This window comes from Bos indicus, chromosome 2 (genome assembly GCF_029378745.1).
Source record: "Bos indicus isolate NIAB-ARS_2022 breed Sahiwal x Tharparkar chromosome 2, NIAB-ARS_B.indTharparkar_mat_pri_1.0, whole genome shotgun sequence".
Lineage (NCBI taxonomy): Eukaryota > Metazoa > Chordata > Mammalia > Artiodactyla > Bovidae > Bos > Bos indicus.
In genome coordinates this window covers 15,501,602-15,554,665 of record NC_091761.1, presented here as the reverse complement: position 1 = coordinate 15,554,665, position 53,064 = coordinate 15,501,602, and the positions used below count along the sequence as shown (strand labels likewise).

General features: G+C 37.9%; 2 long non-coding RNA genes across 2 annotated transcripts; one reads left to right on the top strand and one right to left on the bottom strand.

Annotated features, from left to right (window-relative positions):
• Positions 1–12,484: 12,484 nt before the first annotated feature.
• On the bottom strand, positions 12,485–35,701 carry LOC139186947 (uncharacterized). Its single transcript, XR_011570636.1, has 4 exons — positions 35,582–35,701; positions 35,099–35,170; positions 26,949–27,000; positions 12,485–24,194 (listed from the first exon to the last, which is right to left on the bottom strand). It is a non-coding gene; the product is annotated as an uncharacterized lncRNA (long non-coding RNA).
• On the top strand, positions 35,671–47,678 carry LOC139186949 (uncharacterized). The gene is made up of 2 exons (XR_011570637.1): positions 35,671–39,935; positions 44,834–47,678. It is a non-coding gene; the product is annotated as an uncharacterized lncRNA (long non-coding RNA).
• The last annotated feature ends 5,386 nt before the right edge of the window (positions 47,679–53,064 follow it).

Genomic DNA, 53,064 nt, shown 5'->3' with positions numbered 1-53,064 from the left:
AAAACAACAACAACAACAAAAAACAAGAATAAGTGCTTTTCAAAAGAGTTTGGTGATGGCAGTGGCCCAAGAATGATAGGAAACGCTACCTTGCAAGGTTTCTTATTTGGAGTGTGGAAGGGCCACACAGCCCTGGTTCATGTGGGATCATAGATGATGTGAGTGAAAAGAGACAGAGCCAGGGTCCCAAGAGCCCCATCTGAAAAGGAATCAGGCTATGTTGTCTAGACAAGAGGAAATGTTTTCTTTTCGAGGGAAAATTATTAGAATTTTAGAAGCCAAATGATCGCTAGAAAATATAAGTGAAGTTTTACTGATTCCTTGTTTTTTTAGAAGACTTTCTTTTTGTCTCATTCTAAAAGTCTGTATTTAAGCCCAAAATGGAAAGTAAAGCTGAATTAGATTAGTGATTTCAAAAAGATATAGTCCTGTTGTGCGCAGCAGACATCCTCTTTTTTTTTTTTTTTTTTAATTTCCCCTTAGGAGTTTTAAAGCTTGGGTGAAATCAACATCATGATTAAGACTTTTCTTAGCCTCCTTTCGGCAAATACAGAGTACATGGCTGTTTTAAATGGCCTTTTAACAATCAATTAAAAATACTCTAAGTTTCAATGTTTGAAATAGTTTTATTCCTATATTGTAAGTATTAGAGTAGTAAGTGCTCCTTCAACCTTCTTTTTCATGAAGAGGCAACATAAACGAGAGAGATTTTGAGGTCTTCCTTCTTCAGGGGTTCATCTCCCATTGACCTTCAGGCTTTTTGTGCATTTTCCAGACTGTTTCTACTCCCCCATCTTCCGCTCTCATGGAATGTAAGCTTTACCAATTAAGACATATCAATTAAGAAATGAAACCAGAGGCTTTGAGACTAGACTGGACAGTGGCAATGAGAACAAATTTCTTTTAACTTTGATTGTTGTATGTTCTGTACATTTTTATTGATGTAAAATATTTTCTTATATTTGAGAGTCAGCACTTGGGCATATTTTCAAAACTTTCAAAACAGAATATTATAACCTGTGTTCATAGGTATTGGGCCTTTTAGCAATGTATCTTGTCTAATAACTTTGTATTATATATTTGTGCCAATTTGACGTCTGTAGTTCTGACAGTGGCAGTTATTATCCCAGAGGACATTGGACCTGAGATCACACCTGAATTCCATTTTTTTTCTCAGATGACTTATGTTTTCCAATGTAAAACTATCTTCATTTTCACTGCTGGATCTAATATCCAGACTTCTCTTTGGGTTCAACAGACATGATAAGCCAACAGGGATATTTTGCATTTGTGTAAATTTTACATATATTTATTTTATTCTCTTAATACCTATTCAGGTTATGGTTAGCTTTTATAGATAGCAAACTTAAAAGGCTGACAAACAGCTGTATAGACTCCAGAGTCTGGTTGCTACATTAAATTCCTCAACCACTGCTAACTGGTTATATGATCTTGGGCAGATTACTTACTAGCCATTTGCCTTAGTTTCCTTGTCTGTAAAACAATGATTTCTACCACACTGAGTTGTTAAATGGGATTATTTACGAAGTGTTTAGTAGAACAGTGCATGTCGCACAGGAAGTAGTATTTATGTTTTTGTTAATTCGAAAATATACACGCACTCCAATGTTCATATCTAGAAAAGCACTAAAACCATTAATGGAGACATCTGCTCCTCATAAGTCACAGCAACTGTTTTGTGACCTTCTTGTCACCGCTAGTCACAAGACGGTTGCTGCTGGGCAGGAGGAGCAGACGTCTCCGTTAATGATTTCAGTGCTTTCCTAGATAGAAGATGCAAGAAATTGGGCTAATTTCTTCTGAAAATATCTAACTGAAGGTTAGATATTCTGCCAGGTTTCCTCAGAGCACAGAGTACCTCATTCCTGGTCTCTGCCCTGAACTCCTTTTAGGGTGTGTTGAAGGTCAGCGACTGCAGCGACTAGTAATCTGCTCCTTGTAGAGGCAGATGGTGAGGGACACGTTCTAGTCAGCACTGTGTGCGTGTCAGTCACTCAGTCGTGTGCGACTCTTTGCGACTCCACGGACTGTAACCTGCCAGGCTTCTCTGTCCATGGAATTCTCCAGGCAAGAATACTGGAGCAGATTGCAGTTCCCAATCCAGGGATCAAACCCTGGTCTCCTGCTTCACAGGCAGATTCTTTACTGTTTGAGCTACAGGGAAGTCCTTTCTAGTTGACACTAGTTTATTACTATCTTAAAGATGAACATCAGTGGTGTAACTTAGGAAGGATGTTAAAAATCATCCTAGTACAATAGGAAACTGGACTAATACATAAACCATTTTGGACAGTTTTAAATTAATTCAAACATTATTTTTCTAAGAGGAGAAAAATGTTTAAACCTTGAGGTTGGGAAAAAGAAATCTTTGAGTAATTTTTGTTTTAACTTTAGGTTTCCTTTGAGTAATTTCCCCATCAACCTATTTAAAAAACCAAACTTTCCTTTTCTCAAAAAATGTTATGTATTATAAACAGGAGAAGTAAGGGAGTAATAGACTAATACAGCGTAAGAATTTTGAGTTTCTAACATATGAGCAATAATCACCAAACAGCATCAGATTACAAAGGTTTGTAATTGTCTTCTTTCCCTATAAACACTGTGCTTTGATGATCACTTGTTTAGGACAGAAGTCTTTGGAATATGTGAACTGGCAGAGTCTAGAGTACATAAATAAGGACATGCAAATATCCTTGTTGAAGAAAATCAACAGTGCATCATGAACAACCGTTTACTTCCTGTTATTTTAACTTAACTCTTCTGAAAAAAAGACTTTGGGGTGGAGATGTTTTCAGTGTCTTTTTCAACATTAATGTAGACTTCTTGAATAATCGAAACATTCTGAAAGCCTGTACTCAGAATCCTGTGGGAAGTCTGATTATCTCAGACACTTACTTTCAGTATTAACATGCAACAGTCAGTTGCCTTCTGGTAGAAGTTAGTATAGATAATTAGACATCAGCTCAATAACTCTTGACAAGACAGGTTTCCACAGAGAGGATCCCCCCAGTACCTTAGGGTTTCGCTTAATTGTAAAGTCTAACATCTTTACCCTTTTTAAGATCTTGAAACCTAAAACAATTAAGTAATGTACTTCAATCTTATTAAGAGAGAAAATAATAGAGAAAACGAGTAGTGGAAAAAGTATTAACTAACTACAATGGCCTTTTATACCAGACACCAAGAGTCACCCTGGAGAATCTTCATAATAATTGAAACAAAACCTTTGCAGACTCTTCCCTGTGTTATAAATGTGTCTGCCAAGCAAAATGCTCAGAAACTTATTAGTGGACAGCTATTTAAGATAATGTTCTTTATAAGTGTCATTGAATTGCTGGCTCCATACTTGCTGTCTCTAAGATTTATAATTTTCTGTTCTCATCTTTAAACTAGATAAATATAAATCACTTCTAGTAAAGTGTCATCAAAGAGTAATAAACAAAATGACTTTCTTTTAACTGTATTTATGTACTGCTGTATCTGCAAGGAAATTGCGAGAAAAATAGGTTTAAAAATAATTTCATGTGGCGAGCTCACAAAATGTTTTCAATGGATCACAAAAGTAAAAAAAAAAAATAAGAAAAACAGATGTGTTACTGGGAACATAATGAGAGATATATAAGTGTTTTTTACATGTGAAAGTAAACATCTTTAAAATAAGTATTTAAAAATTCTTAACTAAAATCTTATGTGTATTAAAACATCTAATATTTTGTCTCATGTTTCTTATATGCAAATTTAATAGATGTTTTACTATATCACCTCTTAATCCCATTTTTCCTCTCTCTCTTTGCACACACACACACACACACACACACAAACACCCCTGCCCCTACTTCTTTACCAAATGCACTGTTGGAATATTTTGATGGGCATTAAGAGATTGGGGTCCATATAAGACTTCAGACGATAACAGCTATCAGCACAAAGATTTTATTTAGAAAACTTAAGAATTTCTAAGAAATGAAAAAAATAGTGGAGTATACAGACTAATTTTCCATGATTATAGAACACATGGATACAGTTCATATACACTTGCAGTTCAGTTCAATCGCTCAGTCGTGTCCCGCTCTTTGGGACCCCATGGACTGCAGAACTCCAGGCTCCCATTCCATCACCAACTCCCGGAGCTTGCTCAAACTAATGTCCATCAAGTCGGTGATGCCATCCAACCATCTCATCCTCTGTCATCCCCTTCTCCTCCTGCCTTCAATCTTTCCCAGCATCAGGGTCTTTTCCAGTGAGTCAGTTCTTTGTATCAGGTGGCCAAAATATATACACTCTATTCCTCATAAACTGTGATTTGATTAAGAATTTCTTCAGTGACGGCTTCCCTGGTGGCTCAGCTGGTAAAGAATCTGCCTGCAATGCAGGAGACCTGGGTTCGATCCTTGGGGGAAGACACCCTAGAGAAGGGATCGGCTATCCATTCCAGTATTCTGGCCTGGAAAATTCCATGGAATATTCCATGGGATCACAAAGAGTTGGACACAACTGAGAGACTCTCACTTCTTCAGTGAATAATTTGATTTAGGAATGAAGAGAAATTTGCTTTTGTGACAGTAATGCATATTCTTCCATCAGTGGCATCTACCAGAATAAAGCCTTCCCAAATCCTCTGGGTTCCCTAACCACTAAAACGTTCCTCAATTACCTCTTGTGTTTAGTCCAAAGAGGTTTATACTCAAAGTGTAGCACTTAAATTGGCTTCCTCTAGAACAGTGAGGAGTGAGGAGTCACAGATACTAGGAACTGAGTTTCTCTAGCTTCTGCAGAATGCTTTATCCTCTGGTTGCCAATTATACCTCAATTTACTTTTGTTTACTTTCAACTAGACAGGATGTTGATGAGATTCATGTAGAATGAGCCCTGGCTCTGGGCCAAATGGGAAGTTCATGCCCTTTTGTAGCTTTTACTTTCTAGCGCCTTTCCCCACAACTTTTATATACTGCTCAGTAACCAATGGCCTCAAGTTCATACTTGTTTTTCTTTGTTTATCTAAAAACCACTCCTGAAGTAATTTTGTTAAAAATTGGAACTGATTAAAAAAGAGTATTGCAATATAATTATGCTAAGGTTTATTCAGACTTGCTTATTGATGGATATGGCTTCTAAGCCATTAAGAATTCCATATTTTCTTTTTAAAAAAATGTATTTATGTGACTGCACCAGGTCTTAGCTGTGGCATGCAGGATGTCCAGTTGCAGTATGTGAACTCTTAGTTGCAACAAGTGGGATCTAGTTCCCTGACCAGGAATCAAACCTGGGCCCCCTGCACTGGGAGAGCTGAGTCTCAGCCACTGCACCACTAAGGAAATACCAAGAATCACATATCTTCTTGATTTGAGTCTTTCAGTTCCAGTGTGAATAAGCCAAGAAACTAAAGTAGGCAAGTGTGTTTGACTCCAAGAGGGAGAAAAATGAAGATGCAAATAGTTTAGGAGGCAGAAGGGGAAGACATTATGGGGATAGAATTGTCCAAGAGGAGGGAAGAGAAAGAAAAGAGGAAAAAGACGGAAGCACACAAATTTAAAATTTAAACTGAGAATGAGAAACTCAGAAACTGAAAAGGATAAGTCAGCAAAGTGAGAGAATGTAGGACCTCAGAAGGGGAAAAGGAAATTGTGGGAAGAATGGGGCCATCTGTAATGTCAAATGTCACGGTGACATCTCAAGTAACAGGAGACAGCCGGGTGCTCAGGGATGCTGGCGGCCATGATTTCGTGGTGGACTTTGGGAGAGCAGTTTGAGAAGACTGACTGGCTGAGAAGGGCGGGAAGGGGAGCCAGTGAGCATTAACACTAATGGGAATATTTGGTAATGGGAAATAGAGTGAATAGTCTGAGCTGGAGGGAAGATTGAGACAAGAAATGTGTTTGATTTTTTGGTTTTTGAAACTAAACCTCCATTTCTGATATAAATATGAGAATCTGAAAAGCTCCTGTAGTACTTAGAAGGTTTCAGTGCTAGAGCTTTAATATAACAAAATAGAAATAAACTGACAAACTTAATTTAGCCACTTGAACTAATTTACACTAAGCATAAACAAAATTTATTTTTCTTAAACTCTAATTAGCTTTATTTAGGACACAGTGACGTATCTCATAAATATCAATTAAAATGACAATGTTCACATTTACATTTCTGTGAATACTTTATATTCTGCATGCTATTGATGACCCATGCCAAATATAATGTTGTTAGTTGAACATTAAATGAGTAACAATGCATTGTATCTTCAGAATATGCTAGCATACTTCATAGAAATAAAAGAAATATTTTCACTATGATAGTTTGGAATGAAACCTTAAAAATAATATTAAGGAAAAAATAAAAGACAATTTCTATCAATTAAGATCAATAATGATTGTGTTGGTGGACCACTGAATAGGAAAAAGGATAAAAAGACACAATAAGTTTTGTTACAGGCTATCTTAAATGGGTCTGCATTCCTACTGATTCAACCTATAGTGAATCAGATAATGATCAGCTGCTTTAAACTTGATGTTAAAGTGCTTGATGTGCTTTAAACTTAAACAATTTAAGAAAACCGAGCAATGTGTCAAGATCCTCTTCATCCTAAACTTCTAAATTCTGATGTTTCTTAAGGCAGCATCCAAGGTCCCCTGCTCTTTTCTGACTAATCTTTCCCTAGGTGACTTCATTCACTTCCAGGGTCTGAAGTACCATGTTCATTCTGATGACTTCCAAACTTCTCTCTCTAGCAAACATGACTTCTCTCAATTCATGTATCTACTTTCTCCCTTTTCCATTCTCCTGCTTTTTCTAACAGCTTGGAGGAATAATTTGACATACAGTAAACTGCGTATATTTAAAATGAAGTCCGTGGTGAGTTTTGATATACGTATTTGCCCACGAAATGATCACCACAAATAAAATCGTGAACATGGTGACATTCCCAAAGTTTCCTCCTGCCTTTTCTAATTCCTGCCATTTCCCTCCCCCACCTCTTTAGTCCCCAGTAAACTACAAATCTGCTTTCTATCACTGGGCATTGGTTTACAAGTTCTAGAATTTTATATAAATGGGATGACCTAATATAGTGTATGAGGAATCTTCCTATATTATTTAAAGGGTTTCAAGGCTTTAGCTTTAAGCTGATAAACTACAAACAAACAAGGTTAATTTAAACAGCCATTTGCAATAATTTTTTTCATCTTTTTTGGAGGGAGGGGGGATCTGGCCTTTTTTCACTCATCCTAATTATTCTGTGGTTCATCCGTGTTGTTGAATTTATCAATAGTTCATTCCTGTGTCTTGCTGAATAGTGGTATATCATTGTAATGGCATTCCATTGTATGAATATATAACAATTCATTTATCCATTCACTTACTGACGGGCATTTGAGTTCTTTCCAATTGTTGCCTGTGACAAATAAGGCTGCTATGAACATTTGCATAAGCCTTTGCATGGACGTATGTTTTAATTTATCATTTTTCCGGTAGTCATGTATGGATGTGAGAGTTGGACTGTGAAGAAAGCTGAGCGCTGAAGAATTGATGCTTTTGAACTGTGGTGTTGGAGAAGACTCTTGAGAGTCCCTTGGACTGCAAGGAGATCCAACCAGTCCATTCTAAAGGAGATCAGTCCTGGGTATTCTTTGGAAGGAATAATGATAAAGCTGAAACTCCAGTACTTTGGCCACCTCATGCGAAGAGTTGACTCATTGGAAAAGTCTCTGATGCTGGGAGGGATTGGGGCAGGAGGAAAAGGGGATGACAGAGGATGAGATGGCTGGATGGCATCACTGACTCAATGGATGTGGGTTTGAGTGAACTCCGGGAGCTGGTGATGGACAAGGAGGCCTGGCGTGCTGCAATTCATGGGGTTGTAAGGAGTTGGACATGACTGAGCGACTGAACTGAACTAAACTGAACAGAAATACCTAGGAATGGAATGGCTGGATCATAGTCTTATGTTGAAATTTCCAGGAAGCTGCCAAACTGTTTTCTAATGTGGTTGTACTATTGTTATTCCCACTACCCATGTATGAGAGTTCTAGTTATTTCTCATCCTTGATAACACTTGGTGTGGTCAGTAGTTTTTTAATTTTAATAGGTATGTATTATTTTCTCACATATTTTCTTTTAGAAGTTTTATAATTCTATGTTCTACTTAGGTGATGGATTCATTTTTACTGAATCCTTGTGTGGTAATTATGGATTCCAGCTCATTTTACTGCATATAGATATCCAATTCCTGCATGAAAGTCAAAGTGTTAGTCAGTTGTGTCCGAGTCTTTGTGACCCCATGGACTATAGCCTGCCAGGCTCCTCTGTCCATGGAATTCTCCTGGCAAAGAAATGGTGGGTTGCCATTTCCTCCTCCAGGGGATCTTCCCGACCCAGGAATCCAACGTGGGTCTCTTGCTTGCAGGCATATTCTTTACCGTTTGAGCCACTGGGGAAGCCCAGTTCCTGTATATGGATATTCAATTGCTTCAGAACCACTTTTCAAAAGACTATTTTCTCAGTTGAATTGTCTCTCTTCCTTGTTAAAAAAATAGCTATCGATATGAGTGCAGGTCTGTTTCTGGACTCTGTTCTGTTTTGTTTTTCTATTTGTGTATTTTCATGTCAATGCCACATCACTTTCATTAATGTAATGTATCCATTTTGAAAACAGTGTTATTCTTCTTTTTTTAAAGTTATTTTGACTAATCATTCTTGATTTCCTTTAGCAAGTCATAGATTATTTCTCCAAAGCATACCTTCAATCCAGTTATTTCTCTCCATCTTTTCCATCATCCTAGTTGAGCTAGGATTATTATAATAGTTTTCTAATCGCTCCATTTCCTCCTTTACATTCTCCTCCAGCCCACCATAACATTCATCACATAGCAATGTTTTTGAGCTTTAAAAGCTGCAAACCAAGTCAAATTACACTTCTTAAAACCCTTTAAAATATTTCTTACTGCACATACAAGTCCTAACTCCTTACAATGTTTTATAAGATACAAAAAATTTGACCAACATTATCTTGAATTATTCCCACCCTCTATGCTTCAGTTACACTGCACCTATCCTTTCTAGAAGATTCCAAACTCTTTCTTACCTTAGAATCTTGCCATCACATGGAATTTTTTTCTTCCAGTTTTGTTGTATGACTATGCTCTCTCGTGCTTCAAGTCTTGATCTAAATAATATCTCTGCAGACAAGCTTTCACTAACTTTCCTATTTAAGTACTCTGTTGTTTGTTATCATGGAATCCTGCCTGTTATCTTTATGGAACTTGATCATCTTGTGACTATATTTTGTATTTATGTAGCTATTATTTACCTATTTTTTATCTGTCTCTACTAAATTGTAAACTTTGGAGCATCTGAACCATATGTCTTTGCTCACTGCTATATACCCAGCACTTAATACTGCCTATCACATAGCAGGTATTCAATACTTTGTTGACTGAACGAAGGAAATGACTGAATTTAAGTCATATTTGATGTGATTTCCTGATGCTGGAAAAACTATCATTGCTAATTTTTAATTGAGTGCTAAAATTCACAATTTGATAATAATCTCTTTTAGTCTAAGAGCTATTACTTTAGAGAAAAATTAGACTTTTTATGAGGTAATTTCCTGAGGATAAAGATCAGAGAGTAGAGCGAATATGTGAATATTGGTCACATGAGGATATTGAGGGGAGAAAAAAATGAGAGAGTGGAAGAAATAAGTGAAAAAAAGAATTCTGGGACATACAATATAAACATTTCCTGTATCATATTTACCTGTGCTAGGAGAATCTTAATTCTTATGTTATTTCTGACTACATTTGTATCAACTGTATGTTTCATTGCCTATAATATAGTTAACTTTTAATTGCTCAGCCCTACTGCCAGACAACTTGGAGTTCTTGAAAGCTCTTTCAAATATCCGTAAGGAATATTCAGGAAAATACAGAGACTATGAAGGACAGGTGATATTTCTGAGAGATCAGATTGTATTCTGTATGTTCAAAATCATTGTTTTCATTTTCCCAAGAGACTCTCACATTGAGAATTCTGTTCTCACACATAAAAATTGTTTTTGTGAGTTTCCAACTAACATTAGCTGTTGGATGACTGATCCCACTCTTCCGTGATGTTTAGAATTTCTAAAAGCAGTTACTAAGCTCGTCTCAGGCTTTGTGTTGATTTTTGTTTGTCTGCTGCTATGTGGTTACCTGTCTGTTGGAATGTAAGTTCAGAGACTGACCTTCCAAAATTTGAAAAATGTGGCTTACTTTTAATATCTGAAATTCTATGCAGACACTAGTTCATCAAAGTTTATGATCCAAGCAAGTTCTTGGCCCTTTCCACCTTTCAGTAGATTATACTGACTAGATCAGAGGTTTATTCACACTGGTATACTTTATTGCCCCATAGAGCTTTAACCAGCTATCATAGGGCAGACTGATCTTACCGCCAAGTTGAGATTGGGGTCAATGCAATAGAAAGGTATGGTTTCCACTTTCTTTCCACTCTTCCTGCCACATTGTCCATCAAATTCTGTCTGCTATGTAACCTGCTTCATTTTATTGCTTTCCCATTGTTTCATTCATTCATGAATGTTTATGAGGTGAAGACCATGCTCCAGGCACTAATTTAGTGCTAGAAATTTAGTAGTAAACTAAAGGATGAAAATATGATTATAGCAAAGTTGCAGGATATAAAATCAACACACAGAAATCCCTTGCATTCCTATACACTAATAATGAGAAAACAGAAAGAGAAATTAAGGAAACAATTCCATTCACCATTGCAACAGAAAGAATAAGATACTTAGGAATATATCTACCTAAAGAAACTAAAGACCTATATATAGAAAACTATAAAACACTGGTGAAAGAAATCAAAGAGGACACTAATAGATGGAGAAATATACCATGTTCATGGATTGGAAGAATCAATATAGTGAAAATGAATATACTACCCAAAGCAATTTATAGATTCAATGCAATCCCTATCAAGCTACCAACGGTATTCTTCACAGAGCTAGAACAAATAATTTCATAATTTGTATGGAAATACAAAAAACCTCAAATAGCCAAAGCTACCTTGAGAAAGAAGAATGGAACTGGAGGAATCAACCTACCTGACTTCAGGCTCTACTACAAAGCCACAGTTATCAAGACAGTATGGTACTGGCACAAAGACAGAAATATAGATCAATGGAACAAAATAGAAATCCCAGAGATAAATCCACGCACCTATGGACACCTTATCTTTGAAAAAGGAGGCAAGAATATACAATGGATTAAAGACAATCTCTTTAACAAGTGGTGCTGGGAAAACTGGTCAACCACGTGTATAAGAATGAAACTAGAACACTTTCTAACACCATACACAAAAATAAACTCAAAATGGATTAAAGATCTAAATGTAAGACCAGAAACTATAAAACTCCTAGAGGAGAACATAGGCAAAACACTCTCCGACATACATCACAGCAGGATCCTCTATGACCCACCTCCCAGAATATTGGAAATAAAAGCAAAAATAAACAAATGGGGCCTAATTAAACTTAAAAGCATCTCACAACAAAGGAAACTATTAGCAAGGTGAAAAGGCAGCCTTCAGAATGGGAGAAAATAATAGCAAATGAAGCAACTGACAAACAACTAATCTCAAAAATATATAAGCAACTCCTACAGCTCAATTCCAGAAAAATAAATGACCCAATCAAAAAAGGGCTAAAGAACTAAATAGACATTTCTCCAAAGAAGACATACAGAGGGCTAACAAACACATGAAAAGATGCTCAAAATCACTCATTATCAGAGAAATGCAAATCAAAACCACTATGAGGTACCATTTCACACCAGTCAGAATGGCTGCAATCCAAAAGTCTACAAGCAATAAATGCTGGAGAGGGTGTGGAGAAAAGGGAACCCTCTTACACTGTTGGTGGGAATGCAAACTAGTACAGCCACTATGGAGAACAGTGTGGAGATTCCTTAAAAAACTGGAAATAGAACTGCCTTATGACCCAGCAATCCCACTGCTGGGCATACACACTGAGGAAACCAGAAGGGAAAGAGACACGTGTACCCCAATGTTCATCGCAGCACTGTTTATAATAGCCAGGACATGGAAGCAACCTAGATGTCCATCAGCAGATGAATGGATAAGAAAGCAGTGGTACATATACACAATGGAGTATTACTCAGCCATTAAAAAGAATTCATTTGAATCAGTTCTAATGAGGTGGATGAAACTGGAGCCTATTATACAGAGTGAAGTAAGCCAGAAAGAAAAACACCAATACAGTATACTAACGCATATATATGGAACTTAGAAAGATGGTAACAATAACCCTTTGTACGAGACAGCAAAAGAGACACTGATGTATAGATCAGTCTTACGGACTCTGTGGGAGAGGGAGAGGGTGGGAAGATTTGGGAGAATGGCATTGAAACATGTATAATATCATGTATGAAACGAGTCACCAGTCCAGGTTCGATGCACGATACTGGATGCTTGGGGCTGGTGCACTGGGACGACCCAGAGGGATGGTATGGGGAGGGAGGAGGGAGGAGGGTTCAGGAGGGGGAATACATGTATACCAGTGGTGGATTCATTTTGATATTTGGCAAAACTAATACAATATTGTAAAGTTTAAAAATAAAATAAAAAAAAAAGAAAATATGTGCTTGAGGAGTTTATATTCTAGCAGGGAGTTAAACATTAAACAAAACAAGTTAATTATACAGTTCGTTAGACAGTGTTATGCACTTTGAAGAAAAATACAGCAGGAAAGGGAAATTAGAGAGTCAAGGGTGGTTTGGGATGGGAAGAAATGAGATCGTGAATAGGGTATCAGGGAAGGCCTTGCTGAAAAGATGACCTCTGCTAAGGCATGAAAGAGGTAAAGGAGAGATCCATGTAGGTTTAGGGGGGTGGGGTGAGAGCTTTCTAGTTAGGACAGCAAGTGCTGCATGGTGGGAGTGTGCCTGAAATACTCTAAACAGAGCAAGGAGGTCAGACAGGGTAGAATGGAGTAAAGGAAAGGAAAGTACTGTAAGGTGAAGTAAAAGGTAAAAAGTACAGAAAAATACATTGTGTAGGATTTATATAGCATTGTAAATACTTTGCCTTTTACTCTTTGAAATGAGTCTCTTGGAAAGTCTTCACCGGGTTACTGATATGACCTGACAAATTTTAAAGCATCGTTTTGGCCTCTGTGCTAAAAATAGACATCAGTTGCTCAGTCTCTCAGTGCTGTCCAACTCTGCGACTTCATGGACTGTAGGATGCCAGGCTTCCCTGTCCTTCACCATCTCCTGGAGTTTGCTAAACTCATGTTCATTGATTCAGTACTGCCAACCAAGCATCTCATTCTTTTGTCATCCCCATTCAATCCCTCCCAGCATCAGTCTTTTCCAATGAGTCGACTCTTCACATCAGGTGGCCAGAGTACTGGAGCTTTAGCTTCAGCATCAGTCCTTCCAATGAAAATTCAGGGTTGATTTCCTTAAGGATTGACTGGTTTGATTTTTCTGCAGTCCCAGGGACTCTCAAGGGTCTTCTCCAACACCACAGTTCAAAAGCATCAATTCTTTGGTGCTCAGCCTTCTTTATGGTCCAACTCTAATGTCCATACATGACTACCTTTGGTTTGGGAAAAACCAAAGCTGTGACTAGATGGACCTTTGTCAGCAAAGTAATGTCTTTGCTTTTTAAAATGCTGTCTAGGTTTGTCATAGTTTTTCTTCCAAAGAGCAAGCATCTTTTAATTTCATGGCTGCAGTCAACATCTGCAGCGATTCTGCTGCTAAGTCACTTCAGTCGTGTCCGACTCTGTGAGACCCCAGAGACAGCAGCCCACCAGGCTCCCCTGTCCCTGGGATTCTCCAGGCAAGAACACTGGAGTGGGTTACCATTTCCTAGCGATTCTAGGACCCAAGAAAATAAAGTCTATCACTCTTTCCATTGTTTTCCCATCTACTTGCCATGAAGTGATGAGATTAGATGCCATAATTTTCGTTTTTGAATGTTGAGTTTTAAGCCATCTTTTTCACGCTCCTGTTTCACCCTCATTGAGAGGCTCTTTAGTTCCTCGTCACTTTCTGTCATAAAGGTCATGTCATTTGCATATATGCAAAATAGTTGTCTGAGGAGGATTTACAAATAGCTGAGAAAAGAAGAGAAGTGAAAGGCAGAGGAGAAAAGGAAAGAGACACCCATCTGAATGCAGACTTTCAAAAATAGCAAAGAGCGATAAGAAAGCCTTCCTAAGTGATCAATGCAAAGAAATAGAGGAGAACAACAGAATGGGAAAGACTAGAGATCTCTTCAAGAAAATTAAAGATACCAAGGGACCATTTCATGCAAAGATGGGCACAATGAGGAACAGAAATGGTATGGACCTAACAGAAGCAGAAGATATTAGGAAGAGGTGGCAAAAAAACACAGAAGAACTATACAAAAAAGATTTTAATGACCCAGATAACCACAATGGCATGATCACTCATCTAAAGCCAGATATCCTGGAGTGTGAAGTCAAGGGGGCCTTAGGAAGCATCAGTATGAGAAGAGCTAGTGGGGGTGATGGAATTCCAGCTGAGCTATTTGAAATCCTAAAAGATGATGCTTTGAAAGTGCTGTACTCAATATGTCAGCAAATTTGGAAAACTCAGCAGTGGCCACAGGACTGGAAAAGGTCAGTTTTCATTCCAATCCTAAAGAAGGGCAATGCCAAAGAATGCTCAAACTACCACACAATTGCACTTATTTTACATGCTAGCAAGGTCATGCTCAAAATCCTCCAAGCGAGCCTTCAACAAACAGTATGTGAACCAAGAACTTCCAGATGTACAGGCTGGATTTAGAAAAGACAAAGGAACCAGAGATCAAATTGCCAACGTCTGTTGGATCATGGAAAAAGCAAGAGAGTTCCAGAAAAACATCTATTTCTGCTTTATTGACTAGGCCAAAGCCTTTGTGTGGATCACAACAAACTGGAAAATTCTTCAAGAAATGAGAATAGCAGACCACCTTACCTGCCTCCTGAGAAACCTGTATGTAGGTCAAGAAATAATAGTTAGAACAGAACATAAAACAATAGACTGGTTCAAAATTGGGAAAAGAGTACCTCAAGGTTACATATTGTCACCCTGCTTAGTTAACTTCTATGCAGAGTACATCATGCGAAATGCTGGGTGGATGAAGCACAAGCTGAAATCAAGATTGTTGGGAGAAATATCTCTTGCTAGACTTTTGCTGGTGTTTTAATTCTGATTTGCCTGTCACTATAGGTCAAGGATCACATCTTTACTCATAAAGCACTTAATGCAGTGCTTGACATATTACAGAAAGTGAAAGTGAAATTTGCCCAGTTGTGTTGGACTCTTTGTGACCCCATGGACTATAATATAGTCCACGGAATTCTCCAGGCCAGAATACTGGAGTGGATGGCCATTCCCTTCTCCAGGGGATCTTCCCAACCCAGGGATCGAATCTAGGTCTCCCTCATTGCAGGCAGATTCTTTACCAGCTGAGCCACCAGGAAACCCCAAGAACAGTGGAGTGGGTAGCCTATCCCTTCTCCAGAGGATCTTCCTGACTCAGGAATTGAACTGGGGTCTCCTGCATTGCAGTCGGATTCTTTACCAGCTGAGCTACCATGGAAGCCCCTGGCATATTACAGATGCTCAGTAAATAAATTTTAGCATGAATAGAATAGGTCAATAGTTTGAGAGAGCAACATTGTTATGTATTTAGCTATAATGGAAAACTGTTCATTTTCCTCACCAAGATCCTCAAGATAAGATGAAAGGAGAATGAATTCTTAAAAAGTTTCCAAATCAAGCAATAAAATTAAACAAATAAAAACTGAGATGCCCTGTTCAGGTTATAGTAAATATTAAAAATGAAAGAGTGTAGAGAAATAAATAAGAGAGAGCACCATGGAATCAGATTGCACTATAGTGGTTTAAATTCAAGCTACACATGAGGTTTGTGATATAACTTGTGTAAACCTCAGTGTTTTCTTTTCTAAAATGAAGACTTTCATAATCTAATGTCTAGGTTGTCATTAGGTTTTGATATATGCAAAACTTGTATGTATAGTAATGTTCATGAAATATTAGATTAGACATTATGCTTATCCCAATTTTCTAGTCTCATTTTTATTTGGTGTAAAAATGATTGAACTTAATGAAATAAAGGCAGAGGGATGTAGCTTAGTGGTGAGAGCATGAGAAAACTTGATGTTTTTGATCTGTGGTGCTGGAGAAGACTCTTGAGAGTCTCTTGGACTGCAAGGAGATCAAGGCAGTCAATCCTAAAGGAAATCAACTGTGAATACACATTGGAAGGGCTGATGGCTGAAGCTCCAATACTTTAGCCACCTGATGGGAAAAACTGACTCATTGGAAAAGACCTGATGCTAGGAAAGCTTGAAGGCAAAACAAGAGGGCAGCAGAGGATGAGATGGTTGGCTAGCATCACCAATTCAATGGACATGAATTTGTGCAAACGCTGGGAGATTGTGAAGGACAGGGGAGCCTGGTGTGCAGCAGTCCATGGGGTCACAGAGTTGAATACGCCTTAGTGACTGAACGACAATGAAATAAAAAAAAATATTTCAAATAATACTGATAATTCATATACAAACGTTTTCATGTCTTGAATATCTCAGTAAGAGAATTGTGAACTTCTAGAAGGCAAGAAAACTGTCTTGCTTTTCAGTTTATCTCCTATATCTGGTGCACACCATGCAGTACATATGGAATTTTGTCACCAAATAGACAATAAACATGAAAATATTCGTCTTTCCTTCTAGTCTGTCCTCTGTAGTATGCTTTCATAGCTAGGAAAAATTAAACCAGAATCAAGAGTGGGGTCCCTGATGAAAAACTGAGATAAGTAGCATACTAAAAGTATCAAGGACTTAAAACTAAAGTAATGAAACAGGCACGTTATGAGGTGGTTGGTAAGTCTGCACGCTAGACTTTGCTTGACAAAACCAGTTCTGACCTGTTCGAATCGGAGTGCAATTACCTTATCTGCCATCTAACCCTCACAGTCTCTTTTGATTATTAGATAGCTCAAGTGTCATTTTTTTAAATTGAAAAACAAATTGATTTTGTTTTTCTGCACTGCCACTACCAAAAAGCAGTCTGCTCGCCTTTCATTAGTAGAACTGTCTGTATAATTTACACATAAAGCTATCATAGACTCATCATCGGAGACAGTATGCCTGGGGATAATGTGGAAATTATGCTCTTTTGAGTAACTGGGAAGGTCTCCAAGATGAGTGCCATTTCTTGGAACAGCAGAATTCTTTTCTCACATGAGCTACGTGACAGAGGAGTGTTACACAGCTCATCCGTGGACGCTGGCAGCCAAGTGACACCAAGACAGAGTTCTGAGTCTGCATTATGTAATTGGAAATCCCTGCAGTGCAATAGCTTTTCTCTGTGTACAGTCATCTAAATTAATGTCTCACTTCTGCTCTGGGAGAACTAGTCAGCCAATGATTTCAATTTTTTTTATTTTAGTTGAGAGAGACAATTCATCTTACAGAAAATTGTAGTAGATTTTTTTTTTTGCTTGTGTTTTTTGCAAAGTGAAGATATGTACTGTACTGCTCTTCTTGCTTTTCTGCTTAATCCTTCAAAATGTATGAGCTTAGTACATTTCAATGTGTTTGTATGTGGTCGTGTGTGTGTGTTTGCATTCATTCCGTTGCTATGTGATACTGGGAAGATGCCTTGGTTATTGCACATTCACTTTTACGCACAAAGTATCTTTGCTTAGTGGCCAAAATATGGGAGATACTCTTCCTAAGGTAGCAGTGAGTCTTCTGGCAAATTCCAAAAACAATGCCACTGGTAATTTTATAATTGCTATCAGAGCTGTTTCCTGTGACTTTCTTTCTTTCCTGGATCTGTTTGCCTTTTTTTCAACTTGAAAGGTGTTACTGCTCTTTGATCCAATTTTTAATAAATGATTGTTTACCTATGGCATTTTTGTAATAAAAACGTGCTTCAATGGAAATTATTTCCTTTTTGTTCATTTTTGGTATTGCATGTTTTATAGTAAAACGGGACAAGGGCTTTCACCCAAAGGGTGAATTATTTAGAAATTGGCATTTTGATCCCTCATTGAATTCAAGTGTGTGAAAACCCTTTACCTACCATTAACCTTTACTTGTATTCCCTAGAATATTCCAAAAGGAATATGTTTTTACATGAAAAAAATGTGTCCAGACAGAGAAAGAAAAGGATGTATGTTTTATGGAAAACGAAACTCTTCCTCTGTATATCACTTGCAGACATTTCTAGCTCAACTGCCCTAATCTATGCTTCCACATTATCTTTTTGGAACCCTGGCAACAGTCTCCTAACTGGGTTCTTCATAGGTACTCTGATCCTCTCTAAACTGTTCTTTGCACATAGAATTCACATTGCATCATGTCAACCCCTTCCTCTCCTCAAAACCAATCACATACCAGGCTTAACATTCTTCAATGGATTTCCTTTGTTCTTAGGATAAGAAAACAGACTCTTATCACGGCATACAGCCCCCCTCATTCACTCCCTGCTTCTCCTTCTCTGAGCTCCCATCTCACTTACCTTCCTTCATGCCCTCAAAGAGGCCAAGTTCCCTCCCACCAACACATAGATCCTTGTACTTGAAGCACAGCAGCTCACACTTTTTTATCCTAATGCCACTCATTCTTCTGATATCAACCCAATTATCCTTTCCTTAGGGAACATTTCCTTCACCAGCACATTTGTTCATTTCTTTTTAGTATTATACTCCCATAAGAACTGGGTTTTCCTCCTTTATGCCACTTTTTACAGTTGGCAATTTTATATTCATTGTGTGTAATAATTTTGATCAACGTTTACCTTCTTTAAAACATGAAAGTAGAGAGTGCATCTCTTTTTTGCTTGACCTTGTATCCCACCACCAAATACAGTGCCTGGGATATGATAGGGGTTCTATAAATACTTCTTTCTTTCATTTATGGCAAGAATTTGGCATAAAGCTTTACCAGGTTTTGTTTTGTTTTGGCCACGCAGCAGTCAGACTCTTAGTTCCCATGTCCCCTGCAGCACAGGAGCAGAGTCTTAAACACTGGACCAGCAGCAAGCTCCCTGCTGTGATTAAGACAGAAAATATGTCCAGTAAATTGTGAAAGTGTATTAGAGCTATTTTTGGTGAGATGGTTTTGGTTGCCAAGTTCACCAGCTGCATTTGAAAGCAAGGATCACTTAGATGTCACGTCTGAGATGCTCATTTAAGGACAGACATAGTCATATTGAACAGCAAGCACGTATTGCATTCTTACTATGTGTCAGACGGTATGATAAGTTCTAAACCTGTGACAACTCATTTCTCTCCACAAGTCTTCTGAGGTTATTTCCACTGTCTGCTTTTTGTAAGCGAAGAAACTGAAATGTGTTAATTTAACCTGAGATTGTAGAATTATTAGGTGAATCTCAGAACTTTGTAGGATTCTAGAACCCAGCTCTTCTACTGCCTTATTTAAAATAACATTACTAACATCTTTATGTTTTGTTTATCAAATAGAAGATGAACATTCTGTACTTTACCAAATAAGTAGGAGCAGGAGATAAACATTTACTTTTGAGGATAAGTGCAGATTTTCTGCTTTCCCTCCAGTACAAGTATAATCTGTCTTATATTTTCAAAATGTAAATAATAAAATGATTATCTATTTTCCTCCGTATACTCACTTACAAAATTTGGGGGATAGTTTGAATCCATATACTAGAATTTTAATGCTGTTGATGACTGAGTTCAGGTATTAATAATGATAACATGATACTTTCCATTTGTATATCATTTTATAGTTTCTTAGGTACTGTTGTTTACCTGCTAATTTTTTAAAGGAATTTTTATTGGAGTATAGTTGATTTACAACGTTGTCTTAGTGTTAGTTCAGTTCAGTTCAGTCGCTCAGTCGTGTCCGATTCTTTGCAAGGGACTCTCAAGAGTCTTCTCCAACACCACATTTCAAAAACAGCAATTCTTCGGCTCTCAGCTTTCTTCAGAGTCCAACTCTTAGTGTTAGGAGTACAGCAAATTGAATCAGTTACACATATATCCACTCTTTTCTAGATTCTTTTCTCATATAGGCCATTACAGAGTATTGAGTAGAGTTTCCTGTGCTATATATACAAGAGGTCCTTATTCAGTTCAGTTCAGTTGCTCAGTTGTGTCTGACTCTTTGCAACCCCATGAAGCACAGCACACCAGGCCTCCCTGTCCATCCCAACTCCCAGAGTCCACCTAAACCCATGTCCATTGAGTCGGTGATGCCATCCAGCCATCTCATCCTCTATCGTCCCCTTCTCCTCCTACCCTCAATCCCTCCCAGCAAGCATCAGGATCTTTTCCAATGAGTCAACTCTTTGCATGAGGTGGCCAAAGTATTGGAGTTTCAGCTTTAGCATCAGTCCTTCCAATGAACACCCAGGACTGATCTCCTTTAGGATGGACTGGTTGGATCTCCTTGCAGTCCAAGGGACTCTCAAGAGTCTTCTCCAACACCACAGTTCAAAAGCATCAGTTCTTCGGTGCTCAGCTTTCTTTATAGTCTGACTCTTACATCCGTACATGACCACTGGAAAAACCATAGCCTTGACTAGACGGACCTTTGTTGACAAAGTAATATCTCTGCTTTTCAATATGCTATCTAGGTTGGTCATAACTTTCCTTCCAAGGAGTAAGCATCTTTTAATTTCATGGCTGCAATCACCATCTTCAGTGACTTTGGAGCCCAGAAAAATAAAGTCAGCCACTGTTTCCACTGTTTCTCCATCTATTTGCCATGAAGTGACATCCTTATTAGTTACCTACGTATTTTATATACAGTAGTGTGTATATTTCAATCCCAGTCTTTCAGTTTATTCCTCCCCCTGATAACCATGTTTGTTTTTTACATCTGAAATTCTATTTCTGTTTTGTAGATACATTTATTTGTACTCCCCCCCCACCTTTTTTTTAGATTCATTGCCGATAGACCCTTTACCAACTGAGCCACTAGGGAAGCCCCTTTAGATGACACATACAAGCAATATATGATATCTGTCTTTCTGTCTGACTTAACTTCACTTAGGATGACAATCTCTAGGTCTATCCATGTTACACCCTAAATTTAATTCTCTCAAATATCCCATAAGACAGAAATTAAGATCTCCTTTTTAAAGATACAAAGGTGAGAATGAGCTCTCCAACCTACAGTTGATGGCTCGGTCAGGGGTAGGCTCCAGATCTTCTGACCCCAAGACCAGTTACATGGGCCTTGTCATCAGAGTGGCTCTTAGTTACCCCAACAGCACAGGATAATCTGCTTCTGGGATACATATCCACAGACAATGTCTGAATGCTATTCAATGTCTGCTGAAATATTTTATTGCCATGTGTTCTCCTTTGTTTAATCTCTACTGTGAAATTCATTAAACATGATTTGTTGTATGGAAAAGAGAGAAACTAAAGTTTCGGATATCTTTTTTTTGAATTAAGACGTTTACCTGTCAAGCTAAACATACACATGAACGCGTATATATTTACTTTGTGTATACTTTAAGCGTTAGTGATTATTTTACAAGACTGCAGAGGAAGTATGATTAGCAACATTTTCTTCACAGCTCATTAGTATCATGATTTCTAGTAAAAATGGTCTCAAACTGAGCTTAATGCTGCTATTTTCTTATTGTTAGCTGCTGGGAATAACAATAAGTACAAAACATTTAAAGAGATGTTAAAGCAATTAAAGTGGCATTTTTATGATAGGTTATAATATTAAGGCACAAATGATGGAGCTTTTCATGCAATAATTATTGCCTTTTTTATTTTATGAAAATCTATTTTCTAGAAGCTTTCTTTTTAATCTTGCTCTGTTTACACCAAACCATTAAAACTTCCTTCATGTAGCATTAGCACAGGAAATGAGTGACAGCAAGGTAGCCTGCCTGACCTCCAGACCTCCCCTTTTTTAACTTTGAAGGTCTGAGAGCTAGTTGACATTCTACCAGCACTACCAGAATGTAGTAGGAATGAAAATAACAAATTTTGAAGATTTTTTTTTTTTTAATTGAATAGCCCAAAGTAGAGTATGAGTTAGATTTCCTATCAAGTTTTGACTCTCTTTCATAGTACGTTATACAGACTTGCTTCCCTGGTGGCTTAGGCCGTTAAGAATCTGCCTGCAATGCGGAAGACTTGGATTCCATCCCTGGGTTGGGAAGATCCCCTGGAGAAGGGAATGGCAATCCAATCCAGTATTCTTGCCTAGAGAATTCCATGGACAGAGGAGCCTGGTGAGCTATATAGTCCATGGGGTCACAAAGAGTCAGACATGACTGAGCAACTAAAACTTTCCCTTCAATTTATATCAACTTGCTATCACATTGCCTCTCATTGTGGCTAGGAAGATGTGAATTATATGAGTGGACAGAAGTAAGATAAACATTTAACTCACTATTTTTTCATTAACACATTCCTAGATATTAACCAAGAAGGTCAGCCTAGGGTTGTATCAGTAGTTACAGTTGGTTATCTAACATCAAAATTACAGCACACAGTGTTCTGAGGGTCTGAGTCAAAAGCTCAAATGTTGCAATCAGTATTTGTTTCATTTTGCAAAATACAGCAGTTCCTTTTTAGCAGTTTTTTACCTTCATAGAGAAATTTCAGTTAAGACCTAGATAACATCACGCTGTTGGATTTCTCCCTCAGAATAGCAGTAAACTTTATTAAATATTTACATGTCTCACTTTCCACAACTGTGGAAAGCATTTGCTCTTTAGGGAAGACGAAAACCCTGACACTCAGAAGACACAGAGTATATAATAGCAGTGACTATGAACTCAGAAAGACCTTGGACAGAGTCCTGGTCCTGCCACCTACTAGCTTTGAAGCAGTAACACTAAATGATGGAAAACATGGCTAATGACCCCTGCCCTACCTGACTGCCAGAGTCATCAGATTCTGCAAGTGATAATTCTGTGAAGCTTCCTGCCAAGTACCTCCATCATTTCTATCCTTTACACAAGGTCTAACAAATTAACAGTTTTTTTATCTTGCTCCTAACCAGAGTCAATGGTATCCAGTCACAAGGTGAATGGTGCAGAAAGTGTAGGTCTGGAATTACCAGATTACTGCAGAAAAGTTGATCATGTTAGCAAGGTTGTGATGGTATTCATGGACTTCATTAGCTGTCTGTTTTTATTCTCAACCCTAGGTAGTGCTTTAAACGGCAGGGCTTTTGAGAATGGGTATCCCACATTGAGACTCAAGGTTAAGCTTTATATAGGGTGATAGCAATTGGTGATTGGCCCCGGCTAGTGTCCTTATCTCTTTCAGGAATTGTCAAGACTATTTATGATTATGCTGATAACGGCATGGATAACCAAATGTCCTGTTGCTATCGTTACAACATAAAGTATGGTGTGTTTTTCAACGTCTTTTAAGTTAGAAGCCAGTGTCAGTGAGGTGGTAATGGTGGTGGAATAAGCCAGTAATGAATCATCTAACTTTGGCACCTCTTTTCTCTTAAAGCTCATTTGTCATCACAGCTAAGGATACACTGGGTCTAGCTCACTCTCTCTTATCTACTCCATACAAGGATCAAGACTCCTTTCTTCTTTTTTAAATTGACGTAACTATTAAGTAGATAGTACACCAAATGACTCAAAAAGCAGAAAGTGTGCAAATACATGAAAAGTCTTCCTTGCTTCCCTGCTCACATGCTTAATTTATATACATCCTTCTCCACCCAGCAATAAACAGGGTAACCCTGCTATAGATTTCCTGTTTATATTTACAGAAATACTTGTTAATAGCTGTAACTCAATATAAATATATATTATTTGTCTTTCTTAAAAAAATGTGTACATGGTTTGGCATTTTGATTATTTTTATTTAATATCTTAATCTTTCTTTTTAGGCAATACTCAGCTATGTAATTGTATGTATAAAATTATCCCTTTGATGGGTTGGTTCTCAGGATATACTTCTGCAACTTATTTTCAGTTTTTCTTAAGAAACTGGGGAAAAGCATGGTAACTGGTTTGTCCAGAAATTGAGAAAAAATGTGAAAAGAGTTAGATGTAATTCTATTTACGTTTTGAGGATGGGTCTTCTCAGTACATGCTGTTTGAAGCTCATGAGCATCCTGTTAAATGTCCTTCCTGTTTTTCAAAAGAAAGTAATGTCTATGAATATATGTTCTCCAACTCAAGGTGTTAGTATAATGACCTGACATTTAAAGAGAGTCACAAGTATCTAGTCAATTTGCCTTTCAGAGATAGCTAAGAAAAATCTTGGTCAAACTGGTGTTTATCACGGAGTTTAAATACCTAGGCATTGCCTGCCTTTCTCTGTTCTTTAAATATATATTTTTTGGAGACAGATGACATTTTTCTTGAGCTTCTCTGATAGCTCAGTGGTAAAGAAGCTGCCTGCCAATGCAGGAGATATGGATTTGATCCCTGGACTGGAAAGATCCCCTGGAGAAGGGAAGGGCAACCCACTCCAATATTCTTGCCTGTGAAATCCCATGGACAGAGAACCTGGCAGGCTACAGTCCATGGATTGCAAAAGAGCTGGACAGGACTTCGTGACTGAACAACAAGGTTTTTCTTAGTTGGTCCTAATGTATCCAGCTCAGGTTTTCAGCAAAGTTTAGCATAGTTTTCTCTCAGTAGGGACAAAAAAATAAAAGTTTAAACACAGTTGATAAAATTCAGAATTTATGATCCTAACTAAAAGTATATTATTTATAGAATTGATATTTCTTAAATATTTATCCATTAAAAAACCACACACTGGTCATGAGTACCATTTGACAGCTTTTAGTTATGTAAATTATTTCTCTCCTGACTGTATAATTACATGATGGACTGGTTTCTAGAGTATCATATACTTAATGTGAGTTTGTAAAAATCCTTTAATCATATAATTGCTAGTTTATCAAGTAGAAAATATGGGTCTGAGAACACTATCATTATGTCATTATTCTCCACAAAAGACTGTGAAACACACTGAAGAGGCCATTATGAGGCAAATAATAGTTTTCTACGTGTCTAAATTTGCAAGGATTAAAAAAAAAAAAGAACAGCAAAGAAAATGCCTCAAGGTAAAGAGTTTAAGATCTAGCCATGCTGTTTATCTTGTGTCTCTATCTGTGAAAATCAGTCCAGACAAAGGAAGTGAATAGGGAAGAGTAGAACTGTAAAGCTAGTGGATTATCTAACTCAATGAGTGACACTAATATTTAATAATTGATTCAGTAAATTCCATGTAGAAAGCCTAAAGGAAGTAAACTGGAGACTCAGCATCTGCCTTAGGGTCTCGTTTCACTGTTTTTGTGCTTGTTATGATTGAGTGTACTATGTTCAAATGATTGCAAGAGATAACCGTTTAAATTCCCTTGGTCTAGAGACATAGGAAACAGGCATATAGCCTGGAATGATTAAATGGTACATTCAAATCTAGTTTTATAGAGCTCAAAGATTAAAAAGTGTGGTTTTTTTTTTTTTTTTTGACTCAGTGGGTATCTCATGAGTCAGAAAATCTATTGTCAATAAAATCTAGTAAAGTGAAAAAGTGAAACTGCAGTTGCTCTGTTGTGTCTGACTCTTTGCGACTCCATGGATTGTATGTAGCCCACCAGGCTCCTCCATGCATGGGATTTTCCAGGCAAGGATACTGGAGTGGGTTGCCATGTCCTTCTCCAAGGGATTTTCCTGACCCAGGCATCAAACCTGGGTCTCCCACATTGCAGGCAGATTCTTTACCATCTGAGCCACAAGGGAAGCTCAAAGCCCAAGGTAAAACTGCTCTACCTCTGGGTTTAGTGTGAGAAGACAAGACTCCTATAAGCCTGTTTTTTGTCAGTATATATTTGTTTTATATATGTATATGTGTGTGTATATATATATATACACATGTTTCTCTCCTTCCCCATTTAAATGGTTATACCTACAGCAATATGCAGGAGGAAAACCAAAACTATGATGTTAGATTTATAGATAACTGGGAAGGGTTGAAGATGTTCCTATATTGTGGCCTCAAGATTGGGTAATTGTTTACTCTATTATTGTTTAATCTGCTATCAAATCTAGCTCACGATTAACATATCCAGATAATTTGTATTTTCATGTAATAAAAGCATTTTTTCTTCAATAAAGTAGTCATTTAAAAAACTAATAGGTTACTAAATCACTGCTAAACTTTGCTATTTAATCCTTTGATTTCCCACCACCTCTTAAAAAGAAACGAAAAATATTGTAAAAAAAAATGATTTTTTCAAGAGGTTAGTTTGTTTCCAAGTCCAAGCTCACACTGCTTACCACACGACAGGCCAATAAATTGAGAGATTAGTTACTAGGGCAAGGAATGGTGACTTTACTTGGAAAGTCCACAGACCAAGAAGATGGCAGACTCATGTTCTAAGAACCATCTTGCCCAACTTAGACTTCGGGCTTCTTTCATACTAAAAGAGGAGGGAATAAAGTCAATCATTTCCTGGTTTGGGTCAGCCTTCAGAGAGGATGTGTTAATTTCTTCCATCCTGTAGTCATTCACATGTGGGCCTGGTCAGGACATTTCCAGTGAGCTTAAACAAATATTTTTTAACTTAATGTTCATTATCTGGGAGGCAGAGTTCCCAGAGAGGGACCATTTTGTGTAAGCTTAAAGGCAGCATTTCTTTAATGATTAACTTGCATTAGAATACAAAGGTTCTTCTCTATACAAATAAGCTAAAATTAGTGAAAATGGATTCATTTTTGATTATTCAGATCTGTCAAGAAGACCTGGAGATGGAGGTCTGTTCATTGGTGACTTCTATGAGTCAGACTGGAAATAGTGTGGAGTAGGTTTTAGAGTCTGGAGTTAATCGGTCACAAAGTGTGGGTTTCAATTCTGGCTCTGCCACTTACCTCTGTGACTTTGATCAACTTACTTAGCTTCCCTGTACTTCAATTTCCCCATCTGTAAAATGGAGATGGGAAATTAGGTACCTCATAGAATATTAAAGGCCATTTTGTAACAAAAAGGCTTAGAACTCAGTGGGAGCAGGTTGTCCACACTTATTAAAGGTCAGTTCTTGGTTTATGTCTCAGTAAGGCTGTATATTGTCACCCTGCTTATTTAACTTACATGCAGAGTACATCATGAGAAACGCTGGGCTTGAAGAAGCACAAGCTGGAATCAAGATTTCCGGGAGAAATATCAATAACCTCAGATATGCAGATGACACCATCCTTATGGCAGAAAGTGAAGAGGAACTAAAAAGCCTCTTGATCAAAGTGAAAGAGGAGAGTGAAAAAGTTGGCTTAAAGCTCAACATTCAGAAAACGAAAATCATGGCATCTGGTCCCATCACTTCATGGGAAATAGATGGGGAAACAGTGGAAGCAGTGTCAGACTTTATTTTTCTGGGCTCCAAAATCAGTGCAGATGGTGACTGCAGCCATGAAATTAAAAGACGCTTACTCCTTGGAAGGAAAGTTATGACCAACCTAGATAGCATATTCAAAAGCAGAGACATTACTTTATCAACAAAGGTCCGTCTAGTCAAGGCTATGGTTTTTCCAGTAGTCATGTATGGATGTGAAAGTTGGACAAAATTGTTTAAAAAGTGTCTCTGTCACTTAATAGCTGAGCAATCTTGAGAAAGTTCTTTAATTTCCAAGTTTAATTCTTATTTGTAGGTATCTGTTTTCTTGTGAAGCTCAAATGACATATTAAATGTGAAAATACTTTAAAAGCTGAAAATTATTAGAGATTATAGCTGCAAATTGTTAGCGAGCTATAAAAAGGAAAAAATCATGTCCTTGCCTTTTTCTTTTTAAACAAAAATTATTTTTTCCATTTGAATAGATCTTTAGTTTGTAAAACTGAAAAATACAGAAAAGCAGAGAGAAAAAGAAATTTATATCTCTTCCACTCAAATATTGTTAGTACTTTGATATAGTTCTATTTACTTTCCATACATCATATTATTTAAGTTATACTGTGGAAATGTAATTTGGTATTGATGTCTTTAATTTAAAAAAATCTTATTAAAGGATAGTTGATTTACAATTTTATGTCAGTTTTAGGTATAAAGTAAAGTGACTCAGATATATACATACATATATAAATACTCCAATATATTTTTATATATGTTATGAATATATGTATATATAATATATCTGAATATATGTAAATATTCTTTTTCAGATTCTTTCCTTATATAGATTATTGCAAACTATTGAATATAGTTCCGTTTGTTATACAGTAGGTCCTTGCTGTTTACCTCTTTCATATATAGTAGTGAGTATGTGTTACTCCCCGGAGAAGGCAATGGCACCCCACTCCAGTACTCTTGCCTGGAAAATCCCATGGATGGAGGAGCCTGGTAGGCTACAGTCTGTGGGGTCGTGAAGAGTCGGACACGACTGAGCGACTTCACTTTCACTTTTGACTTTCATGCATTGGAGAAGGAAATGGCAACCCACTCCAGTGTTCTTGCCTGGAGAATCCCAGGGATGGAAGGGCCTGGTGGGCTGCCGTCTATGGGGTCGCACAGAGTCGGACACGACTGAAGCGACTTAGCAGTAGCAGCAGCAGCATGTGTTATTCCCAATTTCCCAATTTATCCCTTCCCCTTTCTCATTTGGTAACTGTAAGTTCGTTTTGTATGTCTGTGAGTCTGTTTCTGTTTCCTAAATAACTTTATTTGTATAATTTTTTTTTAGATTCCATATGTGAGTGATATCGTATATCTGTCTTCTCTGATTTACTTTACTTAGAATTATAATTTTTGAATTTGCTAGCATACCAACATTAAAATGTAATTCAAAGCCATTCTTCCTTAAGTTACTATTGTCAATCTCTCTTTCTTCATATAGCATATACACATGTACATATATACGTACAAAGCAATTTTTCTTCTTCATTCCTGTTTTGTTTGCATTGCAGTATGATATATGTACCTCCTGTATTTCGCACTTTTGGGTGGTGAAGAGTTTTTACTCTAATATATTAAAAATATAAGAACAACCATCTTTATGTTTACTTCTATCTCCAAATCAAGTACATTTCACTCAGCTACATTATAAGCATTCAAAATGTTCTACTTTTAGGTATATTTGTCTTTACACCTTAATTATAGCAAAATTGAAAGCAAAAGAACTGTCAAAGTTTGAGGTTGAGGGAAGGAAGTTGATAAAACCCTCAGCTTTAAGAATGCAGAAATCTGAAACCCCTATGGACTAACAATCTGAACCCAATAGTCAGTAAAGCTAAGTTATAGAATGAAAGTGATTTTCAATCTGCTGATGATCAAAATAGGTGTAAATACACATATGTTGAAATAATTTTAATTTAGTTAAACCATAGTTTATTAAACCTCATAGCATTTACAGTTACTTAAAGACAATTTAAAAAATACATTGTAGTTTAATTTTTTAACTTTACTTATTACTAACTATATAATATGATTTGAGAACTTAAAAAAAGAAAAAAAACAGACAATGAGTAAAGGTACAAAAATAAAAAGTACAATTATAAAAAAAAACCCACACAGATTAAACGAGATACTCAGGTAAAAGGGCAGTTATAGGACTAGATTTGAGGCAAGTTGCATCCACGGAGATGCACAGCAGCAAAGCTGAATCAGACCTTAAATTTGGATGGTTTAGCTGAGCTTACTTTTTTTAAGCAGTTTCAAACCTGTTACTCTTAAAAGTAGGTCATCAAATAAGTAGGTATTTTCAGGGCAGTTACCTGTAATAATAATAACACCTTCCTTTATAGCTGCAGCACATCATTCTGTCACAGTTTACAGAGCACTTTCTGGCTGCCCTCAATAGCAATGTAATAGCTGACCTTACTTTCAATACATACGTTTAATTTTTTCCAGGAAAATAGCCAGGAAATATTTACTGAATGTCTGCTACATGCTAGACCATCTGCTAAGACAAATTTAAAATTCAAAGAATTGATAAAGTCTCTGGCCTCCGGGTCACAGTGTAAAGGTGAAGACAGACCCATACACAGGTAATTTAAAATGCAACATGGCAAAAACAGGGATGGTGTTATGCCAGGTTATTATAACATCCAGGAGAAAGAACGTGTAGTCTTACCTGAGTGAGGGTGGGGGAATACAATTTCAGGGAAGGATTCCTGGGGCAGTGACATTGGATTATATGACTATGTGGCGTTAAGCATAGTGTAAAATAGAAGACATATAAACCAAACCCTGGAAGTGACAAAGTGCCCAGTGTGTCAGCTGTGTGTTGTTTGTGCAAAGTCAGTGAGGCATATTAAAAAGCAGAGACATTGCTTTGTCAACAAAGGTCCATCTAGTCAAGCTTATGGTTTTTCCAGTAGTCGTGTATGGATGTGAGAGTTGGACTATAAAGAAAGCTGAGCACCGAAGAATTGATGCTTTTGAACTATGGTGTTGGAGAAGATTCTTGAGAGTCCCTTGGACTGCAAGGAGATCCAACCAGTCCATCCTAAACGAGATCAGTCCTGGGTGTTCATTGGAAGGACTGATGTTGAAGCTGAAACTCCAATACTTTGGCCACCTCATGCGAAGAGTTGACTCATTGGAAAAGATACTGATGCTGGGAGGGATTGAGGGCAGGAGGAGAAGGGGATGACAGAGGATGAGATGGTTGGATGGCATCACCGACTCAATGGACATGGGTTTGGATGGACTCTGGGAGTTGGTGATGGACAGGGAGGGCTGGAGTGCTGCAGTCCATGGAGTTGCAGAGAGTCAGACATGAATGAGCAACTGAACTGATCTGAACTGAATCAGTGAGGCTGGGAGACTGGCTAGGTAGGCAACAGCTAGATTATGAAAGAGCATGGTTAGCTATGTGAGCATGCATTACTCTGCAGGGGAAGGAGGAATCATTGGAGAGTTTTAAAGCTTCAAATTTAGATTGGTTATCCTGCTATCTCCGTAGTGGATGAGTTGAGGGAAATGACATATGCATAAAGCAGAGAGAATGTTGATGCTCTATGACTTTTTTTTTCCAGATGAGTTTATTTATTCACTTTTGGTTGCACTGGGTCTGTATTGTGGTGCACAGGCTTTCTCTAGTTGTGGCAGCTGCTCTCTAAGTTGCGGTACACGGGCTTCTGTTGTTGCTCAGTGCCAGGTGTAGGGTGCATGCACTTCAGTAGTTTTGGCACATGGGCTTTAAAGCCCAGGCTCAGTAGCTTTGGCGCATGGGCTTACTTGCTCCATGGCATATGGCATCTCCCCGGACTGGGGATCAAACCCATGTCTCCTGCATTAGCAGGTGGATTTTTAACCACTGAGTCACCAAGCAACCCCTGCCCTTTGACATTTTAGAATTTCTTCGTAGAATCTTCAGAAAGTTAACCAAAAAGCTAAAAATCATTGTGTGGTGTTTGTGTGACAATTTTGCTCTCCTCTGTGGACAGAGAAGCTTATGGAGGAAAAGCATAGTGGGTAGATGGATTACTGGAAAAGAAAAACAATGAGATTTTCCTACCAGCCTCCCCTGCAATAGGGGAAAAATGGAAGCTAAGCTCCTTGCAGACCATATAGGTGAAAACTGCTTAACAGTTACCACTGGAGAATGGCTTTCTTAGAAGCAAAATGTTGATTTGAAGAAGTTATTTAGAAGTCATTAGTTTAATTGATTTGGCAATCCAGGTTTTTACTATATTTCGGATTCCATTTCTATTTCCAATATCCATTTTGAAGAAATAGAATAAATGTATGGAATGGAAAAATTAAGACAGAAGAGTCTGAGATAACAAATAATTTTTTCATTGATCATAAAGGATTATAAGCTAAAGAAAGGATTATAGTAAAAAAAAATTAGGTAACTGTGTAAGAGCAAGTATGAATTTTGTTAATACTGTACAATCTTTTTCATTATGAACAAACCAATATATAGAGAGCCCTAAATCAGGTGAAACATCCTTTACAATCCCTCCAGCTTTTTCATTACCCTTTTCAATGGCAGTCTCAAAATATTCCCTAACTCTCATTCTCTGCCCCTTACTCTTTTGATTTTATGCTGGCATACAAAGCTGCCACATATGTTGAAGAAGATGGTTTAGAAGTGGCTGGGGTTGGCTTTAGAAAAGAAAGGAATAATTAGAGATAAACAGTTATTTTTTCACCATATAGACAAAGATCTAGCACTTGTGTCCATTGTGAATTAGTGGTGACGTTGTTTTATTGACTATTTGAATTAATTGCAGCAAAGAAGGCAGAGAGACATGTCAAATTTCCTTATGATACAGCTTTTTCTGGCCAATGAAATCTCAGAGCGTATAAACTGCAGGGTCTGCAAGTGAGCCGATAATAGCCAGTAACTTTGATATAGACAACTGTTAAGACAGTCTGTATGGAAAGTAATTAGAACCTTAAGAACTAACAGACATTTGTTTATTTTTTGCTGCACTGAGTCTTTGTTGCTGCGTGCAGGCTTTCTCTAGTTGCAGTGAACGAGAGCTACTCTTCATCGTGGTGTGTGGGTTTATTGTGGTGGCTTCTTTTTGAGAAGCACAGACTCTAGGGGTGTTGGCTCAGTAGTTGTGGTGCGTGGGTTTAGTTGCTCCTTGGCATGTGGGGTCTTTGCAGAAGAAGAATCGAACATGTGTCCCCTGCATTGGCAGACGATTCTTAACCACTTAACTACCAGGGAAATTCCTGAGCTAATGGATATGTTGTAGTTCTTTTTTGTCAACATTAGCTTGACATTCTTTTATGACCAAATAGGAAATCCTGAAAAGTATCAGAATTACTCTTCGAAACCAACCAAAGTATTATAATAAAGCCATTTTAAAAAATAGAATTTTGAAATACATTATTGGTATGGATGTGAGAGTTGGACTGTGAAGAAGGCTGAGCACCGAAGAATTGATGGTTTTGAACTGTGGTGTTGGAGAAGACTCTTGAGAGTCCCTTGGACTGCAAGAAGATCCAACCAGTCCATCCTAAAGGAGATCAGTCATGGGTGTTCCTTGGAAGGATTGATGCTGAAGCTGAAACTCCAATATTTTGGCCACCTCATGTGAAGAGTTGACTCATTGGAAAAGACCCTGATACTGGGAGGGATTGGGGGCAGGAGGAGAAGTGGATGACGGAGGATGAGATGGCTGGATGGCATCACCAACTCGATGGACATGAGTTTGGGTAAACTCCGGGAGCTGGTGATGGACAGGGAGGCCTGGCATGCTGCGATTCATGGGGCCACAAAGAATCGGACATGACTGAGCGACTGAACTGAACTGATTAGCTATTATTGTTTTGTATATTTTGTGTCAAGAAAGCCAATAAATTGAAGAGAATGAGTGGTCACTTCTTATAGCTTCAAGCAGGAAACTTGAAAACATATAAAGAAGTTAGTAAATGTTTGAGGCTGAGGTGGTCCAAATTGAACCTACACATATTGTCAGAATATCTAGATAAACATATAATGGCAGATTCTGGTTAGATTCTTCAAGGAATCCAAGATAACAACATCTTCCTGTACAATGATGTAGGCATGAGCTTGAAAGTCAGAAGGAAACATTTGAGCAAGTTATTTGAGTTAGAATCTCCTTTTTTTTAAATAAAAAGAAAAAACTTTTTATTTTGTGTTGGAGTATAGCTAAGTTGCTTCAGTCGTGTCCGACTTTGTGCAACTCCATAGACGGCAGCCCACCAGGCTTCCCCGTCTCTGGGATTCTCCAGGCAAGAACACTGGAGTGGGTTGCCATTTCCCTCTCCAATGCATGAAAGTGAAAAGTGAAGTGAAGACGCTCAGTCGTGTCCGACTCAGCGACCCCATGGACTGCAGCCTCCCAGGCTCCTCCGTCCATGGGATTTTCCAGGCAAGAGTACTGGAGTGGGGGGCCACTGCCTTCTCCAATGTTGGAGTATAGCTGATTAAAAAACAGTGTTGTGATAGTTTCAGTTGATCAGCAAAGGAACTTAGTCATACAAATACATGTATATTGTCTCCCCCCAAACCCCTCTTCTCAAAGACTGAACTTGTAATTTAAAAAATACATGTAAAGCTGATGTTGGTGCTTTGATTTTAACACAGTGCTTAGCACACAGTAAGCACTTTATAGGATGGTTATTGTTGTTTACATTATTCCTTTGTAATATACCCCTGTGTGAGTGACTGAAACAGACGTCTGAGCTAAATCAGCCACAGATATGATTTTATAAACCATTTCTTCGGTACAATCTTGCAGGATTCAAGGTAGACTGCTTTATGACTTACTCTGAAATCTCAGTGGCTTAATACAACAAAAGGTATATGGCTCAAATTACAGGCCAGTATGGATTGGCGGAGTCTGGGTGATGTTGGGAGCTCTACTTCATGTAGTTACTTAAGGACATGACCCCCTTGTCTAGTGGCTCCGCTATGCCCCTGGATACTTGGCATTGGACCAGTTGATGAGAGAAGAAAGGAAAATTGGAAAGGTTTATGGACCAATACTGCAAGCTTCGTATATTACTTCTGCTCACAGTTCATCATCTGGAACTGCAATACCTGGCCCACTCTAACTGCACTGGATGCTGGGAATTGTAGTCCAGCTGGTCCCAGAAGGAAAAGGAAGTATCTGTCATAGACTTCTTCCTGAGCTTTCACCTACGTGTCAACCAGGATATTGTCATTGTTGTTTAGTTTCTAAGTTGTTTCTGACTCTATTTGCGACTGCATGAGCTGTAGCCCACCAGCCTTCTCTGCCCATGGGATATCTCAGGCAAGAATACTGGAGTGGGTACCATTTCCTTCTCCAAGGGATCTTCCCAACCTCATCTGCAGCATTGGCAAGCGGGTTCTTTACCACTGATTCACCAGGGAAGCCTGTCAACCAGAATAGAAAGTAGAAACAAGAAATTCCTAGTGTATCACATCCTACTCAGAATATGAAGCAAAGGGTTAATCAACTCTATTAGATAATTATTCTAATAATTAATCCTTGTTTTCAATAATAATAATATTTAATAAAATTTTCAATTTACAAAATACAGTCCTATTCTTTAGGTAGGTGGGGTGGAATAGTGACAAGAATGTGGTCTTTGAGATAAGAAAGGTTTGGATATAACCTGTGGCTCCCATACTTGCTGTGTTTGTCAGCTGAGTCTAGTTAGGTACCTCTTCTTGCCTTTATTTTTCATCTGAAAAGTGAAATAAAGAATCCTTTCCTTGAGAATTATGAAGATTAAATAAATTACAGTAAGTAAAGCATCTAGATTAGTAGTTACTCTTTTTTTTTATAGTGACTATCATTCAACTGACTTATTCAACACTTTACAGACATTGCTAGCTCCAGGAAACTGACTTAGATAAACAATTTTTTCAAGTTCAGCTGAGACTAAACCTACTTTTTCTGATTTCAAACTCCATGATCATTATTTTCCCAAGAAAATACATCAGAAATGTTTCAGTTAAGATGGTATAAGAGAACTTCAAAGGCAAGCACTAAAATATATACGGGAGTATATCTAATTGTGGCTTACTTAAAAGATTACAAGGCAAATCCATACTAAAGAAAAGAAAATCTTCAAAAATTTAAAATATTTACCTACCTTTAAATTCTGTGTGCCATACTCCTTCCAGATTAAAAATTAAGCTATGTTTTCCCACTTAGACATACTTTCTGTCTCTTGGAAACAAAATATATAGTGTTATTCTTTGTGTGATTCTTTGTGGTTCAGCTGTAAGTCAAACAAATAGCAGAGTTCTAAGACACCACAACCACCTAACTGGAAACACTTAAGTTGTCCTTCCTGATTGTTCAAGCTGGTTTTAGAAAAGGCAGAGGAACCAGAGATCAAATTGCCAACATCCGCTGGATCATGGAAAAAGCAAGAGAGTTCTAGAAAAACATCTATTTCTGCTTTCTTGACTATGCCAAAGCCTTTGACTGTGTGGATCACAATAAACTGTGGAAAATTCTGAAAGAGATGGGAATACCAGACCACCTGACCTGCCTCTTGAGAAACCTGTATGCAGGTCAGGAAGCAACAGTTAGAACTGGACATGGAACAACAGCCTGGTTCCAAATAGGAAAAGGAGTATGTCAAGGCTGTATATTGTCACACTGCTTATTTAACTTATATGCAGAGCACATCATGAGAAACGCTGGACTGGAAGAAGCACAAGCTGGAATCAAGATTTCTGGGAGAAATATCAATAACCTCAGATATGCAGATGACACCACCCTTATGGCAGAAAATGAAGAGGAACTCAAAAGCCTCTTGATGAAAGTGAAAGAGGAGAGTGAAAAAATTGGCTTAAAGCTCAACATTCAGAAAACAAAGATCATGGCATCCGGATGGGGAAACAGTGGAAACAGTGTCAGACTTTATTTTTTGGGGCTCCAGAATCACTGCAGATGGTGATTGCAGCCATGAAATTAAAAGACACTTACTCCTTGGAAGGAAAGTTATGACCAACCTAGATAGCATGTTCCAAAGCAGAGACATTACTTTGCGAACAAAGGTTCGTCTAGTCAAGGCTATGGTTTTTCCAGTGGTCATGTATGGATGTGAGAGTTGGACTGTGAAGAAGGCTGAGCACCGAAGAGTTGATGCTTTTGAACCGTGGTGTTGGAGAAGACTCTTGAGAGTCCCTTGGACTGCAAGGAGATCCAACCAGTCCATTCTGAAGGAGATCAGCCCTGGGATTTCTTTGGAAGGAATGATGCTAAAGCTGAAACTCCAGTACTTTGGCCACCTCATGCGAAGAGTTGACTCATTGGAAAAGACTGATGCTGGGAGGGATTAGGGGCAGGAGGAGAAGGGGATGCCAGAGGATGAGATGGCTGGATGACATCACTGACTCGATGGACGTGAGTCTGGGTGAATTCCGGGAGTTGGTGATGGACAGGGAGGCCTGGCGTGCTGCGATTCATGGGGTCACAAAGAGTCGGACACGACTGAGCGACTGAACTGAAGTGAAGTTGTCCTTCATAAGTCGCCCAGTGTAGATGTGTATTGTATAGACTTCAAGGGTTACTAGTGTTCTGAGCCACTATGGAAATTACATAGTTTCTGTGTAGGCTGTACTTTTAAGGTCCCAGGACCCTTACTTAGGCTGGTTGGTGACAGTTCTTTTAGGAATCACAGTTGTGAACATGGCCTTAATTAATTTTGCATACTATTTTACACTTTTTTCTCTGCAAGCACCTTAAGTTATATGCACACCTATTAGTAAACTAATGACTGCATATCTTCCAATGCTTGCCCTTGTTTTTTTGTGTACATTTTTCTCACTTCTAACTTGGCTTCACACTTTTTTTTGTATCAGAGCTCATTAGTTTTACTTCCTTTCTACTCAACCTGTATCACTCTCTGCTTATGCTTGGTGAAATGATCTGCTTTGCCAAAAAGCAATGCAGAAAATAATATTCATATTTGAAATTATTGATAAAAATACCGTATTATTAAGGAATTATAAAGATAATAAAAAGGAGCTATTTTCTGGCAAGTTAAGATCTTAGCTAAAAAAAAAAAAAAAAAAATACAAGCAGCACTTTACCCAATAAAAGTTTCAAATTGTCAAATCAACATTTTAAATCTTTTTCGTCTGTTGGAGAAAATGCAGACCTCCTTATTAAACCCCTATATATGTGCATCCAAGTTGGCACATGACTATTAAAAATGAAATAATCTTTTTCAAGCTGATCTTAGTCCTTTGAAATTTTGTTCTTGAATAAAAAAATTTCATTCCTTCAGTCTTCTTTATTTGAATACTGTTTCTTTAGACTATACACTTTTATCAGACAGAAACAAGTTTATCCAGCTGAAACATTCAGTTAAATTGATGTATTTTGAAAATGGGTTAAAGGAACCACAAAGAAAATATATACTGCTATTTCTAAACCAAATGCCTAAAATATGAGTGTTAGGGGTGTTTATGCTTACCAAACAATCACAGCAAAGTTCAAGATGCATGTATTATGCAACTAGGGTTACTATTGGAGGAGGAAATGGCACCCCACTCCGGTACTCTTGCCTGGAAAATTCCATGGACGGAGGAGCCTAGTAGGCTGCAGTCCACGGGGCCACTAAGAGTCGGACACGACTGAACGACTTCACTCTCACTTTTCACTTTCATGTCTTGGAGAAGGAAATGGCAACCTACTCGTGTTCTTGCCTGGAGAATCCCAGGGACGGGGGAGCCTGGTGGGCTGCCGTCTATGAGGTCGCACAGAGTCGGACAAGACTGAAGCGACTTAGCAGCGGCAGCATCAGGGTTACTATTAAATATTTTACAAGTAACATAGCAACTAATCATAACAGACACATATTATTTTGCTGTTATCTGTTTGGGTGCATACAGTTAGATTCTCGTCAACATCAAAAAGTAATAATACATTTTCCAGAAGGTTATTGCATTTCTATGTTATAAAACTGTTGTTTTTCATAAAATAAATTTTTAAAAATTTTATTCAAATGTTTCATTGTAATCAATACAAGTTGCTTTAACAAAAATTACTGTCACAGATACTATTGGGTTGGCCAAAAGATTCATTCATGTTTTTCCATAACATTTTGCAGAGAAACCCAAACAAACTTTTTGGCAACCCAACAGTTAATAATTACTTGTAATTTTTCTAGAGTGGCATAATTAGCAAAGCCATTATTAGTCAGACTGACTTGAGGGGAGAAGCAACCAAAACTTGAGGCACTACATAGATCTGGTACAAGAGTGCTTTTGAAGTGTGAGATATAACTAAAATATATCACCTCATAATATTCAGTAATAACTAAGATACAGAACACTTTGATTTTCTAAACTTTCTACTTTCAGATTATTACAAATTGTTTAGAACTCAGATACTATAATTACATATTCATTAGATACAGAATATATGTAGTATTTATTTGTATAATTTGCTAATAAATATGTATATTAATTTATGCTATATATGATTTATATATAAATTGTTGTTGTTTAATTGCTGAGTCATATCTGACTCTTTTGCAACTCCATGGATTTGTGGTTCCATGGAACCACCAGGTTCCTCTGTCCCTGGGATTTCCCAGGCAAGAATACTGGAGTGAGTTGCCATTTCCTTCTCCAGGGGATCTTCCTGACCCAGGCATCAAACTTGTGTCTCCTACATTGGCAGGCAGATTCTTTACCACTGAGTTACCAGAGAAGCCCATCTATTTAAATATACAGCACTACATTTTATATGCTATATAAGTATATTATATATTATATAAACATATATAGTTATATAGTTTTATACCATATATAATTCAATTGACTATTGTATATTACCTCACTCTGTTGGAAGAGATACAATAGGGAGGCAGTTGATAATGGAATCAGTTCCACACATTTTAGATTTTAGGTCTGCCCCTTATTAATTATGCAATTTAGGATACTTAATTTCTGTAACTAATTATGACCAACCTAGACAGCATATTCAAAAGCAGAGACATTACTTTGCCAACAAAGGTCTGTCTAGTCAAGGCTATGGTTTTTCCAGTAGTCATGTATGAATATGACAGTTGGACCATTTTAAAGAAAGCTGAGCGCCGAAGAATTGATGCTTTTGAACTGTGGTTTTGGAGAAGACTCTTGAGAGTCCCTTGGACTGCAAGGAGATCCAACCAGTCTATCCTGAAGAAAATCAGTCCTGAACATTCATTGGAAGGACTGATGCTGAAGTTGAAACTCCAATACTTTGGCCACCTGATGTGAAGAACTGATTCATTTGAAGAGACCGTGATGCTGGGAAAGATTGAAGGTGGGACGAGAAGGGGACAACAGAGGATGAGATGGTTGGATGGCATCACTGACTCAATGGACGTGACTTTGAGAAAGCTCTGGAAGTTGGTGATGAACAGGGAAGCCTGGCGTGCTGCAGTCCATGCGGTTGCCAAGAGTGGGACACAACGGGTGACTGAAATGAACTGAATTTCTGTAAGTCTTAGTGTTTTCCATTTTAAATGGGGAAAATTAACATCCTCTTAGAATTTTTGTGAGAATGAAGTAAGGGGATGTATACAAAATACTTACTGAAGTAGCTGGCAATTGGAAAACATAAAATAAGTTGCAGACAAGGGAGAGAACAAGAGGGGGCAGTTCACAGCAGCAAGTTTTATAAGTGTTAATATATTCACTTATTTCATCCCAATTCTAGTGACCATACTGAACTACTTTATAATATATGATGTGACTTTCAAAAACAAAGCATGGATTTACAATCTCTAAAACAAGGGAAAATAATTTGATGTTCTCAAACAAGTGGTGTGTTGTTTATTTTTTGAATGACTCAGAAGGGTGAGATTTATGAGAATGAAAATAACCAATATGCAGGAAGATTTGCAAATGTATCAGTTTTACTATGGGCTTCCCTGGTGGCTCAGAGGGTAAAGCGTCTGCCTGCAATGCAGAAGACCTGGGTTCGATACCTGGAACAGGAAGATCCCCTGGAGAAGGAAATGGCAACCCACTGCAGTATTCTTGCCTGGAAAATCCCATGGACAGAGAAGCCTGGTAGACTACAGTCCATGGGATTGCAAAGAGTCGGACATGACTGAGCGATTGCTTGCCCTGCTTGCAGTTTTACTATGTGGTTTGTGATTACAGAATTCTTAACAGAATACTTCGTGTGGTGGGAAAATAACTTATTTAAAATTACTCTTCAATTTGAAAGAGTTCATATCAGGGTTAAGACTAGTGTATGTAACATGAGAAGGTTGATGTATAAAACCAAGCCACAAAGTCAATACTCCCAAACAGTACTTGGCTAAGGACCTCTCAGTTAACAATAGAATTCTCCATGTGGCTTACCTCAGTTCTGCACTCAGTACTCCTACCAGAAATGCTAATGGAGATTCTCTGAAACAGGAATCACTGTGAAAAATTTTTCTGCTTACTTTTCTTCTCAGAAGTCAGCATTTCTGGTTTCATAACCAGATGTTTAAGGAAAGAAAATGGTCTTCAGGAATCTTAGCAAATACTCCAGGCATAAACAACTTTCAGTATTTTTGTTTCATTAACGGTTAATGGTTTTATAAAGAGAAAACAGACAAAAACAAAATTTTCTGAGTTATATTTCCCCAAAGAAGATTTTACTCTTGGTAGATTTAGAGAAAGAGAAAAATGGATATAGCAATGTTCCTACTTATTAATTTTATCATCATATTAAAGTTTTCTAGGGTATTTGCTTATACAGGATATATGGTGTATTTATATGATTATTTTGCCCAAGGAATTCAAATTACTTTATGTTTACATCTGAGTTCAGCTTGATTTTTTAACTTTGATAAAAACAACATTCTGATAACTTGCTGCATAAGGCTTTCAAAATATTGAAGTAACCCAAGCCCTTACTTGCCCTACCATATAAGGGAAGTATTATCAGCTTTCTTGTTGATGGGAAATTAGAACATAGCTGAAGTTCTAATGGCAAGTCCCACATTTATAAAGGCAATGGCATAACGGAGGGAGACATAAAGATATAGAAAGTAGGTCCCTAATCCCTACAAAGTTTACAAACCTGTTGATATAATGGGTAAATCAGCAAGGAAAACTCACTGTACTAAGTGGAGGGTGGTGGATGCTTTGTGTGAATAGTTATAAATCTTGAATTTTTGAGGCAGGTTAGGAAACAAAATTTCTGAGGGAATCAAAGAAGCAGAGGTAAAATAGCAAGTGATTCTGAATTTACTGGCACATGTCTACCAGTATATATTTTGTCTTCATTTTAAAATATATTTTCACAACCTATAGAATTTTGGGTTGAAAGATTTTTTTTTTCTTTTATCCCATGAAGGAGGTTTCTTGGCAGTCTAGCTCTCATTGTTTGAGGAGATACCAACAGTCATTTGAATTGTTGTTCCCCTATATGAAGTATACCATTTTTTATTGACCTCTGTCAACATTTTTCTCTTTTTATTTTAGTTTTATTTTTTAATTTCATGGCTGCGATCACAATCTGCAGTGACTTTGGAGCCCCCCAAAATAAAGTCAGCTACTGTTTCCACTGTTTCCCAATCTATTTGCTATGAAGTTACGGGACCAGATGCCATGATCTTCGTTTTCTGAGTGTTGAGCTTTAAGCCAACTTTCTCACTCTCCTCTTTCACTTTCATCAAGAGGCACTTTAGTTCATCACTTTCTGCCATAAGGGTGGTGTCATCTGCATATCTGAGGTTACTGATGTTTCTCCCAGAAATCTTGATTGATTGCAGTTTGTGCTTCTTCCAGCCCAGTGTTTCTCATGAGCTACTCTGCATAGAAGTTAAATAAGCAGGGTGACAATATACAGCCTTGACGTACTCCTTTTCCTATTTGGAACCAGTCTATTGTACCATGTCCAGTTCTAACTGTTCCTTCCTGAACTGCATACAGATTTCTCAAGAGGCAGGTCAAGTGGTCTGGTATTCCCATCTCTTTCAGAATTTTCCACAGTTTATTGTGATCCACACAGTCAAAGGCTTTGGCATAGTCAAGAAAGCAGAAATAGATGTTTTTCTGGAACTCTCTTGCTTTTTCAATGATCCAGCGGATGTTAGTAATTCGATCTCTGGTTCCTCTGCCTTTTCTAAAACCAGGAAGTTCACGGTTCATGTATTGCCTAAGCCTGGCTTGGAGAATTTTGAGCGAGATGAGTGCAATTGTGCAATAGTTTGAGCATTCTTTGGCATTGCCTTTCTTTGGGATTGGAGTGAAAACTGTCCTTTTCCAGTCCTGTGGTCACTGCTGAGTTTTCCAAATTTGTTGGCATATTGAGTGTAGCACTTTCACAGCATCATCTTTTAGGATTTGAAATATCTCAATTCGCATTCCATCACCTCCACTAGCTTTGTTCAGAGAAATGCTTCCTAAGGCCCACTTGACTTTACATTACAAGATGTCTGGCTCTTGGTCAGTGATCACACCATCGTGATTATCTGGGTCATGAAGATCTTTTTTGTACAGTTCTTCTGTGTATACTTGTCTCCTCTTCTTAATATCTTCTGCTTCTGTTAGATCCATACAATTTCTGTCCTTTATTGTGTCCATCTTTGCATGAAATATTCCCTTGGTCGGAGAAGGCAATGGCACCCCACTCTAGTACTCTTGCCTGGGAAATCCCATGGATGGAGGAGCCTGGTAGGCTACAGTCCATGGGGTCCGAAGAGTAGGATACGACTGAGCGACTTCACTTTCATTTTTCACTTTCATGCATTGCAGAAGGAAATGGCAACCCACTCCAGTATTCTTGCCTGGAGAATCCCAGGGACAGCGGAGCCTGGTGGGCTGCCGTCTATGGGGTCGCATAGAGTTGGAAATGACTGACGTGACTTAGCAGCATTCCTTTGGTATCTCTAATTTTCTTGAAGAGATCTCTAGTCTTTCCCATTCTATTGTTTTCCTCTGTTTCTTTGCACTGATTGCTGAAGAAGGCTTTCTTATCTCTCCTTGCTATTCTCTGGAACTCTGCATTCAAATGAGTATATCTTTCCTTTTCTCCTTTGCTTTTCGCTTCTCTTCTTTTCACAGTTGTTTGTAAGGGCTCCTCAGACAGCCATTTTGCTTTTTTGCACTTGTTTTTCTTGGGGACGGTCTTGAACCCTGTCTCCTGTATAATGCCATGAACCTCCATCCATAGTTCATCAAACACTCTGTCTATCAGATCTAGTCCCTTAAATCTATTTCTCACTTCCACTGTATAATCATAAGGGATTTGATTTAGGTCATCCTGAATGGTCTAGTGGTTTTCCCCACTTTCTTCAATTTAAGTCTGAATTTGGTGATAAAAGGCTCATGGTCTGAGCCACAGTCAGCTCCCGGTCTTGTTTTTGCTGACTGTATAGAGCTTCTCCATCTTTGGCTGCAAAGAATATAATCAGTCTGATTTTGGTGTTGACCATCTGGTGATGTCCATGTGTAGAGTCTTCTCTTGTGTTGTTGGAAGAGGGTGTTTGCTATGACCAGTGCGTTCTTTTGGCAAAACCTTGTTAGCCTTTCCCCTGCTTCATTTTGTACTCCAAGGCCAAATTTGCTTGTTATTCCAGGTGTTTCTTGACTTCCTACTTTTGCATTCCAGTCCCCTATAATGAAAAGGACATGTTTTTTGGGTGTTAGTTCTAGAAGGTCTTTTAGGTCTTCATAGAACTATTCAACTTCAGCTTCTTCAGTGTTAAGGGTCGGGGCATAGACTTGGATTACTGTGATATTGAGTGGTTTGCCTTGGAAAAGAACAGATATCATTCTGTCGTTTCAGAGATTGCATCCAAGTACTGCATTTCAGACTCTTTTGTTGACCATGATGGCTATTCCATTTCTTCTAAGGGATTCCTGGCCACAGTAGTAGATATAATGGTCATCTGAGTTAAATTCACCCATTGCAGTCAATTTAGTTCACTGATTCCTAGAATGTTGATGTTCACTCTTGCCATCTCCTATTTGACCACTTCCAATTTGCCTTGATTCATGGACCTAACATTCCAGGTTCCTACGCACTATTGCTCTTTATAGCATCGGACCTTGCTTCTATCATCAGTCACATCTACAACTGGGTGTTGCTTTTGCTTTGACTCCATCCCTTCATTCTTTCTGGAGTTATTTCTCCACTGATCTCCAGTAGCATATTAGGCACCTACGAACCTGGGGAGTTCCTCTTGCAGTATCTTATCTTTTTGCCTTTTCATACTGTTCATGGGGTTCTCAAGGCAAGGATACTGAAGTGGTTTGCCATTCCCTACTCCAGTGGATCACATTCTGTCAGAAGGAAGGAAAGTTATGACCAACCTAGACAGCATATTAAAAAGCAGAGACATTACTTTGTCAACAAAGGTCTGCCTAAGACAACGCTATTGTTTTTCCAGGAGTCATGTATGGATATGAGAATTGGACTATAAAGAAAGCTGAGCACCGAAGAATTGATGCTTTTGAACTGAGGTGTTGGAGAAGACTCTTGAGAGTCCCTTGGACTGCAAGGAGATCCAACCAGTCTATCCTAAAGGAGACCAGTCCTGGGTGATCATTGGAAGGACTGATCTTGAAGCTGAAACTCCAATACTTTGGCTATCTAATGCGAAGAGCTGACTCATTTGAAAAGACCCACATGCTGGGAAATATTGAAGGCAGGAGGAGAAGGGGTCGACAGAGGATGAGATGGTTGGATGGCATCACTGACTCAGTGGACATGAGTTTGGGTAAACTCCGGGAGTTGATGATGGACAGGGAGGCCTGTTGTGCTGTGGTTCATGGGGTCGCAAAGAGTTGGACGTGACTGAGCAAATGAACTGAACTAAACTGAAATGAATTTTGTTTTTAGTAGTTAATTATGATCTATGTGTATGTGAATTTGGGGGATATTTATTCTGTTTGGGTTTTGTTGAGGTTGAATCTGTGCATTTATGTCTTTTTTAAAACCAACTTTGGGAAATATTTGACCATTATTTCTTCTAATTTTTTTTTTTTTAATGTAGTCTCTCTTCTATCATCCAGGGACTCCAGTTATACCCATGTTTGAAAATGTCCCTCATGTCCTTGAGACTCTTTATTTCTTCTAATCATTTTCTCTGCTTTGGATTGGATTAGTTATATTGATCTATCTTTAAGTCCACTGATTTTTCTGTTTTTTAAGCTCATCCAGTAAATTGCTAAATATCAAGTATTTTATATTCAAATCTAGAATTTCCATTTGATTCTTTTTTAGCTTCTGTTTCTCTGGTGAGATTTTATATCTTTTTATTCATTGAACACATATTTTCTTCTATTTCTTTAAGAGTGATTTTATGGTTGTTTTAAAATCCTTATTTGCTGATTTAAACAACTGTGTCATTTCAAATGGTCTCAGTTGAATGTCTTTTCTCTTGAGAATGGCTCATGTATTCCTGTTATTTTGTTTATCAAAGAGTTTTAGATTTTATCATCATTGTGAATGATACATGGTAGAAACCGGTTTATGTTATTTATCTAAAGAATACTGAGTTTTGTAAATTTTTCAGCAGGCAGTTAGCTTGATAGAAGTCAGATTATAAACTCTTTCTCTCCTTCAGTGGGCAGCAGCTCAAATTTAACTTCAGTTACTTTAATTGCAGTTAGGCTACTTGTAGTTGCCCCACACATGCATAATTAAAGGGCCAAAGATTTGGGCTTCCCTTCTCAATCCTTCCTGACTTTCCAACTGAGTCTATCAATTATGAAGTATGAGACCTTGGAAGTATATTACTCTCTTAAAACCTCAGTTTCATCATAAAGAGGTAATGGCAACTTCAGAGTTTTAATTAGTGATAGTGTACAAGGTGAGTAGAGTATAAAGATGAAGAACCAATAAAGTTTTAAAACTTATAGAAAAATAGACTAAACTAGTCTGAGAAATGTATTTTAATTCTTTCAGTTTACAGAGAAGTAATTTGATGCTTAGGAAGATGCAGGGACTTGAGTGACTTGTCCAAGGCTGTTAATCATTAACTTACTTTGGGTAGATTCTGGAGATAAGTTTTCAGAATTCTATTCAGCATTCTTCCCACTATAACCTACTTATAAGGCAGCTCAGTTGAACTCAGTTGGATACCCTGGGAATGCAGAGAAAACAAATGGATTTATGAAAGTTTATGGAGGAAGATTTGATCAGTGACCAATCAAGTGATGGCTTGGAAGTCCTAAAAGATAGATATCTACAATGTAGATCACTAATAACTAAGAGAATATTGCCATCAACTGAAATAAGCAATTGAAGTTGGTAGGAAAGATGGTGCATTAGCAAAGGATTAGAGTAGGAAAAAAACACACTCAAGCTAGAATGTGAAGGATTTAGATAGTGAGTGAGGAAGAATTGTTTGTGAACAAAGTCTGCCAAGGATTTGTAATAGGATATTTGGGCAGACTGGGAAAATCTTTCTATGACAGCTTTAAAACTAGGATAGTTTTCTGTCACAGCTGAAGTGTAACATTGCTTGTAAGCAAGAAGCCATATTCAGTGAATTCTCAAAGTTTTTCTGGAGTCTGTGATTCTTTGAAGTTCTTAGATTTAGTGCACTTGGCTTGGAAAATGGATGTTGGATATGGGACATAAAAATAGAAAGGATTTGAAATGACCTTTTAAATGTGAGGTGAATTAACCATTCCACTTCAGAAGGTTTACTATGGTATAACCTTTCCAGATCCTGCAGACTATAGTGCTTCTAAAGACTCAAGAATCTGAAACCTGGTCCACGCACTAGCCACATGGAGCCAGCATGTCTGCCAAGGCAGTTACAGAGAAGGAAGCTTGCCTTATCAAGAAGCAGCATCTGCACCAGGAGAGCCCTAGAGCTGCATTTCATCAGCACAAAAGGCATGATGAGTATGACCAAATTTCCCCATCAGTTTCCTGTTGAAGGCGTTTTTGTAAATTAAAGAAGTGACATTTAACATCATTTTCCTTTTCTGGCTCAATTGGTAAATAGTTTTGCTTTTGTCAATGTTGGTTTTCTTCAAGCATAAACATGGATTCCAAACAAGTCTAAGAAAAGTGTCTTTTGTTGTTGTTGTTTTGGTTTTTGAGGAAAATCCTATATTTCAAATCATATTATTGTGAGAAAAATCAGAGTGATCAAAAATGATGTTTCAAAATCCTGCTTTGAACTTGTCTTAGTCTGGGACCCAGAAAAGCTGTTTCTGTTGTGGAAATATGTGGATCTTGGTGATCTAGACCCAATAAATTGTTCTCATTTCAGTGAAGTGGTTTATTTATAGCATCTTGATGGGAGAAAATGTGGAGGCTAGTAGTCCATTTAACTACAGTGGTGAGTACCACTCATAAAGATAGATATGTTCAAAATTTGGTCTCTTTCTTTACAGTTCATAGATTTTATTTCATGACAGTTATAGTCAGAGGAACATGGGATAGAAATTATTAACATTAATTTAGGCAAACTAGAGAAACATTGATAGTCATTATTTCTGTCAATGTGTAGCAGTGTGATCTTACTGAAGCATGCGTTGAAGTTGACCGTTTGGGAATGGTGACTGCTCTCAGTACCCATCTATAGTATTTGTGTATAATGGAGAGGGTCTACAGGGATGAAGTTTTGTGCCTTGGATCTTGGGGCCATAAAGAAAGATGATGCTGAAATGATAAAGACATAATGGGGTGTATTTACAAGCCTAATCTATGAGTAAGAGTCATTCTCTCCAGCTTTGGGGACTGAAGGGAAATACAGAGCTATTTTGGTACCTGAGAGGTTTTGCAGCTTTGTGAGCAGTTGGAGGGAGGTTTGGTATACAGAAGTCTCTTAACCACATGGCAGCATGTGGCAAATGAATTAGAACTATTCTTAGACTTTTCCTTGTAGCATTAACTAGATTATATTCTTGTTCTACAGTCTATGACCATTTCATGGAGAAATAGGGAATCAAATTCTTGATTAAAAGTTATTTGATCCTAATATTTGTCACAGTCTTTCTTTTAGCAGTGTTTTGGGGGGAAACGCATTTATTATTTATTCCTTCATCATGAATTTTCAGCTGGATTCTAAAGTGTCAATGAGGGACAATAGGAAATGAAGACAGAATGCTAATCTAAATTATGATGAACCCTCAAGAGGCATGGCAGTGAGATAGGGTTTTATTTGTAACACAATGGGCAACAATTGAGGATCAAGAGAAGCCTTGAGAGCAAACGTCAAACAGTAGAGCTATTTACTGCCTTTTGGTTACATCCAGATAGTGTTTCAAACTGTAAAACCTCATGTCAAGAGTGATGCTGGGTTGGGGTAGAGACCATATCTACTGTGTTATAGCTGGTGCACTACCCATATTTGTATGTATTGCATGCCCCCCTCAACCATCATAGACATTACTGTTGGCAATTCCTGATCTAGAATAGGTCTTCAAGCACCAGATAGAAGCACTGTATCTCCACATTTACATGCATACCCCCAGGTCTGACCAACCTATCTGTTCAAGTAGTCTCATTAATGTTAATGATTATGGTTATTCACATGTATGGCTATTGGACTTCAGCACCACCTATTTCTGCAAGTCTTCAGTGATGTCTCACATACAAGAGAAAAAAATGCACTCATGTTTTCCCCCAGGCTACCAACAAGTCTTTTGAGGGATTTGTCATATCACAACCACTGTAATTGATGCCCTCTTGGGGAAAGAATCTTCCCTGCTGCTCAACTGGCCCCAAGGGTGGCTACCACTGCTTGGCTACAACTCTGCAGGTGCCACCAGATGTTACCACCTTCTCTGGTCCTGAGTTGGAGATGTTTCTGTTTCCATATTAGTTTTAAACTTCTCTTTATGTGACAGAGACTATCAAGAGTTTTACTGGAAAATAGCATCTTCAGCTCTGAATCTAATCTTTCTTCTTTATATGTTACAAAATCCATCCTTAGAACCGTTTGGCAGAATGACATCAGGACATCCCATTATTTGCCATTTTCCCCTTATTTTCCCAAGATTCTTCCAATCTCCATCTCCCACATACTTCATTTCTTTCTTTCAGCAAAAAAAATACAAAACCTCAAATGTATCTCATTACATCCAAATGGACACTCAATTTGGAAGATGACCTTCAGATTCTCAGATAAGGAAGCCTAGTTTTGGACTAAGTTCAGTTAAGTCGCTCAGTTGTGTCTGACTGTTGGTCACCCCATGGATCGCAGCAGGACAGGCCTCCCTGTCCATCACCAACTCCTGGAGTTTACACAAACTCATGTCCATTGCAGCAGTGATGCCATCCAACCATCTCATCCTCTGTCAACCCCTTCTCCTCTGCTCTCAATCTTTCCCAGCATCAGGGTCTTTTCAAATGAGTCAGTTCTTCGCATCAGGTGGCCAAAGTGTTGAAGTTTCAGCTTCAACATCAGTCCTTCCAACGAACACCCAGCACTGGTCTCCTTTAGGATGGACTGGTTGGATCTCCTTGCAGTCCAAGGGACTCTCAAGAGTCTTCTCCAACACCACAGTTCAAAAGCATCAATTCTTTGGTCCTCAGCTTTCTTTATAGTCCAACTCTCACATCCATACATGACTACTGGAAAAACCATAGCCTTGACTAGATGGATCTTTGTTGTCAAAGTAATGTCTCTGCTTTTGAATATGCTATCTAGGTTGGTCATAACTTTCCTTCCAAGGAGTAAGTGTCTTCTAATTTCATGGCTGCAATCACCATCTGCAGTAATTTTGGAGCCCCCCAAAATAAAGTCTGCCATTGTTTCCACTGTTTCCCCATCTATTTGTCATGAAGTGATGGGACCACATGCCATGATCTTAGTTTTCTGAATGTTTTCACTCTCCTCTTTCATCAAGAGGCTTTTTGGTTCCTCTTCACTTTCTGCCATAAGGGTGGTGTCATCTGCATATCTGAGGTTATTGATATTTCTCCTGGCAATCTTGATTCCAGCTTGTGCTTCCTCCAGCCCAGTGTTTCTCATGATGTACTCTGCATAGAAGTTAAATAAGCAGGGTGATAATATACAGCCTTGACGTACTCCTTTTCCTATTTGGAACCAGTCTGTTGTTCCATGTCCAGTTCTAACTGTTGCTTCCTGAACTGCATAGAGGCTTCTCAAGAGTCTAGCAGGATATAATAAATACTAGACTAATATTACTTAGTGTAGGTAACAAGCTGCATTTACTTTCATGTTTTCATGGTTTAAGGTGTACTCATAATCACATAAATATAGGTGTACCTACAAACACAATCTTTGTGAAAGCTTTGGCTTAAAAGTTGGAATTGTTCTTCATCTATTCTAGTAAATTTTATTTAAATTCTCCTTTCTTTTCACCTTTAGTTTGTTTATACCACTACACTTAAGCTGAAGAGTATTCAGTTCTTTATATTTCTTCTAAATGAGAGTTGAAAACCTTTTGTTAGTCTTGCCTTGTTACAACTTTCCCATCTTCTCCAAATATGTCATCCTCAGAACTCAGTCAGGACTTCTGTCTTTGAATCTTTTCTTGATTAATCATATTTTGTTTTAGCTGCCATCGTATTCATTCTCATTTTCTGAAAGTTTTTTTTTTTGAAGGAGCACTGCTTTCTTGAAAATATTTTACCATATATTCTTACTTGATATTGGAGTACAGCCAGTTAACAATGTTCTGATACTTTCAGGTGGGCAGCAAAAGGACTTGGCTATACATATACATGTATCCATTCTTCCCCAAACTCCCTTCCCATCCAGGCTGCCACATAATATTGAGTAGAGTTTCCTATGCTCTATAGTAGGTCCTGTTGCTTATCCATTTTAATATGTACCCATAGCAATATGTTCATATCAATCCTAGACTTCTGCCTATCCTCCCCTCCTAGGAGCCACAAGTTTATTCTCTAAGTCTGTGAATATATTTCTGTTTCATAAATAAATTTATTTGTATCATTTCTTTTTAGATTCTGCATAAAAGGGATGTCATAAAATATGTCTTTCTCTGTCTAATTTACTTCACTCAGTATGATAATCTTTAGGTCCAATTGTGTTTTACGAAGCTGATTTCTAATACTTGGAAATTAGTAGATTTTGGACCCAAGAGGTAGACATTCAGAGTTCAAAGGGATCTCCTATTACTTAAGAATTTGCATTAGTGTTCTACTATACTGGATTATAATCCATATGGAACCAAAAGAATTTGGGCCACAAAAAGAATGGTTTTTGGCTCATTTGGTAATTCAACAAAAATTTATCGGATCCGTATTTGATGTCACAGATATATTACACTCAGTGGTGGCAATGGTGGTTACAGTGTTAGTTAACAATCAGTGTCTTGTTGATGTATGGCAAAACCAATACAATATTGTAAAGTAATTAGCCTCCAATTAAAATAGATAAATTTAAATTAAAAAAAATCAGTGTCTCCTGAGGAAAATATAACCTTTAGGGAGAGATAGAAAGTTTAATGATATATGGAAACCTTAAAAATATAACACAAAAGAAGTTTGTAAAAATGTTACTATAAGCTGGTAGAGGAAAGAAAGTGAAAGTGAAGTTGCTTAGTCGTGTCCGACTCTTTGCGACCCCATGGACTGTAGCCTAACCAGGTTCCTCCGTCCATGGGATTTTCCAGGCAAGAATACTGGAGTGGGTTGCCATTTCCTTCTCCAGGAGATCTTCCCAACCCAGGGATTGAACCCGGGTCTCCCGCATTGTAGGGAGACATTTTACTGTCTGAGCCACCAGGGAAGTCCTGGTAGAGGAATACACAACAAAACTTTGAAAAAGCTCTTGAGAAGTTTCTGGTTTTGTTCCAATTTATTCAGGAGGATGAAGAGCTTCTACATGAAACCGTGTGTGCTTGGTCACTCAGTCGTGTCCAATTCTTTGTGACCCCATGGACTGTAGCCCACCAGGATCCTCTGTCCATGTAATATTCCAGGCAAGAATACTGGGGTAGGTTGCTATTTCCTAAAGATGCATAAAACAGGAACAAAACACAATAGCTTGAGGAGGTGTAGGAAAACAAATATTAGGGTGAAATTCGGGTGAGTGAATACACATGTTATGTCACAGAGAAAAAATGGAAGAAACTGCTTATGGAGTTAGATAAGGCTCATCTAGTAAAATATAAGGCTCTTCTCTCAAAACTCTGACCTTTGAAGCAGAACCTTCCCACATTCTGTGAAATAGTAGTGATCTTTTGGCATCAGCCTCAGAGGAAAAATCATGTTGGTATGGGGAGACTACTCGCTGTGGTGTAATTTCCATGGCACATCTCAAGGTATCAAGATTCTCATAGTCCATCAACTTCTACACACTTCTGCTAATGCACCAAGAAAAAAAATCACTTAGAAAAATATCTAGAATATTTAATTTTGTAACTTTTATTTCTAATACAGAAACTGAATGTTTGGGTTAACAGCTAGAATTTAAAAATCAAACGAAAAAACAAACGGAAATAACAACAACAGCAAATACTCTTCCTGTATTTGTAAGTCAAGAGTTTGGAATAGAAAGAAGAAGGGAAGTAAAACCCTGACTTCACAAATAATGAAGTTTTTAGTACCATTTTTTTGATACCACTGCTTATGATGAAAAACACATGGATCTGACAAGAAGAGGAAACATCTTATAGCATGTGAGTCTGTCAAGATAATCTCAGATTTGAGAAGAGAATTTAA